This window comes from Callospermophilus lateralis, chromosome 6 (genome assembly GCF_048772815.1).
Source record: "Callospermophilus lateralis isolate mCalLat2 chromosome 6, mCalLat2.hap1, whole genome shotgun sequence".
Taxonomy (NCBI): domain Eukaryota; kingdom Metazoa; phylum Chordata; class Mammalia; order Rodentia; family Sciuridae; genus Callospermophilus; species Callospermophilus lateralis.
Genome location: NC_135310.1, coordinates 49672864 through 49744952, shown reverse-complemented (window position 1 = coordinate 49744952; position 72089 = coordinate 49672864). Strand labels below are relative to the sequence as shown.

Sequence of the window (72089 nt, the reverse complement as noted above, 5' to 3'; positions counted from 1 at the left end):
GTTTCACCCATTTCAGTCTATCTTCTACACACATGCCAAAAGTATCTTTAAATATAAGTTGGATGGTGAGGTCCCTCTCCCTAAAGTCCTTTTTCTACCAGCCTAAGCAGAAATCCAAATTCCTGGCATTACATACAAAGTCCTTCACGACTTCTTCTCCACGACTCCTATGAACCTGCGAATACAAGTTTCTTGTGGTTCTTCCAACTCTTCAGGCTGTTATATTCCTGTCTTCTTTCCTTAAGAATTCTCAACTTCTTGCATCTTGTGAACTTCTTTTATTCTAAGTCTGAATTACACTCGTTTGGCAAGTGTTCCTGATGTTCTTCTCCCTAAAACGAGTTCAATTCTCTTCTATTGTGCTCCTTTGGTGCCATGTTTACTCATACCAGAAACGATCACATTGTGCTGTCTTTCAGCATGCTTATTAATCTCTCCTTTTGGGTCTAAAGACTATAAGGAGAATAAATCCCCATTTGAGTCCCCATTACCAAACACCACAGGCTGCATAAGATAGAAAGTCAAACTGGAGCTTGATAAGTGATAGTTTATGAATTAATGGGCATCTAAGATGACATTTCTGCCACCATGATGGCCTCTATTCGGTTAAATTTTACAAACATAAAACTGTAGTTTTTAGCCTCTATAGAGGCTAAAACTTGCACAGTGCCATCCTAGTTACTCCAGGCTTGTAGACAAATAGCAAGATACAGAAGAGGTCTTCATTGCCCAAACTGGCTGCATACTGTTGTACTATTGGCTTCCCTAAATGTGGGGAACTTGTCTTTCTTAATTTATTTACAAAGCAATTGTTAAATATTAAAAAAATAATAATAAAAAGAAAAATATATTCTAAGACTAGAAAACATTTATGGTGGTCTTTAAAAGCATGCACTAAATACTAAATAGTCCACTTGAAAATAATAAAGTACTACAAGCTGCAATGACTGTACTATCCATAATAAATTTAGAGACTTGAGTTTCCTCACTGTCTTCTTTGGTTGCAAAAGAAAAGAGGAAAGAGTAATACAGGAAGAAATATCAATGAATACTTGTTGGCACATGATTGAAGACATTTTGGGAGGCTACCATTATTGTCTATCATACTATTATTTTTATCACCATCATTACCAAATATTCATTAAGCCCCCAAGGAATGAATGGGCCTGTACCTGATGATTTGAGAAGTAAGGCTGAGCTATAAGCAAAGAACAATGTTTATGTATCTTATGTAAGGTTAATTGATGGGTTATGGCGTCTGTGACTTAAAGAACAATACTTTAGAATCCATTCCATGTTAACTGGTCAAATTCCTTTGTAATCTGAAAGCCAAGTTGAAACAACTTGACCTGTCCTCTCAGATTCATTTCCACATCCAATGATCAGCTCTTGTTAATGTATTAGAGACTAGAAAAACAAAGTTTTTACTTATATTTAAATTCTCAGTTTTGTAGGAATCCCTCTTGACATGGCTGTTTCTTGAATATTTGATGTATTGATGCTTTCTTTTTTCTTCCTAATAATTATATGAAGATGCTGGGCTGGATTTTGATCACCTTGGCAACCATTGCTACTGTGGTCTCCTGCTGTCTGGCAAGGTGCTGCTCTCCCCTCACCTCTCTGCAGCATTACTATTGGACCAACCACCTCCATAACGAGAGAGAGCTTTTTGAACAAGCCGCAAAGGAGCACTCCAAGCTTCTCATTGGGCAGCGCATAAAGAAACTATTTGGCTTCTGTCCCGGGAGTGAAGATGTCAGACACATTCGTATTCCTTCATGTCAGGACTGGAGAGATATTTCAGCACCTGGTCTTCTATGCATGGGTGACACCTCACAAGGGCACTATAGCTTTCTTGGAGACAGGGTGGTTGAGGATAATGAAGACAAACCAGAAGGCATTGAATTAAAACCTTGATAATAGCACCTTTAACAATTCAAGTTATTTAACAGATATTTGACTTTATGATGATGGAGTTTCAATGCAATCTCTTCATCATTTTCTCTCTCCATTTAATATTTGTTGGTAGAAGTTCATCCAAAAATACTATTTCAGAAATCAGTTTGACAATTGTGTCCATCTCTCCCTTTTTAAAATTCATTGATGGTTTGGTAATGCCTACAGTGTCATATTGATCTAATAAAAATATGAAATTTTAAGTCACATCAAAATTTGCCTCTTCGTTCCATTATTTTCTATTTGTGAAAATTAATATTTCTGAGTGGCATTTTTTTTCATCTCCACGTTAGCTACCTCATTCAGCCATTGTGAAGACTAAATGTAATAACATCAGCAATATGTTTACTGCAGCACCTTTCATAAAGTGTTAATAAATTTTAATTTTTCTCTTCCCCTTTAAACTCTGTGTCTTCTATCATTGTTTTCCTTACCTCTAATTTCTGGCTTTCTCTATTTCTACCTTTATATAATATCTAGAAAGTTTCCACTGTCTCTTCCTCTTTCTTAAAATCTGAATATCTGACCTATTGGGAAGAACAATAAAATGCCTTGCTAAACTAATAACATGTGAAGAAGGTCTTCAGTCATCCTGCCATAATCAGGAGGAAGTGATGCCTTATGGTATCATCATTAGTATCATACTGTTATTTGTAGCATACTACATATTCGGAGCATTTTAATGGCCACTATATATAAGGGTTATTCTAGAAAACTTACTCTCTCTGCTCTACTACAGGGGTCCCATCTGTGCCTTTTATTTATCAAATTGCACCTTGCATTAGAAGTCTGTTTGGGAAACCAAGACTACTGTTTGTTCTTGTTTATCCATTACTATAACCCCAAAGGGGAAAATATGTCCCTCCTCTGCCTGCCTTTGCTATGTGATTTCTAGTATTTGACAATTTTCTAATTTATCTTGATTCTTCTTAAATATTTTTATTAGTGCATTATATGTAGTAGTGGGATTCATTATGCCATATTTGTATATGCACACAAGATAACTTGATCACTCTCATTTCCCAGTACTGTCTCTTTCCCTTCCCTCTTCCCTCTCATCTACTCACTCTACTGATAGCCCTATTATTTTTATTCTTATTATTACTTTAGCTTGTACATTGTAATTGCATGTATATATGGGTATATACACACACATTTGTATATATATACACACACACACACACACACACACATAGTTGTCAGTATATATATATATATATATATATATATATATATATATATATATATATATATGCAGGACTCATTTTAGTATGTTCATGTATGGACAGACCAAAATTTAGTAGATTTTGTTCCCCCAGTACTTCCTTATTCCTATGCCCTCCCCCCCTCCTCCCTTCCTCTGGATTCTCTTCATCTACTCTATTGGTTTTCCTTCTATTTTTGTGAGAAATGCCCCCACACACATTCTTTTTAATTCTGAGTTTTTTTTTTATCTCTCTGGCTAGCTTCCATATATAAGAGAAAACATTTGTCCTTTGATTTTATGAGTCTGGTTTATTTCACTTATAACAATGTTCTCTAGTCTCCTCCATTTACCAGCAAATGACATAGTTTCATTCTTCTTTGTGGCTGAATAAAACTCCATTGTGTATATATACTAAATTTTCTTTATTTATCTGTTGATGGGCACCTGGGCTGGTTCCATAACTTGGCTACTGTGAATTGTGCTGTTGTAAACATTGGTGTGCATGTATCACTGTAGTATGCTGATTTTAGCTATTTTGGATTAAAACCAAAGAGTGAGACAGGGGGGTCATAATTCTTTCTTATGTATAGTGTCTCCTGTCTGATTTTTTCATGTTTACTGAAGCAACGGGCTCATGGGCTAAAATGAGCAATCTGATGGCTTTCATTTATTCATTTCCTTAGCCAAAACAATGATCTCTTACTGTCAGTGGGCCAAACTGCCAATGGTCAACTTGACTTAGAAGATTCACTTTCAAGGAGAACAAATAGCTTGATTATCTAAAATTCAACCAATTTCTTATTAATTTATTTTTATACAATTATGGAGGATTTTATTTTGTGTCAAATGCTGGATCCTTCAATTTAACAAAACAAGTAAAAATGAATTTTTAAGGAAACAAAATGTTTTCAGGCTTTCCCCCCAACAAAAGGCTGTTCAGTGTCATATTTTGTAAGCACTGATGACTTGTGCTGCCTTATCATTGCTTATTAGTAATTTAGTCTTGTGCAACTCAGTTCATCTCTTTAGCCTTTCACTGTTTCACCTGTAAAATAAGGATAGTGGTGCCCTCTCTTCTGGAAACAAGGAACTAAACAAATTCCTGAGGTCTTTTTCAGATTGAATGACTTTAATATTTACGTTTATAGGTATACAGGTCAATATGTACACATCCTTCTGAAGTGAGTAGGACCAGATTGCTTCTCCTGGAAGAAAAATATTACCAAGTTTGATTTTGAGCATTCTCTAAGACAGATACGGGCATTCTACTTTTAAAGAATGTTAATGTACTTTTTGCATGCGGCTAGGAAAGTTGCTGTAGCTTATCAATTAACCATATACTCAGTACATTGCAAGAAAGACATTAAAAACAAAACATGTGTGTCATGGAAGGAAATTAGGATTCTAGTTCCCTTTGCTACATGAGCTGGCAAATATAGAAAGTCTCATCCATTTCATCCTTAAAATTCTCCTCAAGCTTGAAAATTCTATGGCTCTATTTACATGAGATGTTTTGAAACTTCTCTGTAGTAGGACTTGCTAGTTAAATCAGCCCTTTATACCATGCTCAGAATTAGTTTATTGGTTTGCAGGAACTATACCACAATAAAGACACTCCAATAGGATATTCAATTAAGAGCAAAATCAAACAATGTATGAAGTTTTAGCATACATCATCAGAAAGAAGATTAATAGTAGCTTATATACCTTAATAACAGGAAACTTTGTCTCTATTGGCTTCTGAAGCCCTTTCTTCATAAACTCTTTTGGACTATGACATATGAAGTTTATATTTTGAGCAAGTTAATCATGCTCTTCCATCATAGCTTTCTGGTAAAAGACAATAGGCATCCTTTGCTTCTTCTAAATGGCTTCAAAGTACTTCATAGAATCTATATGAACATTTAAAGCGTAGGATACATCCTTGTGTGTGCATTATATTTTTTTTATCCACTTCAAATGAAAGACTTGAATTCCCAGTTGTTTTGCTATTTTTGTTTTTACCTAGAGTATTCTTTTGTCCCACAGTCAGTTAGGTAAATTTTTTCCATTAGAACATGGTACTTCCTCCCCTTTAAGCTTAGTGGATTTGTGTAATTATGAAACATATAATTAAAATCAATTATGTGCTAATACTACCTAATATTTTGCTACCAAGTGCTTTTGGCTACCACATCAGATTCTGTGGCTTGGCAGATAGAAACTTGCTGACTTCTTAACTTCATCTTTGTCAGCTCCTCCACTTCCCCACCACAGTCTAAACTGCCTCCTTCCCAGGAACTAAATAAAGCCAATGCTTAGGTATGTTGAATTTAGTTTTTTTCTTGTCCAAAGCTGAATTGTATAGCATTATAAATTCTATCGTCCTCCTTGTTTCTTCCCTCTGTTCTCAATCTCCAATTCTGTCTTTAAAAAATATTCATTTATATTTGTAATAAGAAATACTAGTGTATTTTACCACCTTATGCAAAGGGAAAGCACATAAACCATAAACTTTGACGTACCACAACTAACCAAAGGCCTTCTGAACTCATGATTATGTAGATATTTGCTAACTCAAAAACATAAGGTATAGAGATATAATTTTAGCTTCTAAAAGAGTCTATCAAAATTTAGCTCTAGTCAAGGAAGAACAGATACTGGCAGAATAGGGGAGCAGATAGATGGCTGCTTGAGCTGGGGCAGGGGAGGCACAAATCCATAAAATGTGACCCCTGGATCAAAGAGCAATAGATAAACCTAAGAGCAATTTCCACAAAAGCAAAATTAATTATCGGCCAGATTATTTTTCTGAACTAAGCACCAATTTGATTAAGCTTCTCTAGTTTTAGTGTACCAGAAATCTTCAGGAAGAAAACTGATTTCAAGTATGGCTTCCTCTGCTGCCACCCAGTGGTTAGTAGTGTTGTCTGCACCCACATCCATTTGTCAATGGGGATTACCAGGTTGAGCATTCTTAATCCCAAAATTAAAAATCTGAAATGCTCCAAAATCTAAATTTTTTGAGAGCCAACATGATGGATTAGGGATATTAAGCCAGTAAAATATATGCAAATATTCCAAAATCCAAAAAGAAGTCTGGAGTCTGAAACACTTTTCGTGTCAAGCATTTTGCATAGGGATATTCAACCTGCAGAAGTAAAAATAATTAGAGTGCTCATTATATAACAGCTACTATAAAAAGTAGCTACTTATAACAAAGAAGCAAATAGAGTCACTTATCAGAAAATAATTTGCTGAAATGACATTAAATAATGTAAATAATATGAAAAAGTTTCAAAAGTCCTATACAAATGAAATACTTTCCCACTTACATGACTTTACTAGATAACCGGTGAATGGTGAGTCATAATTGGAATCCAAGCTTACATAACTCCAATAAAATAATTTCCTCAATTTTATTAATGAGATAATTGAGATTCAGAGAAATCAAACAATGTGCCCAAGATCATTTACCTATAAGTGATGAAGCCTGAATTTAGCCCCAGCAAGGTGACTTCTTACCCATTACTACATAGCACTGTGCTATAATGTTGCAGAAGTAGGGGTTTATCAACCTTCCAGGGCCTTGTAGTGTTGGGAGGATTTCTCTATAGTCCAATCAATCAATAAACCACCTTGAACTCCAACAAGTCAATGTCATAGCACATTTCACTCAGTCTTTCCACTTGTATTCTTGCATACATAAGGCCTAAACCTCAAGTCACTGTGCTTCTTACCATAGTGACTTTTCCACTCTCACTGGACCATGAATTTTAGACCTTATCTACTCAATAGTCAGTAGCACTGATTTTACTAACTTCAGATGAACCATATACCTGCCCTGGGTTCTTACATGTACTCTTTCTTATGCTGGGCTCAGCAGGGCAACAGTATAATCTGTGAGTATGCTTTCAGTCATAGTTATGAAGGGTCAAAATGAGGTTCAGGGAAATATAGTCTCTATTACTCTTATGATCTTGTATGAGTCAGTCTCCCTGGAATTTTAATTTCCCCTTGTATGAAACAAGAGAGCATATTAAATTGTGAAAGTGGGTGATTTAAGTATTTTGAGTTACATATCTCTTTGAGGAGCCATTCTGATAAATTATTTTGACAAAATATTCAGCAAAACTGCATACACACAGACACAGGCTCACATACCTCAGAGTTTACAACACTGTGCAAGCTAAATAATGGCCCCTCAAAGATGTCTACATCCTAATTCCTGGAACTTGTAAAGTAATATGAAAGAAGAGACTTTGCAGATGTGATCAAGTTAAGAATTTTGAGATGAGATTATCCCAGTCTACTCACAAAGGTCTTTATAAGAGAGTATAGGAAGAATCAGAGTCAGGGAGAAGGAAAAGTGACAACAGAAGAGTGTTAAGAAGGGTCAGAGTGAAGCAGTTTGAAAAATCAATTACTGCTCGCTTTGAGGATGGAGTGGGTCATGAGCTAAGGAATGTGGGTAGCTCCTAGAAATGAAGAGGCAAAGAAGTTGACTCTCTCCAAGTGCTTACAGAAGGAACACAGCCCTGGTGACACCTGTATTTTAGGCTACTGAGACCTGTGTCAGAAATGTAAGAATCATAAACTGTTCTAGAACTACAAGATAATAAATTTGCATGTTTTAAACCACTAAGTTCGTAGTTATTTGGTGACAGGAAACCTAATGCACATACTGATATGTTACAGTAGCTTATGAATCCACAAGCCTGTGGACAAATGATACCCTCTGGATTAAGACATTTTCAAGGTCATTTCTAGCATGAGCATCCTAAGATTCTATATGTGCTGATGCTCTGTCCTAGGTACAACTGTTGCTCCTAAAATATATGTATATATTCACATATATCTAATATTTTATAAATAAAATACAATGTGTTCTAATATTTAAGGTGTTCTAAAGTACAGAAAGAATAGCTGAATATAAAATGTATTTGTATGTATAGATGTTTCACCTTAAGTTATAAATAAAAAGACCTATATCTAGTTTTCTTCTGTAGTTACTAGTCAGTGGTATACTATAATGAAACTGTATATTATAAGTTATTCCATAATATTTCAGCATTTGGAAATGTGAGAAAGCAAATGCCAAAGCAAAAAACAAAAACAAAACAAAAGCCCCCTCCCCAAACCTACAATATTTTGTAAAAAGAGGAATCGGGATCTATGTGGCACTTTACTGATTGTATAAATTTCATAAATCAAGAGTAGCTGGACTATTAATGATGAATCTTTGCCTAATATTTTTTCATGTTGAGATTAACTTGAATTTGAGAAAAACATTTACAAAACAAGCATCTTTAATTCAGTAATGACTTAATAGATCCCATGAAATCCTATGGGAAAGGCTTGTATTTTGTGGAGAAGATAAAAGCAAAAACAAGAAAAATATCCAAGTTATTACAGCTAGAATAATAATTAGTATGCAATTCAGTATTGCTCATCATCAGGGCCTTTGAGTTCCTTCTATGAAATGTTTTGGGAACCACCTGGGTGAGGTGCCTGGAGCCATCTTGACTGGCTCTGCATTGCTTGGGCTCCTTTAGTCCCTTTCTGGCTATCTAGGCTGTATTCCACAGGTGCAGGCAAGCCCTGGGTGTTCTCCACATATATGTCCCAAGCCTGCAGGATGGTGGCAGATGACACTGAGCTCCCCAGTTGATCAAGGACATTCCTTACAAGGGAATGGAACTGCTTACTTTAGCACTGCCCATAGGCTGCTTGCCTACTGGGGGCCATATGTGGAAGGCAGTGTGCAGTCAACATTGAAGAAGATTCCATTCTAGGAATATAGTGATTATGGCCTAAAGACATGGTTGGAAGGTGTGTTGTAAAGTTAGCTGACCAGAAAGCTTTGGGTTAGATCTTAATTTGTGCTCATCAGGAAAACATTCTTGGGGAAACTCACTGGAAGCCAGTATTCAGGAGAAAACCTGATGGGGTTTAATAAGTAATGATGTGATCAGGGATATTAGGTTAGGGATGTGATATTAGGATAATGTAGAAGCAAGAACTATAATTGTTTCAATATAAATGACAAAGTCATAGCATATGTGTAATAACACCACTATTTTTCTTTTAAATAGTAATGAGAGATAAGAAATCAGACAGGAACAGTGCATTTGCAAATAAAGAACATGAAGAGGGCTGGGTTGTGGCTCAGTGGTAGAGCACTCGCCTTGCACATGTAAGGCACTGGATTCTATCCTCAGCACCACATAATAATAAATATAAAGTGAAGGCATATGTCCAACTACAACTTAAAAAATTAAAAAAAAAAGAACATAAAGAGATGGTTCTTTAACCTCAACAGGAAGAGATGGTAAATGTACACTATGGAGAATTCTCAGAATGACTAAACAAATGTTTATGTACCTTGCTTTATTATAATTTATTCTAAGTCTTCATCAATAAGTTTACTATATCTTACAGAGGCCTATGAATTATTTCAAAATATTTTCAATTTAATTAACTAAGTGTTTAAATAGACTGAGAGCCCGGTTTTTTAACAAGGCCCATTTTCCCACTGTAAAGTACACCAATTGCTGAAACAACAAATTCTGCAATAGTTTATTTTCAACATGGCTAAGTATAGAGATAGGAGACCCAAGTCTCAAATCTACCTCCAAAGGATGGGGTTTGGGGATATTTATGACATAAAGAATCAGGATATTTAAGATATGTGAACAGGTGATTAGAGATGAGATAATTAGGGATCTGTACATGTGTAATCAGCTTTCACAGCTCTTCATAGGAAGTCTGTTCAGAAATTAGTGGCATTAGAATGATCTGAGTATGAAGTTTCTGGGGACCCTGATGTCAAAAGGTCATCCATTGGACACATGCAGGCTCAAGTGAAGAGCTGATGGCTTCAACAAAGATAATCTTTAAGTCCCTGAAAAGTAACTTAGATAACCATTATCATGACCTGTTCATCAGAGATGTAATCCATAGCAAACCTAGTGGAAGGCTAATGATCTATTGCTCAGCTGTGTGATCTCCAAAATTGGTGATGTTTAAAATCAACTAAAAGCAACTAAATCTGAAGCTAGGTTTTCCCTCCAAATGTTTGCCATCTAGATCTTCCATACCTTAGGGGCGACCCTGAATCGGGCCTTCACTTTTATCACAGGAAGCCAAAGAATTAATTACTTTAAATGTTTGTTTTAACTCTTAAGTTCATTTTTCTTCTATACATTTTAAGGCATTTGCTTTGTATTTCAGTAGCCCTATTTTCTTTTGCTCCTTTAATTTTTCCTCCTTCCCACCTAGTCCCTTTTAAATCCAAAGCATAAGAGGGTATGTGTGTATGAGAGAGAATAATAATACAGCAATGATGATGGTAATGATGATGATAGCAAAGATAAAATTACCAAAGTGTTCTAGGTGGAAGAAAAGAAAAATGTACAAATTTTATTTTTTGTCTGCTCACCTGTTCTTACATGCAAGGTCATGTTGAAAGCATAGTTCACACAAAACTCTTGTGGTCCTTGCTTTGTTTTTGCCCAGAATTGAGATCCCCTTCTGATATATGGCTCAAGAGCATTATCATGAGGCTACTAGGAGATAAAATATTACACATAAAATATTATTCCTTTTAGCTATGAGACTTTGGGTCAAAGAAATTAACTGTGGTCTTAAAGTCTGATTCCATACAACTGGCTCCAAAATGAACAAGATCTTGAGAAATTATTGGCTCTTACCTCTGCAAAGAAACTTTTAAATCATCTTACACAAAGCCCTCATTTTATAGATGGAGAAGGTGAGACCCAGCGATGTGGTACCTTACCCAAATTCATGTGTTAAAGTAATTGCAAAGATCCAAAACCTGGTTTTACAATCCCTGGTCCAGTGCTTAACATCATACCATTACCCCTCCACTGGGCTTATTCATTCTGAGTGTAAATATTTTTCTGAGTGACTACTTTGTTTTAGGTACTGGTATTGTGCTAAAATATAGCACCAAATAAAATTTCTGCCTTTGAGGAAAGACTACGAGGGGATGACTTATGTGGTCACAGAAGGAACATTAGTCCAGACAGTGGAAAGAGTGAGTGCAAAGACCTTTGGAGAGACTATCTTGCATATCTGAAGTGCAGCAAATAGGTTACTGTGGCTGGAGCAGAAGTGTAAGTAACAGGTTAAGGTCAGAGAGGAAAGAAGTGTTGCAGGAGAGCATCAGGGAGCCAGATTCTACAGGACCTACATTTGTAAAGATATAGACCTTTAATCTGAGACGTGGGTGAGGTGCAGTTATGAGCAAAGGAGTAATATAACCTCATGACACTGTAACAAGATCATTCTGGCTGCTGGATTGAGTCAGAGTAGACTGTGAGATAAGGTGAAAGTGAGGAGATCAGTTAGGCTAGACGTATTACTGAGATTCCCACCTCCAATCAAAATTTTACATGGTTATTTGTATTTATGACTGCTGAACAGCCTTTGAGATACCTGGGTAAATGAAACATTACCCACATGAATGGTAGGAAAATTAAATTAAACATTAAAAAAGGAATTCTCAATTCTGAGCTTCTAAGAGTAGTGTAAGATTGAGAACTCATAGGCATAGGAAAGCAAAAATAAATACCAAAACAAATTTTAAAGACATAATATCAAAAGATAATTGAGTTTGCATTACCCACAGAAGAAACTTAAGATGAATCCAAATGATTAAGGTTACTCTCTTAGGTATACCCTAGAAATTAGTGCTCTGATGTGTGAGGGGTGAAAAATTATTCCCAAGATGTAGGCTCTTTATTCACCTCACAGATTGTTTCTTTTGCAGAGGAAAAAAAAAAAAAAACTTTTTAGTTTGAATCCATCCCATTTATTGATTCTTGGTTTTAATTCTTGCACTATAGGAGTCTTAAAAGTTGGGGCCTAATCCCAGATGATAAACATTAGGGCCTACTTTTTCTTCTATTAGACACAGAGTCTCTGGTTTAATTCCTAGGTCCTTGATTCACTTTAAGTTCAGTTTTGTGCATGGTGAGAGACAGGGGTTTAATTTCACTTTGTTGCATATGCATTTCCAGTTTTCCCAGCACCATTTGTTGAAGAGGCTATCTTTTCTCCAATGCATATTTTTTGGCACCTTTGTCTAATACAATAATTGTAATTTTGTGGGTTAGTCTGTGACCTCTATTCTGTACCATTGGTCTACCAGTCTGTTTTGGTGCCAATACCATGTTATTTTTGTTACTATTGCTCTGTAGTATAAAGTCTGGTATAGTGATGAAAGAACTCAAAAAGCTAAGCACCAAAATAAATAAATAAATAACCCAATCAATTAAATGGGCCAAGGACCTGAACAGACACTTCTCAGAAGAGGATATACAATCTATCAAGAAATACATAAAAAAATGTTTATCATCTCTAGCAAATAGAGAAATGCAAATCAAAACTACTCAGATATCATCTCTTTCTAGTCAGAATGGCAGCTATTATGAAGACAAACAATAAGTGTTGACAAGGATGTGGGGGAAAAGGTACACTCACACATTGCTGGTAGGACTGCAAATTGATGCAGCCAATATGAAAAGCAGTTTGGAGATTCCTTGGAAAACTGGGAATGAAACCACCATTTGACCCAGCTATCCCTCTCCTTGGTCTATACTCAAAGGACTTAAAAACAGCATACTACAGGGACACGGCCACATTAATGTTTATAGCAGCACAATTCACAACAGCTAAACTGTGGAACTAAACTAGATACCCTTCAGTAGATGAATAGATTAAAAATATGTGGCCTATATACACAATGGAATATTACTCAGTATCATGACATTTGCAGGTAAATGGATGGCATTTGAGAAGATAACACTAAGTGAAGTTAGCCAATTCCAAAAAAACAAATGGTGAATGTTTTCTCTGATATAAGGAGGCTGATTCATAGTGGGGTAGGGAGTGGGAGCATGGGAGGAATGGATGAATTATAGATAGGGCAGAGGGATGGGAGGGGAAGGGAGGGGGCGGGGGGTTAGCAAGGATGGTGGAATGTGTTGGACATCATTATCCAAAGTACATATATGAAGACACGAATTGGTGTGAACATACTTTATATATAACCAGAGATATGAAAAAATGTGCCCCATATGTGTAATAAGAATTGTAATACATTCCACTGTCATTTATTTAAAAAAATCAATTTTAAAAAAAAGGTTAATCTCTTAGGGACATTTTTCTTTAGCAATAAAAAAGAACAGAGAACAGAAATGCTTCAAGGGATATTATATTTTTCAAATCACTAATGAACAACAGTTGCATTGTATCTTCTAGTTTATTATATGTTTCCATACACATTTCATGCTATCCAAATGATCCTATAAAGCTTGTAAATGTTTAAGGATGGGCTTCTCACTTCTGGCTTCACAGACCATGATGGTTATTCTCACTATACCATTTGCTTACCTGCACAGCTTGAAACATACTTGTTCCACACCATCTTTAATTATAAATTAAGGGTCAACTTGCCTCTTGAGAATTTGCCATATTTTCAGATAAGGGCTTCTTGTGCTCTGTGAAATGTTTCTCTCATTGACAAATGAAACTAAGGGATCAACTAAGAAAAAATTAATGATGTCTAGGTAGGTATGAGAAGGTAAATATTTGGGGGCATGTTTTTCTTATGGTTTAGGTATAAGGTATCCCCCAAAAGCTCATGTGTCAGACAATGCAAAAAAGTTTAGAGGTAAAATGATTGAGTTATGAGCCTTAACCTAATAAGTACATTAATCCAGTTGAATGGATTAACTGGGTGGTAGTCATATAGACAATGGCTAAAGGAAGTAGGTCACTGGGGGTGTGCTTTTGGGATATATATTTTTGTCCTTTTTAAGGGGAGTTCCCTCTCCTTCCTGATTGTCATGTCCTAAGCTGTTTTCCTTCTCTATACACTTCTGCCATAATGTTTTGCCTCAACTCAAGCCCAGAGTAATGAAGTCAGTCAGCTGTGGACTAAGACCTCTGAAACCAGGAGCCCCAAGTAAACTTTTCCTTCTCTGAAATTGTTCTTGTCAGGTCTTTTGGTCACATCAAAAAACCTGACTAAAACAGTTCTTTTGATTACGCTAGGTCTGGAACTCTCTAAGGAAACTGTCTCTAGTATTAAAAACACCACTATGGAACATTTGGAAAAACAGAGGTTTTACAATGATATGTAACAGGTTTGAAAAGGATGTCTTACCAAAATTTGTTAATAAAATAGTAAAATGGTCATTCCATTCATTAGATTAAAACTTAAATGGCAATAGCAACTTTCTTTTTTAAAATAAATATTAAATTGGCTGTTTTGCTACGTCTCACCTATTTTGGTAGCTAGTTTGCATTATCAATTAGAAAAAAATTTACTTTGGATTTTTCTTTGATACATGATTCAAAGATGAATTTTCATCTTTTTTTCCAAACATATGCTGTCTTAGTCACTTGTCATTTTGGTTACCAGAACATCATTTTTTCAGTTGTTCTAGCCAAAAACAATCTATAACTCTTCTCTTATAACTCATGTCAAATCATACAGTTTTATCTTCAAAATATATTTGGAATTTCATCATTACTTTACCACTTCAATTACTGTCACTCTGGTCCAGATTTCCGTTTAGGTTACTGCCATAACTAATCTCTATACTTTCAGATGTGGTCCTCCCTAAGAACTCTTACACCATAGAAACTACTGTGGTATTTTTAATCAAACCATTACTCTTTCATTTAAACATCCAATAATCCTATAACAATCTGCAATAATCTTCCTCTTCTCCAAAGTTCACTGGGCTTTCTTCACATTGGCTTCCATCATGCTATGTGGGTTCCCACCTTATGACCTTTGCAATGGATTTTGCCCCGAAGTTCTTTCCTGAAAAGAGACAATTGTAATTCCTCTGAATTAAGGATATCCAGAAAATGAAAATTTTATATATGGAAAGTTATTTTATACATTTTATTTAACTCTCAGTATAGTCAGAAGATTCCTCTGACCCAAGCTTAAATGAATATTTAAAACACAAAATCGGTAGAGATTTTTCTTGAGTAAGTTGTTATAAAGTATTCCTCTGTTATAAGTAAGCAATATTTCCCAATTAAAAAAAAATCGAGATGCCTTATGGTTCATGAGACATCATCATTTTAACAAGAGAAAATCTCAGAGCCTTCGTCATTAGAGAGTTCTTATTTAAAAAGTGCTCCCCCTACGAGGTAAATGAAATCAGATTTAATACAGAAAACAATAGGAAAATAAATGTGAAGAAAATCTATTAACATGTTGGGAGTATTTTCTTACATTTTCCACATTTTTTGCTACACATAATCATATAATAAAGGAACCTGAGTTCCTTTATTGCGAACATAAATACAAACCTGGTTATTTAATATTTCTCTCATAAAAACACCACACTTATTTCCCCATCCTCTTAGTTTTTGCCATTATGGTTCTCTGACAAATTTCTTTGCTGCGCACGCTTGGAGTTGACAATGTTATTCTCATAAGTAACATTACCAAATCAAAGTTTCTTAACATTTTTCAAGGTACAGCAAAATTTTACATTGCATATCAAAACTGTTACTGACGTCTACATTTCTTTTCATCAATTCACAAAAATACATCATCATAGGCATCTTTATTATATGCAAGCCGAGTTCTTCCACAAATTCAAAAATAAGGCCTAACCATATGAACCTAAAGGTCAGATCTCCAGACCCCAGTCAATTTCTCCCTTGGATTCTCCTCTACTTATTAAGGCGCTGAGCCTACCCGCCCCACGCATTAGCAGACCTTCTTCTACTCGGCTTATGGGCCTCCGTAGTGGTCCCAGCCTCTCGCTCAACTCCTGAGGAAGCCCAGCAACTTGAACTTGAACTTGGAGAAGGGCAGAAATGACCTGAACCTCACCAACAGCAGGCTGGGGGTCCGCCTAGCTTCAACAGCAGGTAAATCTGAAACCGAAAATGTGCCAGTTCGCAGACGTCCCCACCGCCCGCCACTGGAGACAGAGTCCGACCCAAAGCTTTAAGTGCACCTTCAGCCCCGACTCATCGAGCGAGGATGCCGCGCTGAGGGCTTCTCAGGCTCAGGCCCTGAAAAGCGCAGCAGCGGCGATAGGTGTCCTTAGTGAATGCCAGACCAGATGCCTCCAAGATCCCAGCAAACGTCGTACAGGCATGGAACAGGCGGCAAATCAGAGCCCCGCTGGCTAGGCCGAATAAGTCGAACGCGGAACTAGGGCTCAGGCGGAGGGCGACGCGGTGCTGTTGCTCAGCAGGTCCGGCCTGGCTTTGGACTGCGTTCCTTCCAGCCCGGGACTCTGCGCCTGCGCCCGCCCCGCAGCCGGCGCGGCCGCGCTTTCAGCTGCTGCGCGCTGCCTGGGGATCCGGGCGACCCATGGGTAGCAGCGAGGGCCACGATGACAGATTACGGCGAGGAGCAACGCAATGAGCTGGAGGCTCTAGAGTCCATCTACCCCGATTCTTTCACAGGTGATTTTCGCGCCCGCGAGCCCACAGCTGCCTCGACGTGGAGTGGGATGGGCAGGAGTCGCCTCAGGCCTAGGTCTCCCTGGCTGGGATGGAGAGGGAGACCTTGAGGCCGCGTGGCCCTCCGCCCGCCACACCAAGTTTTTCAGCTACTTGCCAGTAACTCATTGGTTGTTTCCCCTTCTCCGATTGTTCCCTGAGATCTGAAAAGCGGGGTGACGCTGGTGAAGTCCCTGGAAACTGTCAGGCCTGGAATTGGGTCGGGAGCACGTTGCTTTCTGTGTAACCTGAATCCATCCGAGATTCAGTGAAATACACTAAAAGATACTCTGAATGAGATTTGTTTTTCCAGAGCTTCAAATGTCTGAGTTTTCACGTACTTACCCCTAACTCGATAGAAGGTGTGTTTCATAGGATGGTGTTTGAAAAATTGTGGGATTCCCAGTGCTCTTCTTAGAGCAACCTAGAATCAGTTTTGAGGGTAGCGTAATCCCTGGAGTTTGTCGACTTTCTTTCTTAAAGAGAAAGAAAAAGAAACACAACTTCTCTCCCTGGCATTCTGCAAAATGCCTCATGAATAATGTGGCCCAAATTTCTGTTCCGCTATAGTTTTGTTGGTTGTTAGGCTGGTATGGATGTTAGACATCATCTAGTTTGAGACTTTTGCTACAAGTAAGATAACGGAGGTTCAGGAAAGGAAAGTGGTTTGCTTGCTTTGGTACCGCCTGCGAGTTAGTGGCAGGGGTGGTACTAAGTATTAGGTCCGGTACTCTGTCCTTTTTCCTCGTCTAGGCTTTGGGGCTTGATATGAAGGAAAGCAGATTACTTATTGGTTGGGCTAAGATAAAATATTAGTGAGAAGTTCATTAGCTATATTGAGAATTCTTACGTATTGAGTCATGCTTCAGTTGATTCTGAAAGTGCGATAAGGTAATTCTATCAGTATAGCTTCTCTCAGATTTGAGAAGTCCAGGTAAGGCCATTATGAATGAGTAGGCATTCCTCATCCTTTCCTTTAAGTGCTGTCTATCATTGATTGTCAGATATCAGAGTGTAAAATATATTACTTGAGGTCATAAACTATAACCCCTCTCCCTTTTATTGTTTAGGTTAGTTTTTTCTTGGTTCCACCCTTTGATCACTACTTGCAATGGTAGCAAATTTTGTTCTGCTTTGCCAACAGGCAGAAGTGTGTCAGCTACCTCAGTATAGCTCCAGTCCTGTTCATGTTGTCTCTCACCAGCAGTACAACTGTGCTGTGAGGATGTTAAGGGGGATGAGTGAAGAGGGGTTTGAGAGTGTCATTACCTGGGTGAGTGTGTATGGAGTTTGGCTCCCTTCTCTATCCTTGCTTATATGTCGATGTCTAAATAAAATGGAATACCAGGGTCAGTTGTTGGATATATTCTTAATGGTGATGTTTGGTGGTTTCTAAACTTTAGACTTATCACAGACATGAACTCTGTAGGTGGAGGCAAATCAGCATAGGTGTGATATTCTTTTCATTTTTCTTTTTTCTTTTTTTGGATATTAAGGTATCTCTTACTATTATATGTGCATATAAATAGTTAGGAAAGTGATATGTTTTTAACCCTAAAATAGTTATGTAAGCATTTCAAATTGTATTATGCCATGACAGCTCTGGTATAGTTCAGTATGTAGAAATTTTGGCAGATAGACAAGTGCTTGAGAATTCTGAGCCAGGATAATAAATGATATTTATGAATTTTTTGATGCATTCAAGTATTCTACCGTTATCATTTGAGTCCACATCTCTAATTCCTGATAGCATTCCTATAAGTTTTGTAATAAATAAATTAAAATGTCTTGATTTATAGTTCTTAGGGACCTTTGTCTTGTGATTTTGTTCTTTATGAAATGTCTTAAGGGAAAGACAGAGGACTTTGAAATAAAATGTTGCCGTGTTTTATCTTTTGAAATTTTGAGAACTTTTAAAGTTTGCTGTTCTATATAGCCTTGTTTTGTTTGTTTCCATACTTTTGTATTTTTATGCCAGATTTAAGAAAGAAAGCTTACTTGTGTCAGTTTGTCAAAGAACTAATTCATAGTTTTCTAACTTCATTTTGAATCACAGTTAATATTAGATTTGGTAAATGCTGTTTGCTATTGATGAAGGAAGTAGATACCCACCCCCTCTTTTTTTCTTCCAATGGCTGGCTGAGAGCTAAAGAAAGCAGCGTTTGTTAAGTACACATGAGTTTATGTGGATGTTGAAGAGGCACAGTTCTAGTGCATAGACCTACACTAACCTCAGAGTTAACAGGTTTTCTATTTGCAAAGACTTTTTGGTCCAGTGTTGCATTTGTTGTGAATTATAACAAATCATAATACAGTTTCTTCTTTTTGCCTATTCTGTAGCTTGATTGCACATTGATCCAACCCTCCTAACAACTAGTCTTCCAAAATTATAAATGGACTCTCCTGATACCACATTCTCCTTCAGTAGTGCTTCACTTGACAAGGTCCTGCTAAGGTAGTAGAATTTGGTTATTTCCGTTTCTGTATCAAAATCTCTGGATGTGGGGAGTTTTTGTTGAAATAAATTGGTTGACATCAAGTGAACCAAAAACCAGGTTCCCTTAATTCTGTTTGCCTTGCCAAGAGGTGTACATAATCCTGTATTTGCCCTGTCAATCCTGCATTTAACAGTTAGTATATCTTAGAGCAGGAGTCTCTTGTAAAAGCAGTTTTTCTTAAACATACTTTTGAAAGATTAAATATTCCCTAACAACCAAAGGGACAGATTTTAATATTGGCTTACTAGTTCTTTGTGGAAATCTAAGGTCATTTGTATGTTCTGCTAATATACCTTTTAGCTACTGCCTGTTATCTGTTTTTGGCAAAATCCTTAATTCTCTCCATCTCACCATTATCTGCCTCTATGTCACCTAACATCCCTCCTACCCTTCCGTTATACCCAACAATCTTATTTTTTTTTTTTTTTCAAAATTATTTTGATCCACTCACAGTGGTGCAAGTCTGGCATCTGATACTTATCCCAACTCACAGTAATGTGTTAGATTGGGGTATTCCTTCATCAGAACTCAGGATCTCCATCTCTGTTTTTAGTTGCTGCCTTACTTTCACATACTATATCACTCCCTTCTCTGTTTTAAAAATAGGTTCAGCTGTGATGGAAAACCCTAAATAACATTAGTTTTTGAAAGTAAAAGTTTATTGCTCTTGCACATAAGACTTATGGCAGGACCAATCCAAAAGTTCCTCAGGGATGAGGCTTCTTTTGATCCTTTTCTTTGTCATCCCTAAGGTGTGTTCTCACCTTCTTGACCTAAATGATGGTAATATTCCCTTTTCAGGTTACAGGACAGATAAAGAAATTAAGCGAGGGTGGGGCGAGGGTGAAAGCCAGAAGTTTCTTAAGGGAGTTCCTGGAAACTGTCAATGGACATTTCTGTTTCTATCTTGTTAAGTAAAACTGAGTCATTTCATGAGAAGTGGGAAATGCAGCTTTTAGTCTGGGACTGGTCAATATGCTCAATTAAAAATGGCATATCGAGAACAAGGGGAGACTCAATATTAGGGGACTATCAGCAGTGTTTCTCAATATTTCTTTTCTTTATTGTACCTGGTTCCCATTTTTTCTGTATAGTGACATCTTGATATAGTGTCCTTGGACAAATCGTATAACTTCTTCAAGCCAAATATCTTTTTAATGGGAAATAATGTAAGTATAAATTCTTTATATCCATTAAACAAATATAAGATATTTTTTTCTAGAAATTTACCATCTTAATTGTTGATTCTTTTAATGGTGTGACTTTATAATTCATTGCCTTCATCAACTAACAGCTTTGATTTTTATATCCTTCAGTTGCATGTGGCCATGGGCATTCCTTGGCAATCCCATCTCTAAAAATTTTGGCTTCTGAAATTCCTCCTTCTGTCCATAACCTTTGTAGCCCTATAGTTCTTTCACTGTAATGCTTTTAGAACTTCTTGTCATGATTTCTCATGGAATGGTTGTTCAGTTTTCTTTATGATCTGTCTTGCCTCCCTATTCAATCTGGCTCACAAGATTCACTGATGTTCAGTGATATTCTTGCTCATATACCCATGGCCGTTTGACTTCCTCATTGACCAGATATTTATTTATATACATTTTTAAAGAACTTAGTCTACTAGGGAAACAGACATAATATAAATTTAGGGAAGAAGAGAGAGCCTGAATTGTTTGGGAAAACTGAGGAGTAATGGAAGAGTTCCATTAACAAGTGAGTGAGACTGGGGGGAAGAGTGTTTCAGCAGTGGGCACAGTGTATGCAGAACCAGGACTCAATAGATTATACAAAGGACAAGTGGTTTGGTATTTCTGGGATATAAAGTGAGAAGTGAGAGTCATAGAAAATGAGACTGGACAAATAAGCAGGGTCTAATCACAGAGGACTTTGTCAGAGATTTAGATATGATCTTATAAGGTAATAGTTCATTGTCCATTTTTCCCCTGTATAGCTATAAAACTATGTAGTACACATTGTAAACATTGCCATATCAAACTCAGATCCTTATAACTGGTGTAGTTTCACAAATAAAATGTATTTCAGTTATGCATAGTTTCTAGTGTGTTGGCTGTATGATGCCACCCTCTTTTCACAACTGATCCAACACCATATATAGATAGAGAACTGCTGATATAGGCAGGTAATGATGTGATAAAATCTGCTTGCTAGAAAACTCTTGAGAGACAGTGGGTAGAGCGGCATTGGGAGAATTATCCTCCATCTCTTTCTGAAACTTTTCGCCTTGATTTGTTTAAAATTGTTGTCTCTTGGTTTTGTTACTATCTCTTGTGGCTGCTTCTTGTAATCTTTGTCAGTTTTTTTCTTCCACTTAGTTGTTCTTCAAATTGAGGATCCCTTTAAAAGTGAATGTTGGCCTTTATCTCTCTATTACATTTTCTCCTCCATGATCTTATTTAGTTTGTCGCTTCTTTATAAGTGATTCCAATTTGAATTAAGGCCTGGTTCTCTTTAGTTCCATTTGCCTATTTCTGATTGCCTACATGACATTTCCAGCTCAGAGTACCTCTGTCTTTAAAATATACCATGTTTGATTTTTGTGTGTGTGTTTTTTGTTTGTGTTAGTGGTATCATGTCCTCATCCTGCAAACTCAATATCTGATAACTATCTTAACTTCCTGTTTTCTGCCATTCCCATGGCTGACAACCTAGTTTAGAACCTCCTTACCTTTACCTGATCTATTATAGCAGTGACCTAGTTTCATCCGTATCTAGTCTTGTTTCCCTCCTTCCATTCTATATACTATTGCCAGATTTTTCTCCTGTTTGTAGAGAAAAAATTTTAACCACTATTAAAAACTGTTATTGATCATGCCTAAACTTTAAATTGTATTTTTCCCTAGTGTTTTTTGCTTACATATATATATTTCAAACAGAAAAAATAATTATTCCCTATATGATCCTTAAGTTTTCTAATTATTATGATTTTGCTGCCATGGTACCTTCAGCTATGTTCCCTTTCTCCATTTCTACATGCCACCCATGATTTTCAGCCTAACTCAAATGGAATTTCTCAGCTAGAAATATATATATTTTTTCTTTCTAAATGAAACTATATATCTGTTTAGTTTTGCCATTTACTAGTTGTAGAGCCTTGGATCAATTATATAAAATCTCTGTGTCTAAGTTTCCACATTATGAAATTGGAATGATAATATAGTTAATCTTTTCTGAGACACATTTTTTACATTTTAACATTACTGAAATACAAACTGATTGAATTATGTGTCATAGCTCAATTGGTAGCTTTTTCTTTCTTAGTGGTATATAAGGTAAAGTGTATCTCATACTTGATGGCATCCTAAATTTAGTGAAATACAGTAACAGTCGTGTTGTTCGAATTAAAAGATTTTTATGTAAATAAATGGCATAGTCACAAAGTAATGCTAAATTTAGAATGTTAGCTGTTATACCTGGTATAGGATATCCCTGACCAACAGCTTCATAGAATTCTAGAAACAAGTAAAAGTCATTCAGTTGAACTCTTATTTCTAAAGTTGTTGGATCGTTTACATTTCGTGACATAAAAATGCCAAAATTGGTTATGAAAGGAAAGAAAAATTAAACATCAGCTGTATCTAATACACATTTGTTAAAAAATAGATGAGACCAATTATTTTGTAAACTTTGTTATAATGAGCTTTTAGTACTTTTTCATTATGGGCTGGACTGATTGAGATCTAATCTAGTATAATATGAATTCAATGCATCCTTCATCTTCCTGACCAAACACCTTTTTGGTAATCATAGATGTTCACCATTGCTTCAAGTACCTTACGTTGCAATTAATATGAAGACATCCATCTTAAAAATGTGTTGATTTTATATATATATTTATGATGGCTTTGGGCCATTCTGATACTAAAAGCCAAGTAGTTTCCGTAATGATTTCTTGAGTGATTCCTTGCTCTTTCATTTCACAAAGTCTGCAGATCTGCTGCCAGTGCAGATACCAGTGCTTCCCAGGCACAAAGTAAGACATAGGCTTTCCTGACAGGCTTAAGCAGCCTTCCCTGTAGCTTGAAGTTTCCTTGGTTTTCATCTGGTTTTGAATCTGTTCCTTTGTGTCTCTCCTTTTCTTCCATTAGTTTAGTCCGTCTTTCATTAAGCCAATATTTATTGATTCTGCCAGGCATTGATCTAGGAGGTCTCTAGAATTTTTATAATATTTTTCGGGGAAAAAGATGATAAAAAGATGTAATTTTAGTTAGGTATGAAGCTGTAAAATAATTTATAAAGTTTTCTTATGTAAATGTTGACTTACATGTCTCATTTAATAAACATAAGCAATTAAATGTTTTGATTCAAAACTAATTCCTTTTATAATTCCATGAAAGATGATGGAGGCTTAATAAGTATCTGTGAAAGGATTAAGTTTGATTACACTTAACAAAGTGGAAAAGAACAAGAAGTATGAAAGTCAGTGAATATCATGAATATCAGCGGGCAGTGTCTGGTGCCAAACATCATCAAACTCTTTACCTTCTGTTTGAGGTTTTTAGGAGTTGAATTTTTCATGTGTAGGTAATAAAAGTTAAATTACTTAATGCTTCATTTGGTAAAACATAAAGATAGGTATTTCTTTGTAAATTAAAGAAAACTCATTTAAATAGAAAATTGATATAGGTTTTATCATTTCAATATTCTGGAAATGAAAATATAGGCTAGGAAGCAGTTTGAAGCCTGGGTAATGATCAAATGCTAAAAAGGAAGAAAATCTGCCATAGGAATCAGAATAATAACATCTGTGTGTATTTTCTTGCAGTATTATCAGAAAATCCACCCAGCTTCACCATTACTGTGACATCTGAGGCCGGAGAAAATGATGAAAGTAAGTGTCATAAAAGTACTTGTGGTAAGCTTCTTTCTCAGAACTTTCACTGATTCTGCAGCCATTGTGCTAGGCATTGCAGATGTGAAGGTGCCAAGGTGCTATTAAGAATCTAACATGAATGATGTGTTTCTAATTGGTATTTCCTGTGTACACATAACTCCTAGAAAAATAGGAAGTCGATGAGATATAGTCTTGCACAATATGCTTCATTTTACAAGCAAAAGAGACACATTAGCAGTATAGCAGATGGAGAAATGGGGGGAGATTTTTGCCTAAAATAAGACTTTGCATACAAATGTTTTTCAGTGATCATATGTTAATCCATTGAGTGACTAGTATTTTTCATACTAAACATGTAGATTGTTATTTGTCATACTAAACATTGTAGATTGTTAATTTATAACATTGCTGTTATAAATGAGACTGGATATATACATATCTTCATATTTTCTCTCTTAAAATAAAGCAGCTATAAAACCAATAAGTTAAAATTAAATTCACTTAAGTTTGGTGGATCATCAAGGAGATGGCATCTGAAGTTCATTTCTACCTTTAGTCTAGTTCAGTTAAAATAGTGCTTTGACAGAAGTGGTATATAAATTGGCATTAGTCCCAAGATTTTTTTTTTCCCTGTTAGGCTGGTAAGTAAGAACTGTTAATGGTCTCGCTTGATAACTCTGAATCTGTCTTGAACCTTTGAAAATAAGGTGAGCACTGAAATATTTTGAAATCTGAATGAAGAAGATGTTGGATATAGTTATTTTTTACCAAATTGATAATGAATGTACTCTTATAGATAGGTCAATAAAAAATGCCTATAATATATCTCAGTAAGAGTAAATACTGTGCCCTCTGCTCTTCACTATTTGAAACTTTTCTTTATAAAGAAGTTGATGATATTATTTGGGTTTATATGATGCAGTTTTGTGTGCCAGAATTGGTGTGACAGTGCTCATTATTAAAAGAATCCAGAAATATAGTTTTCTTTAAGAGTATACTTAAATGAAAAATAAAATTTAAAAATTCCTGCATATCGTTCCCATATTCTAAGCAATAGTTTTATTAGAAGCTAATAATAGCTCTGTAATAATATTTCTATACAGTTCATCATTCCTGATTTGAGAAATACTTTTTAAATTTATTTGAAATAATTATTAGATTATACTATTTTTGTTCCAAAACTTCATTTTAATGAACCAACTAGTAGAAAAACAGGCAAATGGAATGGATATATGATTTCTAGAGGCAACATTATAAATGATTGTTTAAAATTAATCTCACTAGTAATTGAAAAGATAAATTAAAGTGAAAATAACATGTCATCCAACACATTTTCAATATTGATGGGGAGACAACAGTATGCTACTGAGAGTGAGTATAAACTTCTATACATGTTTAGGAAAGCCATTGGGTTTTTATAGATTCCTTAGTGAAGCAGGAGATTTAAATATATTTGTATCCTTGATAAGTAGATACTCATGGAATATTTATTCTGAGGAAACTTTTATGCACAAATAAAATGCATACAAGAATGTTATTATAATTGTAGTTTATATCTTAACTAATAAATGATGGCCAACTTATATAATGGAAGTATGCTTATATTTAATATTTAAGGAATTGGGAGGGATGCATTTGTGATACCTGATGATCTATATGCGTATATTATGAAAGAGTAAATCATGCACAACATTATGAGTATAATTAATAATAATGTTATGGCTATATAATTTTGTTTGAAATGTAAATGTATCTATGGAAACATACTTTAAAGTGTATTTTTAGAAATACTTCTGAGATTTTTTAAAAATTATTATACCAAAATGGTAACCTTGAGCTCTTCCCAATAATAAGATTACTTGTGATTTTATTTTCTCTTATTGTATTCCTAGGTCTTTTATAATGAATGTCTGGTATTTATAATAGTATGACCAATAAATATTGTTTTTTAAAAAATTTAATCCTTAAAAATACTAAATGCATTTTAGTATACCTACAGGATGTAATTCAATTTACCATTATTTAAAATATGTATTAAAGAATATTCTCAATATAATGATCATGAAACAAATAAATTATATAAAACTACATTTATAGAGGAAAGAAGTAATATGCCAACAATGGTGTTTTTTAGGTATTTATTAAAATATTTTTGTGGTGATACCATTTAATATTAATCTTTTTGCAATTTTTCAGTACATGATATATTATTATTGGACTGGGGTAGAGTTCAGTGTTAGAGCACTTGCCTACCATGTGCAAGGACCTGAATTCTATCCCTAGCACTTCAAACACAAAAACAAAAAAGCATTATTAACTAGAGTCACCATGATGTATCCTTGATCTCTAGAATTTATTCATCCTTTCTGAAACTTTGTACCATAAAATAAATATCACCCACCCTGGTATCAGTTGTAAAAGTCTCAATTTTCATTTATTTGGGTCTTTTTTTTTTTTTTTTTTTTTTTTTTAAGTCTAGTTAAGTTTCATTGATCTTTTCTCATGTTTTTCTGGTCCATGTTTCATTTATTTCCATTCTGATTTTTATTATTTCTTTCCTTCTGCTGATTTTGTGCTTAATCTCAATCCTTATACTTCTCTCCTGTGTCCCACATGGACTATGAAATTTGGGTTTCCCTTGTGTGAAATGTTCTGGCTGAGAAATACCGCCAAAAAATCACATGACACATAAATAATTTGAAAAGCGAGGGTAGAAGGGCTCTGCGACCTTAGGGATCCTGCTTCCACACTGGAAGGAGAAAGAGAGAGAGGAGTCTGCATTTGCTTTATTTATATAATGGGGATTCAAAGGATTTCAGTGGAATGTTCTTTTACCAAATAAGGCAAGAGGAGGGCTGTCCAATGCCCAAGTCCCCAGGTATAGAGCAGCCTCTCTAACTGATTGATTGAAGACTGAAGTCATCACGAGCTTTGCCAGACTAAAATCTCCTTGCCTCCAAGGCTGAGTAGAGGCTAAGTATTCTTACTACACATACAATAAAAATCGTAGCTGTGGGAGGTGATAGTTTTGTTAATTGACTTGACCTGACCATAATAATCATTTTATAATACATATGTATTTTTAAACATCATGTTGTATATCTTAAATATAAATAATTTTATTTGTCAAGGATGCCTTAAAAAACCTAGGGAAAAATAAAAATAAATTTTATTTTTGTAGTAAAATTAGAAATGTGTTTAAAAGGGAAGAAAGAAGAATGTCAAGAGAAATTGATATTATTTCTTCCTAACCCTTAGTATTCAATCCTTTATTGTTGATTTACTCATAAAATTCTTTATTGACATCATACATGAAGATTAAAAACACAATATCAAATCTGAAAATTTTAAGGTACCTCCCTCTACCTCTTGTATGGAGAGCTATATGGATTTGATATTACTTCATCAAAGTCAGGTTTTTAATAATTAAAATGTGTTACAAGAAAGTTGAACTCTAGACAGAAGATCGTTTTGATTAATATACAACTTTGAACAGAAAATGCATAGCAGTGCTGTTTAACTTCACATTGCCTGGTGGAATAGAGAACTCACTGAGTTGGGTTGTAGAGCGACAGCTTGCACTAATGTACCCTTAAGAATTTTATTACTGTACAAGAGTCAGATCTGTAAAATGGCACAAGTCAAAAGAGCAAATGAGAATGTATAGCTGAATCAAGTTAAACGTTTTCCAGATAATTTCTCAAAATATCTAGTTCAGAACTGTCATTTAGCCACCAGATAGCAATGCCCTGCTATCATTGTGCAGATATAAATGTAAATTCCAGGGCTATAACCATATCTGGCTATGAGAGAGGATGAAAATGAGCCTATGATAGAATTTTATTTTATTTTATTTTTAATGATCATTGCTTTTTGTTTATCTCAGGGAAGATTTAAGAAGAAATAAAAAAGAGTAGTTTTTGTTCATCTTTTTTTTTTTTTTTTTCAGAAAAGTAGTATAGTAAAATGCCAGTTAGTGGTAAATGTGTTTCATATGTAAAAAGTTATTTTTGGTATTTAACTGTTTTTGTTATATATATTGTTTATACTTGTGATTTTCTATCTTAATAGCCTTAGTTTTCATTGTGGGAAAATCTATTACTACTTTTCATTGACACATTGTAAATGAATTACTGATTCAACAAAAATACCAGTCTCTATACTTTTAATGTATTCACATCAACTTTTTCTTGTGTCTTAGCTGTTCAGACTACACTCAAGTTTACATACAGTGAAAAATACCCAGATGAAGCTCCCCTTTATGAAATATTCTCCCAGGAAAACCTAGAAGATAATGATGTCTCAGACATTTTAAAATTATTAGCATTGCAGGTAAGGAAATAGTGTTGTTTTATAGTAGTGATATTATTTCATTGGCCCTAAATATTATACATTAATCTAAGAGTTAGAAAAATGCCATTAAATATTTAAGTAGTACATTTACCAAACCAAATTTAAGATGCATTCAAAGCATCTTTATTTTTGTTTCTCACTGTCCCTTTAAAGTTCTATTAATAGAAGGTGTGCCTATTTAAAGCTCAGTCCAGCCCTGACTTATCTGTTCTCTTTAGGTAATAAAAAAACCCAACAGATTCTTTAAGTTATAAACACAGTTCTAATTTGGTTCTTGGATTGTCTAGTCACTTGTGTAGCTAAAAAGTTAAACTGTGGGTGTATGCTACTGGGGATCAAACCCCAGGGGGCTGGTTTTATAGCTCAATTGGTAGAGTGGTAGTCTACCACTGGGCTATACCACCAGCTCTTTTTACATTTTATTTTGAGACAGAGTCTTGCTAAGTTGCCCAGGCTGGTATCAAACTTGTAACCCTCTTGTGTCTTGCAGTTTTCCAGCCTCAGCCTCCCAAGTAGCTGGGATTATAGGTATATGCCACCATGTTCAGCAAAAATTCTAACTTAGGTAAAAATAAAACTTCTACCCCCTCTCACTTAATATTATAGGTTAGTACCCTGTAGTCTGGGAAGAGGCCTGCAATTTTTTTTTTTTTTTTCTCCCTGTGTGGCTCTTCCTCACTATTCTTAGAAATACCAATAATGGCTTGTGACCTCTCCCAAAGGAGAAACTTATATGGAAGAAAAAGTGAATATTGGGAAGTTCATACTAGACTAGGACGGAATGGGCTCTCCACAGTGAGGGCTTATCATGCTTTGGTAGAAAGTTTTCATGGGTTCTTTAGATACAGTAAGGAAGGCAAGTGAAAGATTTTACTCTACCATTTTAAAATCCAAAGTCCCAATTTTGTTTATTTCTAAGAATTATCCAAAAAACATCTCTTAACTTTAGATGTGACTTATATATTCTAAGGACCCATCCATTGTCCTCTGAGTGTTGATTTTATAACAAAAGTATCTGGAGCTATTAGAGAATGAGGCATGAAAAAAGGTCTGTCAGGAAGGAGTTTTTGCTGATATTGGTCCCTGTTTATTCTGTTTCCCAGCATGAAATTATAGTAATTCTAGTGTAATTTGGCTTAGCGTATTTAATTTTAAAACACTGTAGAAGACCTGGGATGATTATATTAGTTTGCTTGTTCATTATTCAATCTGAGTGAATTTTTTTTGTGTGTTTAGTATATTATTATTTATACTCCAATTTTCCCCTTTCAAAAAGGCAGTTTTGATTTCTTTATACTTACCTGACATAAGATGTGTTGAGGGAATATTGTACTTTTTCTCAAAAAATAGTATTAATATCCAGTTACCAAAAAACAAATTTATATTAGGAAAAAAAAGTCATGAAGAAAATAAAAATGACTCTCAAACCCACCAGTTGGGGGCTGGGGATATGGCTCAAACGGTAGCGCGCTCCACTGGCATGCATGTGGCCCAGGTTTGATCCTCAGCACCACATACAAACAAAGATGTTGTGTCCGCTGGAAAAAAAAACAACAACTAAACAATAAATATTAAAATTCTCTCTCTCTAAAAAAAAAAAAATAAAAATAAAATAAAATTTTTTAAAAAAACCCACCAGTTGGGTATAATTATCTATTATTTATGATATAGTGCCAGATTTTTTTTCTTACATTTATACACCATGAGATGTTTTATAACATCTCATTTTTCACATAACAATGTATGTGGACATCTTCCCTCATTTTTGATAACTGCATAAAATTTCATTGTATGTATATTTAAGACATTCATTTTTGCTTGATTTAATATACAATTCTTTTACCATTCTTATATAACACTATTTTTAAATCCTTAGAGCAGATCTTCCATTATATCTCTAGTGCCTGGCATAGGAGGTACTCAAATGTTTGTTGAATAAACGAAAATAATGAACTACTGATGACTTTACTAGTCTGATGCTTTCTAGAAGTCAAATTGGTAGATCTATAGGGTTTGCATGTTTAACAATTTCATTCATACTGCTAAGTTGATTTTGCCAGTTTATGACCTCATGATAGCCATTCAGATATCTGTTTCTCAGTTTTCTTAATACTACATATTTTCATTAAGAAATAAAATGTTGATAAGATGAAAACAGTATATTTTTATAATTTGCATTTCTAATACTAGTGATGTGGAACTAATATGATTTCTGAGTTGTTTAGTTTCCATGAATGTTTGTTCATTGATATATGTATTTGTTTTTTTGCTGTTCGATTAAAATACTTAATTTTTATAAAAGATACCCTACTGAGATTTGTTAATGAAATGTGTCAAGCATTAGGTTAAGTGACACCATCCTTGGTCTCATAGATTTTATACTCTGTTGAGGAATTTGGACTGACAAGCTGGATATCATTATTTTATGTAAACAATGCAATGATGGTGAAATTCAGGATTGTGTGGATGGTCATAGACTTGAAGCACTGGAGAAACTTCCAAGAGGAAGTTGAGATCTAAAGGAAGAGATTTCCAGACCATCAAGGGAATGAAAGAGTTTTAAGAAAGAGGATCAAGAGTGTTAAAGGAACAAGCTTGAGAATGGGAGATGAGTGGTGAGGTGGACAAAGAGATAGTGAGAGATTCTTCCCAGAACTTCCAGTTATACAGCATCAGTGGAATTTAAAGTTCAATGCTCATGGTGACAAGAGATGAAACTAAAGAAGTTACCCCATTCTTTAGAAGGGTCTTCTAAACTGTTTAAAAATATGGACTTGGTTCTGATTGGTTTGGGAAGCTGTTGAGGAAAGCAAGAGACTGACTAGATCAGTTTTATGTTGCTTCAGCATATAAATTAGTTTAGCTGTGTATGTATGTATATGTAGAGTGGTCTAGAGAAGTTATGTCAGGGGGCAAGGTCATAGGTTTAAGAAGATCAATTAAATTTCTTGTATTCCAAACTGAAAATGATGGTGTCCTGGGATAGGGTATTAACAATGTTGTTTGAAAACAATGGGCAGAACAACAGAGGCAGAGGCTGATTTTAAATGGGTAAGGATATTCACACTGGGTAGAGGATGATGTGGTTTGCTGAGATTGAGAACCCAGGAATGGGTTTTGTGGAAAACATTTAGTATTGAAGTGACTGTTGGATATTAAGTCACCCTCTAGTGGGCAGTTTCAGTATGTGTTCACACTCACGAGAGACTCTTATTACTCATAAATTTAGGATGCTTAGCATAGATGCAGCACATTGATGAGGATTACAGGAGTTAGCTTGAAGCCCCTTACAAAGGGCACAAAAGTACCCACAGTCTTTATTATAGTAATAGTTTAAAAATTCAAGCTGGCGTCTAAATTCTGTTGTTTTAGCTTTTAATACTCAAAACGGTAATTTAAAATACTGAGAAATGTTGTTACTCATACCGTAGGAAAAGGTTTTCTGAATTCTACCTATATGATTATTAAACACAATTTACTGAAATACGTGCTTTATGTTGGGTATGACAAATGACATGACTTTTAGAGGAAGATCTCATTATCTCATATATAATCACTTCTTAACATGTTCATTTATTCTAGTGTATGAATATATGGTGTAACTGAATTGTAATCATGTTAGAAACATGTCTTCAGTGATTACACTAAAACATTTTATCATAGGCTAGTTTCTATTTTTCTAAGAAGTGTGTTCTTTACCACCTTTTTGTTGCATAGGCTGAAGAAAATCTTGGTATGGTGATGATCTTTACTCTAGTGACAGCTGTGCAAGAAAAATTAAATGAAATAGTAGATCAGATAAAAACTAGAAGAGAGGAAGAAAAGAAACAAAAAGAAAGAGAAGCAGAAGAAGCAGAAAAGGTACATTTATTCTCTAAATCTGTTATATATGGTTAATTACTGTAGGTTTTTCTACATTGGAAATTTTGATTTGTTTTGAAATTACAAAAACAAACATTTTGTAAATTTTTTGAAGAGTTTAGAAGTCTCATCTGGTTGGTGGAATAACATGAGTAATGAATTCTAGTCAGTTAGATAAGTAAAGCTCATACCAGTAAAACCAAGAAATGTAAATATTTTACTTATCATATAGAGTTTAGAATGATAAAGTCGCTGTCACAATGATCTGAGAACCTCAAATTCTGAAACGAAGTTAACTATGATTTATTCTTATAAATTTATATGTATTCAACACATATTAAAACTGACAGCATTCTTCTTAATGGTAAATGTCAGTGGTAAATATAGTAACTACATTGTATATTATTTTTGTTTTTTGTAATAAGAATAAAAAAGAAATGGGTTTTTCCAGAGCAAGTTGCCAAAACCAATGAAAGTAGCCAGGACAGGCAGAAATCAAATTAAATGTTTCAAAATTTCAAACATTAATTTTTCTTATAAATTGTTTCTCTTCTAAGTTGTACTTATTTAACTAGAAGATATTGTTAGGCTTCATTTGTGAAACTGTCATGTCAGTCTGGTGAGTTATGTCATTTTTATTTCCTAAGCAACTATTCCATGGCACTCCTGTTACAATAGAGAATTTCTTAAGTTGGAAGGCCAAGTTTGATGCAGAACTTTTGGAAATTAAAAAGAAACGGATGAAAGAAGAAGAGCAAGCAGGAAAAAATAAATTAAGTGGTATGATACTCCCTTACCCCGTATTTTTTTCTGTTACCCTCAAATATTTTGGTATCCTTTCTTGTGCAGCAAGAGGATTATTTGAACAGATTTTTATAAGACAATAATATTCGTAGGCATCTAGGACAAAAAGAAAATAACATGATGTTATTTTTTTAAAGTATAGTTTATAATTAATTTTTCCTCCAGTACTGAGGATTTATTCCAGTGACCTTCTATCACTGAGCCATGTCCCCGGCCCTTTTTCATTTTTCATTTTGACATGGGGTCTCACTAAGATGACAAGGCCTGTCTTGATTGTGGTCCTTCTGCCTCAGTCTCTCAAGTAATTGGGATTACAGGCATGTTTCACTGTGCCTGGCTGTGAGGAATTTTTATGTCTGATTTCTGGTACAAATATTACAAATAATAGATCTTGAAATACAGGAATATTTAAGGTAATAAACTTTATATAGAGGCAATCTCATTTTTCTAGGACTCTAGATAAACTAGATTTATCACTTGTTCCATTTTAATGTGAATATATTTCATATACCGCTAGCTACTAAATGAATTAATTCATTGAAATTTATCAGAAGATGGATTTTCAGACTTGTTTTCCTTAATTGTTACATTATTTTTTCAATGTTCGTAGGGAAAGTGAATGAATACTATGCCATTTTAGTTAAATATACTTGTGTCTTTTAGGGAAACAGCTATTTGAAACAGATCATAATCTTGACACATCTGATATCCAGTTCTTGGAGGATGGTAAGATAATATTAGAATTCCATATATGTATAATGTTGTCTTTAATTTTAAACTATAAAGATCAGAGTGATAATTCAATGTAAATTTTTCCTCCCAAGACTGATGAAAAATTCATTTTGAAGCAAAAATTCTAACATTTGATCAGTTAATACATTTGAACTGAATATTTTAATCCTATAATAATATACTATTTAAAAGTCTTATGATAATTTAAGCAATCTCAAGATAGGGATAGACAATTATGGGGGACAAGAAAACAGGCCCATTGTGACTCAGATGACCTGTTTCCCCCAAATTTCTCGTATTACAACTAACTTGCATAGTTTCTCATGGAGCTTGTCACCTTTGCTTTCTTTATCCTCCTTTGTCTCCTACCCCTTACCTCTTTTGATTTTCCATCTATCCATTATCCATCCATACACTATTTATTGTATAACTTGGACACTGAGATTATAGCAGAGAATAGTATAAAGCAATTTCCTGTCCTCATGGCTTATGGCCTACTTATATATTTTTTTTTAAATATTTTTTTAGTTGTAGATGGACATAATACCTTTATTTTATTTACTTATTTTCATTTGGTGCTGAGGATAGAACTCAGTGCCTCATACTTACAAGGCAAATGCTCTGCCACTGAACTAGAATCCCAATCCTGGCCTACGTATATTTTTATACTGGACTCTACACTCAGTCGCACCTCTAACATGACCCTAGATTTCTGTACTTTGTGAAATTTCTGCAAGCTCCATCTTGCTAGGTGGGGATCTTCTAGCTTTTGGCCTTTCAAACTGCTTCTGCTTTCTCTGATATAGAAGGTTAGAATTATAAAGGTGTTATGTTTATAGAGGTTAAAAAGCAACCTTGAAGGGGCCCACTGCTAATCATTCCTTTTAACCTTGTTGGTACTCACTTTTTTTTTTTTTTTTTTTTAATGTATCTTATTACCTTCTCTGTAGCAGATTTTTAATTGTCTAATTTTTGTAGTCTGGGAAAAAAATAAGTAAAAACCTAGCAAGCCTGTTCCTTTCTCTCTATTTTTTTTTTTTTTTTTGAGAAGTACTAACTCCAAAGCTTCATCTCATTCTCTCAGAACAAGTTTTAGTGTCACTCATCCTTCATTCCTTTCCTTTTATGATGGATCAAATTCCTCTTCATATCCAGTAAGTTACCAAAACATACCTATTGCTTTTGCCTCTGAAATGTCTTCTCATCACTTTCCTTCCCTTACTTGAAGGTTTTATCATTTTCACTTGGACTTTTGTAGTAGTTTCTGAAACTGTATCCCCAAATCTGTTCCTCTTTCTAATGTCTTTATCTGTTTTATTGTTGCTGCCTCTGAGATGGAATTTCTAAAACCTATAGTTAATCATAAACCTCTCTTTTGAAATTCTTTCATGGTTTCCATTAGTTTGAAAAAAAGGTTGACTTATGCTGTCCTCTGTCTGACTCTTATCATGTTTTATCTGTTGGTATTTTTCCTAAAAAATCTTGCCTTCCAGTTCGACATATTCTTGCCTTGTATACATTTCTACCAAGAATTACTTTCACCTGATCTTTTCTTCTTGGTCCATTCATATATATCACAAAGATATTTTAGACTTCATCTGCTCTGTGAAACCCTACAGAGACAGTTATTCTTTGACTAGGGCTTAGCATTTTATATTTTTCTTTCTGATCTACTCATAGGTATGAAACAACACTTGTTCTCTTTATATTCTCATTACAATGAATGTCAGTACGTGAATCTGAGAGGGAAGGAAGGTATTACAATGTGTGGGGATTCAATAGAGCTATACTATCCTCTATTTATCTACTTCAGACAAAGTGAAGAGTGATATGTTTAATGGGGAACGTGGCTATTGCTTACTGTAGGACTCAGAGAGGTGGAATCTTGAGAAGTGATACTATTGGGTACAAGGAAAACTGGTGGAGAGAAAAGGTCAAGTTCCATCTATCAATTAATTAGCAAGTATAAGAGAGATTCCTGGTACAAGTCTCATTGATAGTTAACTTACTATAGCCAGGGTAACATATCTTCAGTATATAACATGCCATATTATAAATATGCATTCTATGATAATCCCTTAACAACAATAACAACAAGAGATTTTTGAACTGTGACCTGGAGGAATGAAATTGCTTTTAAAGTGTTAAAGAGTCTCTACTGACAAAGAAAGATGTGATTTGCACTAGTAGTTTGGAATTTCGTAAGTGACACCTCCTATATACACTGAGAAGTTTCTGTGTGGTACTCCAGTGAGTTCTATGTTTGATTTTTTGAGTATAAAGCTGAGAGGGAATTTTGTTTTGCTTTTTGCAGCTGGAAACAATGTGGAGGTAGATGAGTCTTTGTTCCAGGAAATGGATGACTTGGAGCTGGAGGATGATGAAGATGATCCAGACTACAATCCTGCTGACCCAGGGAGTGACTCAGCAGACTAATGGACTGTCCCCATCTGCAGAGAAGTTGACTGCCACAGCATCTGTGGCTATGCTGAGAGGGTTTTGATTTTCCTTTCTTTTTTTCTAAGAAAAAAAAATAATTTTCAGGAGAATATTCTTCTGATCACTTTCATCACTGACTTAATAAACTGATCTTAAAGTTTCAAATATAGAATGTTCATGTTTTCTAATTGATGAGTAGAAGATTACATATTTAAAGGTATTTAGTGTTGAAGAGAGATCCTTCCAATAACACCAAGACTTGAGGGTAGGCTGTGGCGTGTGAGGCTTTATACATGAAGAATCAGAATAACTCAGAATTTCTCTGCTTGTGATCATTGTTTCTTTGGTTTCTACGTGTTATCATTTGTATTAGAAGGCTGAGGCAAATACAGAATTAATCCTAGATCCTTCTGACACAATAAATTTAAGTCTTAATAAACCAGAACCCATATTATAGGCAGGAAAAAGATGGATTTCATTATAATAGTAGTATTGGAGTCAGATTTTGTGGTATTTTTAAGAGATGTTTATTCTTAGGTCACTTCTCAGGTAAGACTTTGTAAGTCCCAGTCTGCATTTTTAAACAGTGCAATTGCATACCAGTTCTACAGGTGATTCTGATGCATACTCCTGATTGAACTACCGTCTTGCAATTGTGACATCTGTATGTTTTAGTGTTTCCCTGCTGCTTTCTAATTAGCCAGTCTGAAGTGGTCTGAATTATAAGAGTTATATACTGTGTGCAAGGGGAACACACATCAATCTCCATATATGTGTAAGACTGTCTTTGTATTAATTTGAAATGATTGACGTAGGGGTACCTTATGGGAGAGCCAGGCTTCATGTGAGTTTTCCAGTCTTTGAAGCCATGGAGGATTAATCCAAATCCAGTGGGAAATCATTTGTGCTATTGTAAAGAGCTGCCTTTTTTCAAAAAAGACCCATGCCACATACCTGCAAACAAAACTATATCAGTTCCACATTGACTTTTGGACTTAAAAGCCAAATTATCATTGGGTAATTTATTACTTTTTTAAGGAAACTTCTAGTCAGTCTTGATGCCAGAGCAATAGAACAGAATAGCAGGGGAGATCCAAAAATTGTTACATGAGATTTTGTTTTTCCTAAAAGCTCCTGATAAAAGCTGTTTAAAAGATACATAAGAACGTGGAAGAAGCAGACTAACTGAGGCTAAAACAGCAGTGAGGAGCCATGTGATACTGTGTTCAGTGAAGACTTGACCTCGCAGTATCAAGAATGATTCCCGGGCCTTGGGATGTAGCTCAATGGTAAAGTGCTTACCTAGTACGTGTAAGGTTCTGAATTCAATCCCTAGTACTGCCAAAAAATAAAAAAGATTTCTCTCTCCCCTTCATGTTGTTTTTAAGCATCAGTTTTATACATTTCCTCTAGGCTTTCCACTTTTGTCATTTCAGACTATAGGCAAAACCTGTGATAAAATAAATATAACCTGGTTAGTTCTAATATCATTTCCAAGTCTTTTCATGTAGGAATTCAGTTTGCTCTCGGCATTATTTTGGGAATTAAATCAAGATTCAGCTTCTCAAACCAGAGCACACAGATTCCCAGGATGAGCAATGGCATGACTAATGGTATATGAAGCAATAATTAGCATGTCTTGGATTATCTTTTTTTTTTCTTCTTGGATTTGAGCAAATCTTTGTTTAGCTTTTCTATTTGAGCCAAGTTAAATTTTACTAGGTTAAAAATAAAAACTCTATTCATTACAGTGTACTCTAGTAATGCCTGTCATGGAGCAAACAGCTAGTATTGTTGAATGAATGAATTATAGAATAGAATGCAGTGATGTACTTCAAAAGACACAACATGAGACTTCAAAGAAATTTCTTTTTTGCCATCTACATCTTTGGACAGTAGTAGATTTCACATTACTTGATGTACTTTTGCCAGTAGGGCTCTCCTAGGTAAAAGGCTGAACAGGTTGTGATCTAAGGCAGCACATTAAATGGTTACGGGACATTGCCTGCTTGTGATAGAATCAAGGGGAGTGATCAGTCACATCTCAATGGAAAGAATGAGTTTAATGATGGTATTGTCACAAACTCAAGATACATGTGCCAAGAAGGAAAGAGATGCATTGTTGGATTCCAGACAAAGAAAATTATTGTGGGTTCTCAGTATTTGTGTGCTTGCACTTTGTTAGGTGTGTTGAAGTACAAATGAAAAGCAGGGGAACTGCCTCAAAATATGTGTTTGTCTTTTGAAGAATACATATGTCAGATAGTAAAAGTAGGAGATATTATGTGATTTTGTGTCAAAATGAATCACACTCTTTAATAATTTTAGGGAGTGATCTTAGAGACCATTGAATGGTAGGTAAACTATTTCAGAAGAAAGTATTAATTTATGTAACTGTAAATGTGAATGACACCAATTAGCTGTTTTAGGAACTGTGTCAGAGTGCCATTAAAAAATGCTGCCAAAATGGTAATTGTTAGGTTTTCAGGTTTCATTTTAAGTGGATTCATGTGACCTTTTGGTCAAGTTACTTATGTCAGAAGGTGGCTGACATTCTAATTGTTGGTCAAACTCATCAAAAGACTTATACAAATGGCCTATGATGATTTAAATCTTACATCTAAACTTATTTTGCATTATTCTGTGTATGTGACTTACCCTCAACCCAGTTTACATTTTTTGGTCCAACTTTTAAAAATTTCATTTTCAGAAGCACTTTGGAAAGCAAGAAAGATACACACAAATTTACTTTGTTGTTGCTGATTGGGAATGTTCACTTTGAAAGATCTGTTAACTAAGCTGACTTATTGAGCCATGAGCCAGTAAGGTGAGCAGCTGATTCAGTTAACACTTGAGTGCTACTGCGTGCCAATTGTCCTTTGTGGTAATGTGAATGTCCTTTCCCTCCTTACTGTGAAAGGAAATAAAATAATGCAGTTTGGCCCCGTGTTTTCATCTGACCAGCACTTTATCCACTTGTAGCCATACCAAATTGTAGGTTAGGTTTTGTTATAACCACTTTCAAAGACACTCCCCAATATGCCACAAGTGAGCACACCAACACAAATGGTGTTGTTTGCAGTCCTGAACCACCAAGTTAAGTGGCATTTCATTGTTTCTCTTAATTCTGTGATGCAGCTAACTATTTTAGGCATACTAAGCCAAATGAGAAGAGAGCACTGGGTGGAAGAGGAGATAGGAAGAGTAAGAGAGACACACTGATTCATACTCTTGGAAAGTATAGTCTCTGAATGAGGCTAATGAGAAAAAGGGTTGTTTTCAAAGAACTAAAAGAATTGTTTCCCATAGTTAACCAGATCTTTTCATTTCCTTTTACATTTAATTAATGTTTTTAAATAATTTTTGCATTTTCCTGCCTGTTGGCTTTTTCTGTTAGGCATTTGCTCATCCTAAACATACTCAAGAGTTTCTTCTTCTAGTTCCACCTCATCTCTACATTTGCAACAATTTTTCTTTGAAAGAACACTCTGCTAGTTTTTCTGACTTTCTTTACTTGCACAGAGGTGAAGAGTATTTACTTTTGGAAATTCTTTACTGTTGAAACTTTTTTATCTGAACAATGTACCATGGGATTCGTTGACTGAAAATAAGTCAGAAACAAAATATATTTAGTTCCCCCACCATTTTTAAAGGTATTTAGTCCCCCAAAAGCAGGGGGGCAGGGGTGGGGCATAAACTATCTCATGATGCATGTATATGCCAGTACTAAAATAAATTTTTATAGCAACAACAAAATCAGTGATTAGAAAATGAGAAACAATAGCTTTGATGAAGTTTGCATTTTAAGCAAATCATATTTGCCACTATTCTCTTTCCTTGCTATTATTAGCTAATTTTATGGGAGATAAAGATAAGTTTGAGATAGGAAGTCTGCACATTTGTTTATTATGTGGGAAGGTTGGTGTTTTTCTGTTTATCTTCATTGGAAATCAATTGATAATGAACTTGAGCCAGTGCTGAGGGGCTTTAGCGCAAGAGAAAACAAGAAATAAGAGGGAGGATTTAATATTTAAAAATTAATATGTTAGTTCACCAGTTATGTTGGCACATTTGTTAGTATGAAAATGTATGGTACAGTTGTTTAGAATGGTGAGGATTGAAATAGTCATGCACAAGTAGTGTGAACTTGAAGAAAATTCACTGAACCTGTCTGATTCTTGTCTCATCTGTAAGGTGGGGATGATAAATATTATTTAATGATTCATTTTTAGAAAGAGAAAATTGTTGCCTTACTGGTCAGTTACAGTAAAGCTTTTTACTGGGCTTTGCCTATAAATGTTTCCTGATGCATCTTATTCCACAAGCCCTACACAATTGAATTGAAATGCTGTATTCTCCACCTTCCTTTGTCATGATATCATCAAAACATCTAAATCCAGAAAAAGTCAAAAGTTTATTTAGCAGTGTGCATCTCCTATAGTTTGCACAAATGTTGCTCTGCATTCCCACCTGTGGCAGCCAACCTGCCTCAAGTTAGAATAATTCTGAAGAGTAGAATAGGGAACTCTTTATCTCCCTATTTAATCAACTGTGGCCTCTACTGCAACTGCATTTCAGTTCAGCTTCTCCCTTCCTAGGTCATGCTTGCTCCACTCCCACAAAGATATGGTTCCTTGGAGTTCTTCCCAGCCTATATACAAATCCACCTCTGTGGAGAGCCATTCTCACACATGACTGGGCGACTCCTGGTTTGGGTCTGAGGCGTTCTGGCTGTGTCGGAGCTTTCCCGGCCCTCTCCTGATGAGAGAACCAGTCCATGTGCGGGTGTGACTGACCACTGACCCCGGGGGCCAATCAGTGACCCTGAGCATGGAGTGCGGCCCCCCTCAACCTTCATTGGGTGGAATTCTCCCCTGAATTTTTTGTTCCCCAATAAAAGGCTACTCCCTGGTGTGCTCCCCCCACCCTCTCTCCTGCTAGCCCTGAGTAATCCTTGCTGCCCTAAGGGTGGTTCGAGGTGGGAGCCAGAGAGGGGAGCCGTCTCGGACCTGGTCATAGAAAAAGGTAACTGAGTCTGTGTGTTTTATTTCAATCTCTGCTAGCTAACTTTTATGCCAAGAACCTCATTAATGAAACCAATGCGCTGGCCGCATGGTGGACGTCTCTTCCCTGGGAGAACTCAAACTAAGGCATCTTATACAATAATTTAAATTAAAAAATCATGGTGACTCAATGGCAAATGGTAGTAGATCAGACCTGGCTGAGAGCAAATTTGGTCAGGAGGGTCTTGAGCTAGTGCCTAAGCTAATTCCCACTGACCCCAGGTTGTGCTTAGAAGAGTGGTTCTGGGTGGGCAGTGGAAATATGTGGGAGCATTTTTTAGTGTTTGGATACACCAAAGTGAGTAGGAGCCAGTGATACTAGACATTTTCTGATATGCATAGTCCCACAAGACAAAAAGCTGTTCCAAATGCTACACAAATTTCTAATATTTCTCTAGACATTCATGACTGTGGAAAAACATGTATAAAATTGAGTTCAGAACTTCATTCCATTTTACATATAAACTCAAAGTTTGTTTTGTAAACTTTTAATATCCATTCAGTGTTTTAAGAATATAATTCCATACAAATTGAGGAAAGATTACATTGTTGTGTTCAGAAATTAATCAAGAGCTTATTAACATTTAACAAAATAGCATTATTGATTCCAAGGCTTTATATGATACATGAATTGCCAAGACACTGTATATATTTTATACATTTGTAGTTCTTGAATTATAGTGATTCTTCTTATAGGTATAATAATTTGTAATTTATTATATTATAGTTAGTAGTACTTGCATATTTCACATATAACTATATGTAAATCTATTTTATTACACTCATTTTTCAGCTTTTTAGTTATGGTATTGAGTTTTTTCCAAATTGCATGTATATATTTAGGTCATGCTATCTGTGGATTTTATCTCAGGAGAGTAAAGGGATTAGAGCTTTTTGTTGTTGTTGTTGTTGTTGTTGTTGTTTTTAATTTTATTTTTTATTGGTTGTTCAAAACATTACAAAGCTCTTGACATATCTTATTTCATACATTAGATTCAAGTGGGTTATGAACTCCCATTTTTACCCCAAATACAGATTGCAGAATCACATCGGTTACACATCCACATTTTTACATAATGCCATATTAATAACTGTTGTATTCTGCTACCTTTCCTATCCTCTACTATCCCCCCTCCCCTTCCCTCCCATCTTCTCTCTCTACCCCATCTACTGTAATTCATTTCTCTCCTTGTTTTTTTTTTTTCTCATTCCCCTCACAACCTCTTATATGTAATTTGGTTTAACAATGAGGGTCTCCTTCCATTTTCATGCAGTTTCCCTTTTTCTCTCCCTTTCCCTCCCACCTCATGTCTCTGTTTTAAAAGTGTAAATGAAATGACAATAAAATACTTTAGACTCACTAAAATGATTACAATTAAAAGAAACAATCTCAATATGGTGGGAGTGTGGTGCAATTGAAACTCACAAATGATGCTGGAGGAGTAAAAAGGTATAATCATTTTGAAAAACGGGAGTTTCTGATAAATAAACAATTCATTTTCTAAAGACTTGCTGATTTTGTTTTTCGGTATTTATGCGAGAGACTTAACATCTATCCAAAAACAAAATCTTGTTCAAGACTATTCATAGCAATTTTATTCATGAAAATCCTGAACTAGAAACAACCTAAGCCATCAATGGGTAAATGAACAATTTATGTGATTTTTATACAAAATTCTACTCAGCAATTACAAAAGAACACATCCTGGTATATATTAGAAAACATGAATCTGAATTTTTTTTTTTAGCAAAAGATGATTGATATCCTTTATATGAGTTTTCAGGAAGCAAAACCCATGTTTAAAAAAAAGTGAAATAATGCTTGTCTCACATATGGAAACTGACTGATTTGAGTTGATGGAAATGTATATATTTTATAAAATCCATAATCCATGTGTTAATATATGTATTTTGTAGTATGTCTATTATACTTCCATTAAAACAGAGTATTGTGGGGAAAATAAAATGGGGAAATACAAGATATAAGGCATAACAGGGTGGGAATCATTGTTCTAGGACATAAAGAATTTCCACCAAGCTCCTGTGAAAGGATGAAGAAGGGCCTGGGGTAGGGTAAGGAAGTGACTCAGTGAAGACTTTTGAGACCTCAAACAAGGCAAGGTCAACTGTTCCCAATTGTAGTTGCCAATTTCACATAAGAGATACATTGCTGGATGCATAGGTGGAAGAAGACACATTTATGAAGGTCAGCAAAGATCAAGGAGACAGAACACAAAATGTGGACACTAAGCTTCCATGTCCTGTGCCATTTATGGAAAGAGAAATAGAAAGGGAAGATTTATTGACAGGAGAACCACCCTGTCAGGGTGTTTAAATTGCCTGGATATTTACTGGAAGTCACTGTTTAACACTGATGGTGTTTTGTGAGATTCAGTCTGTAGGTTGAATCTATTTTTTTAAATGATGATAATAAGGGAGAATTAAGAATAAAATGACTGGGTAGAAAATAACATCTCCTACCCCTACCCCATTGCGCAGTTATAGAGCTACAATCCTTACCAAGTTGTAGGAGATTGAGAGAATAATTAAAGTCCTGGACTTAAATTTGTATCAGTGCTGGAAGGTGTCTCCTCCGGAGCAAATCACTCAGCTAGTGAGTGAGCAGAGCACAGCACTGTTGAAGAGTCCCATGAACATGGAAATCTTGTAGGTCCTACAGTGAGTTACACTTCAACAATGTTCATTATTTATCAAAGACAGGAACTGTCTTGAACTGTGTTGAAGTAAATGCAATTAATTTTATTTTTGATATTGTTTATGATGAAAAAAAAGCACATCTTCAGTTTCTCTGACATGGTTTTGACTGAGAGATAATGAGACTAATGTGACTTTCACTTTCAATTATCATATGAAGCCAATATATTATCATTAAATAGGAAATATTTTTGTACTTTTTTTCTGAGCATAAAATGTACTTATAGTAACTGTACTGTGAATATATAATTAATGGTAAATTTAAATGCCTCTTTTGACCATATAAAAGACACTATTGCTCTCTTCAGCTAAATAGACTCAATTCTCTTGAGAGGGCAGTGTTCATGAGTGCCACTTACTGGTTGATATATTTATGGTGCTCTCACTGCCAGTATTATTATCTGTTGCTGGCTCCTGGGAGCAAAGGGACACAAAAATAAAAAAACAAAAAAGGAATACTTTGCCCTCCCCATACTAGATTCTTCTTTGAGTTTTGTTTCCCCTCCACAATCTTCCTGCCTTTGCTTACTTTTCTGTATCTTCAGCTACTTGTATTTTTGTTATTTGCCTAGAATTTATAGATGTTTGGCAGATGGTCTCAAAGGGGGTTAAGTTGTCATAATGGTATGGGAAATTGAATGATACGGTTTTGGTTGTAGGACTGTATGAATCTTTGAATAACCACACTGAGCTTTAACCTGCTGTAAGCTGGATTTATTTGAGACAAAATCCTGGTTTCTGAGGTCGGTTTCCCTTCTATATGGGTACATTTTTTTCACCCACAACTGGCACCTATAATTTTCCCTTGGAACCTGTGTTTTCTTGAATTCCCTACTTTCCCAGAATTCCTGATTTTTAAAGGTTACAGTTGTATTGAATTTAAAATTCATCTTCTTCCCCATTTATCCAAGATTCTAGAGGTGAGGGATTCCTTATTTTATCCATCAACTCCATTGACAGGAGAGAAATAGATAGACCCTTGACCTCACCTTCTTTTAATTTTTTTTTTTTTACTTGTCTGTGGACCTTTAATCTTTTTAAATTAATTTATATGTGGTGCTAAAACCAGTGACTCACACATGCTAGGTATGTGCTGTTCCACTGAGCTATATACAACCCCAGCCCAGACCCTTGACCTTATTAAAGAGTGACCTGAGAAGTTGAGACTTTCCCAGATAAATGTAAACCAGTGCGCTTATTTTTTATGATAAAATAAAGTATATATAAATGAAAATTCATATCCCTTTTCTAGATCTTTTTAAGGGTTCTGTGTTTTTCAGGTTCTATAGAGATGTTTGGCTTAAGAAACATTATCTACCCAATTTCCTAAACAGGTACAGGGAAGATTTTCTTTAATCCTTGGTATGACATCCATCAAATTCAGTCTGTAGGGGGCATACTTGATCCTTTCATTCTCAAGATTCTCAGGGATAGGAGACTTCTGCCCATTTCTGAGGAGGGAACATTAGAATAAACATCTAAAATCTAATCAGTCCTTATTGTCAGTGGTTTTCCAAGGGCCCAATGCTTTATTCTCTTTATTTCTTCCTCTGGGAATTTTGTGTCTGGCCACAACATTGATTATTCCCTAGTTTTAAACTTTTGCTAATTATGAAATAATGTTTTGTCCATTTAGTTACTACAAGATTTTTTCTGCTCTTTGAAATTTTTTTCTTGTTTATTTTATAAATCTCATAAATGTATGATAAAAATCAGAAAAATGTACAAATCCTATGTACACTGTCACACAAATATTCCACAAATGGTCAGTACTCAGATCAAGAGAAAAAAATAATCCTAACATCCCAGAAGTGCTCTCATTTACCTGTTAAGTTACTATATTATATAAGGTGAACACCCACCTTCTAAAACCATCATTAGTTGCACCTGTTTTTGAATCATATAAGAAAACATGCAATAAGTGTCTGGCTTTTTTCCACTGAATATTATATTTCTAGACTTGTGTATATTTTTCAGAGAGTTGTAATTCATGCTTCTTTATAGATAATTTGTTTCATAATGTGAAATGCCACAATTTATTTATTGAATGTACATGGATATACTTGTGCTATGGTTTGGGTAAGTGTCCTCCAAAAGACCCCTGTGTTGAAAGCTCCATCCCTACCCCCTAGTGCTCTTGGGAAGCAGAGCAACCTGTAGGGTCTAGATGGAAGAAGTTAGGTCATCAGGGCCATTTCTTTGGGGAATATTAGGGCCCTGGACTTTTCTTCTTTCTCTCTTTTTTCTTCCCAGATGCCTTGAAGGGAGCAGCTTTACTCCACTACACACTGCCCATCATAAAATAATGTTTCACTACAGCCCATAAACCACTGAGTCAATTGACTGTGTCTGAAACCTCTGAAACAATGATCCAAAATGGACTTTTCCTTTCTTATGAATTTATTATCTCAAGTATTTTGTTATAATAATAGAAGGACAAGTAACACAGGTTGTTTCCATTTGATGACTTTGTATGGTGCTACCCTTAAAGCCTTATAAATATTAAATATTCAACTGTTAAATTTCTGTGATGTAATTTTATTCAGTGATACATTATGGATAGAACTTTTGTTGTGGTGGCAGTGGTGTTTCAGTACTAGGGAATAACCACAGGGGAGTTCTACTACTGAACTATATTCCCAAGCTCCCTTTCCTTTTCTAAAACTTTTGAGACAGGATCTCTGTATGGAGCTGAGGCTGGCTAGAACTTGCTATCCTCTTGCCTCAGCTTCCTGAGTCCTGAGGTTACAGGTGCATGCCATCCTGACCAGTCAGAAAAAAACTAGTGCAAACTATGATCTGTAAAAATATTAAAAGGAAGTACCTGTTTATGTAGGATTTCTCCATTTATTCTATATCACATTTGAATATCCACATTGATTTTGAAACCAAAGAATTAAAATTTAAGTACAAGAATAAAATGATTTTTAATCTTTAATTGATCCTGAGTTTAATTGTGGGTAAAGGAAAATACACAATACAGAATCGTCTCTCAAGATATTTGCAAGTCATGTTTTATGCATTCTGTTTTGCCATTTTCATGCAGGGTACCAAAGCTGCAAAAGCAATTTAATTTCTGAATTGCAATTTTATTTATTAAAGTAAAACTATTTTTTTTTAATTTTAAAGAATTCATGGCAACTAATCTAAGCAGAGTTTATTTACTTTGTTAATTAAGTTTTATAATTAGTAATTAAATAGGCATAAATTATTATGTAGGTTAAGGTATAGCCTCTGATAAGAGTTTATATGATTCTTTTATAGTTTGATTAGAATTCTACTCCTCATTTATATCCCAGATGAACTTCAGGGGAACGTCTTTCATTTCCCTTTGGAATATCTGGTCAAATCTTTCATTCTGCTCCACAGTAAAATGATGTTTCCAATCTCCAGTGGTACCTAATGGGATAAGAACATGAATGGGACCTGGTGAATAAAGAACACTTCATTCAAAAACACTTTTAAAGACTGCCTCAACCATTTGAACCCATGTGTCCCATTGTCCCAGATGTGGAACACCTGTCAAATTTAAGTGGAGCAACCAATATACCTCTTGTGGTAACTTTGTAATAATATGTGAATATTATTATGTTCACAGCCTATAAAATTGTAAATTAATGAATTAATCTGTTTTCAACTAAGCTAAACATTTGTTCATGCCCACAGGATTGGAGACCTCATCTTTTCTTACACAAGAATGATTGAATAAAGAATCTAGGAACAAAATAATGCAGTAAATAGATTTAAAGTTCACTTCACCATATGTTAGCCTTTCCCCCTATGTGATCCTTAAGAGGAAAAAACTATACAGGATAAGACTATATTAGAATTTAACAAGTATGTTTTAGTATATCTACTCTTGTATATATACTAAGTGAACCTCACACTAAGTGAACCACATTTATCAACTGTAATATAATTCTTACTAAAACCCTCCAAGATAAGTCTTTCTTCCTTTTTAAATTTGAAAAAAAATGAGTCTCAAATATTTTCAACTAACTAAATCAAATTCATATAAAGCACCAGAGCTTTCCTGTCTGCATCTATATTTTATACAAGATTAAACCATCATTATGCCATTCTTTTTTGGGGGGAGGGAGGGGGTGACTGGAGATTGAAACTCAGGGGTACTCGACCACTGAGCCACTCCCCAGCCCTATTTTGTACTTTATTTAGAGCCAGGGTCTCATTGAGTTGCTTAGCACCTTGTTTTTGCTGAGGCTGGCTTTGAACTTGCATTCTTCCTGCCTCAGACTCCTGAGCTGCAGGGATTACATTATGCCATTCTTCTTAAGTGAAAAATAACTTGGCATTTTCAGCTATCAGGTTCACTTGTATAGACATTATTATTGGCCTTTGGAAAAGATAACAAGCTCTTAGGGATATGAGAATTGCTTTTTATCTGCTGTAGCTGAGGAATGAAAAGGGAGAATTGATAATAAATGTCACCAAAAAAATAAGAATTTTAAAATATATCAATTTCTAGGGCAATGTCCATAAGATGTTTATATAATTGTTCATAAATTAATATCCATCATCCTATTGGTAAATTATGAGCCAATTATGATATAAAATGTGAATAAAGTAGAAGTGAGTGTTTAGAATGTTTATACACTAAATGATTAAATTAAAAATTAACAATTTGAAGCCAGTTGTGGTGGTGTATGCTTGTAATCCCAGCAGCTCAGGAGGCTGAGGCAGGAGGTTGTTGAGTTCAAATCCAGCCTCAGCAATGTGAGGCTCTAAGCATCTCAGTGAGATTCTGTCTCTAAACAAAATATAAAATAGCAGCTGGGAATGTGGCTTAGTGTTTGAATGCCCCTGAGTTCAATCCTTGGTAATGATAATAATAATAATTTGAATTTAAAGGGTATCAGTTACAAGGGAAATAATATTCTTGACAACTACTTCAGGCATGTAATAAGAACACAGTGAAAATGAATTCAATGACTTTTTGAAGTAACTGAATTCTTAGCATATAACACTAATAAGATATCATTCTTTGTGATGATGCAATCTGACACATGGGAACATAGTAATCCAAGCCTCCTCCTAGCAGAGCAAAATACACATTAAGTTTACTTCCTAGATTATTCCAGAAGAAAAAAGGGAAAACAAGGATTAGTGTTCCTTTCTTTTAATATACCTAAACAGGCTCATGTGGCTTAGAAATAAGGCAATATTAATTAAGCAAGTTAATGTGTCAGATTATGTACTAAAACAGTTAGGTTTCTTGAAAAACTCTTCAGACCTCCTCTCAATTAGATGCTTAATTTCTCTAGGTTCCAAATGTCACTGTTACTTGGAGAGACATATTGGAAGCACTGATTATTTCTCCTAGGTACCAAGGACTTGAATGACAGCTTACTTCTTGCTACTATAAACTACTGAATAGTACCTTTGCGCAGAAAATTTCCTTTATCGTTTCTCACTCCAATTTCATATTTTGTAATATCATGATAATTTGCTTTTGGATTAGTCTTCATGTTCTGAAATGTAGCCTGTTTCACAACAGTATCCACAACTTCTTCACTAAGTTCTTTCTCAAGAAATCTACATATTTTCAGCACTGCACTTCTGAGGTCCTGAAAGAGTCATGAGTATGCATGAGTTACTGCTAAACACACAACATTTTCATATTCTAGTAAAATTGATTCCTGGAATGCAAAGAAGTGTCATCATACGAACCATGCAGTTTGTTATGAGAAGAGAATGGGGAAACAAACTGATATGATTATCTCAATTGATGCACAAAAAACATTTAACAAAACCCAACATCTTTGAGCATGGGAAGAAGATTACCTCTACATAGGTAAGAAGGGTGGGAGGGAAAGGGAGTGAAAAAGGGAATTGCATGGATGGTGGAAGGAGACCCTCATTGTTATACAAAAAACATGTATGAAGATGTGAGAAAGAAAAAAAAAGAATAAAGTTACCCTAGAATAGGTAGAGAGAAGTGATGGGAGGGGAGTGGAGGGGCTGGAGAGATAGGAAGGATAGTAGAATGAAACAGACATTATTATTACTGTGTGTATACTATGTGACCTGTATACTCAGAAAAATGAGAAATTATATCCCATCTGATTCAAATGTATAATATGTCAAGTCATTGTACTGTCATGTGTAACTAATTAAAACAAAAAACAAATAAAAAAAATAAATGTTAAAAAAATACTCACTGATATTTACTCAGACAATAAAATTTTAGCTTAAAAGAAACCAGGCTGGGGATGTGGCTCAAGTGGTAGTGCACTCGCCTGGCATGCGTGCGGCCTGGGTTCGATCCTCAGCACCACATACAAACAAAGATGTTGTGTCCGCCAAAAACTAAAAAATAGATATTAAAATTCTCTCTCTCTTCTCTCTCTCTCTCTCTCTCTCTCTCTCTCTCTCTCTCTCTCAAAAAAAAATAAATAAATAATAATTAAAAAAAAAAAACCCAGATGGAAGGCCCGCTCGCTCATCTAGGCGTGGACAGAAGGCGGCACTGAACAGAGGTTTTGCTTGTGGGACACCAGACCTAGCTCTAGACACAGCACAAGGTTACCCCAGCATCCCCTACCTCACCAAACATTCTATGCAGTTAATAGACGGAATCCATCTTGGAAAACCTTACTCACCATCTTTCGGTGGGCGTGGCTACCAGCAGGGTTCTGTGGCTGATCAGGTACCTGGTTTCCAACTTGCCCACCCCCAGAGGTGATAACTCAAAAATTTTCCCAGAAGCTTTTGGGGGGCGTAGCTATCAACGCAGAACAGCAACTGTACAGGCACCTGGTTTCCAACTCAGAGACTAAGAGTAGGGAGGCTCCAGGTAGAAGCTCAAGCCCTCTCACGCTGGCTACCTCCACCACCCTGAACGCAGAGACTCAAGCTAGGAATAGACAATGCCACCTACTGAAAGAAAAGGAAACAGAGTTCTGAGACTTTTTTTCTTCTTTCTTTCTTTTTTTCTCTCTCTTCTCATCCAATCTCCTCTACCCTTCCCCCTCTGGTCCTCACAACCTCAACATATATGAATCCAAGAACTTTACATGAAATTAGACTTTAAGAACTGAATCACCAGAATAATATAATATAGAGGAATTGCATAGGTCTCACCTCACCCCCCCCTTTATTTTTTTTTCTTATTTTCTTTCTCTCTCTCTTTCTTTCTTTCCTTGTTATTTTTTTCTCTTTTTTTTTCTTCTTCACCCTATCCCACTTTCAATCTTCTTTTACTTTTTATACGTAGGGTAATTTTCTAAATATAGATAAGGAGTTGAAGGTATACAGTTTTCCATAAATTATCCCTGTCTATTCATTAGAGTTCTCCTCTAAAGTTGCTAAGTTAGAGTAATCCTATACCCTTAATCCTTTCCCCCTTAACATGATGTCTTATGCCTGACCCTCAGTTCTCTATATGCCACCAGATATGGTATGCCTTTTATGAAACTAATGACTGTATTCTAAACAATAATTGAAGCCAACATCTGTAGACATAGAGTCTAACTATAAATGTAGTAATAATGAAAACTTGCTCATAGATGATGTATTATTGATATTTGGAACTGTTAACATTGTTTTTCTCCACAAAAGAGAGATTTTTAGAACTATATAAGAGCAACATAAATATATAAGGGGAAAAATATTAACACAACAGTTACACAGAGCTGGAAGGAAATGTGAGTAATATGAAAAGACAAGGAAAGTAAGGACCACAAACAATGCCAGACAAGTAAACATTAGAAGAGGTAACATCTGCAGCAGAAGGAATGTCAGATAAAGATTTCAGAATATACATGGTCAGATGATCTGGAGTCTTAAGAAAGATATTAGACAGCAAATGCAGACAATGAAAGTTCACTTTGACAATGAATTACATAAACAAATTCAAGAAACAAAAGAACAACTGTACAGGGAGATAGAGGTTATACAAAAAACAAACAAACAACAGCAACAGCAACAAAAAACCAGAAATCCTGGAAATGAAGGAAATTATAAACCAAATTAAAAACTCAAATAAGAGAATCATCAGTAGAGTAGACCAATTAGAAGTCAGAACATCAGTCAAGGAAGACAAAATATATCATCTTAAAAAGAGCCTAAACAACTCAGAAAAACTGATAAGAAACCATGAGTAGAACATGCAAGAAATCTGAGATACCATAAAAAGACCAAACTTAACAGTTAATTGGGATAGAGGAAGGTATAGAGGTCCAAATCAAAAGAATGAGCAATCTGTTCAATGAAATAATTTAGAAAACTTTCCAGACATGAAGAATGAAATGGAAATCCAAATCCTAGAAGCCTACAGGACACCACCAAATGTAGGAAACCACAAGAGACCCATGCCAAGACACATTATAATGAAAATGTCTAACATACAGAACAAGGAGAGAATTTTAAAAGCTACAAGAGAAAGGAGGGAGATTACATTTAGGGGTAAACCAATTAGGTTAATGGCTGATTTTTCATCACAGATGCTGAAATCTAGAAGATCCTGAAACAACGTATTTCGAACGCTGAAAGATAATGGGTTCCAACCAAGAATCTTGTATCCAGCAAAACAAAGCTTCAGGTTTGACAATGAAATAAAAACCTTCCACGATAAACAAAAGTTAAAAGAATTTGAAGCTAGAAAACTGGCCCTGCAAAGCATCTTGGGCAAAACATTACATGAAGAGGAAACAAAAAACAACAATGAAAATCAACAGTGGGAAGTAGTACAGTAAGGAGAAAAACTATTCAAAGAGGAAAAACAAATCAAGTTAAATAACAAAAATAAACAAACATGGCTGGAAGTACAAACCATATCTCAATAATAACCCTAAATATTAATGGATTAAACTCACCAATCAAAAGACATAGGCTAGTAGACTGGATTAAAAAAAAAGATTCAACAATATGCTGCCTACAGGAGACTCATCTGATAGGAAAAGACATACACAGATTGAGGGTGAAAGGTTGGGAAAAATCATACCACTCACATGGAACTCGGAAGCAAGCAGGGGTGTCCATACTCATATCAAATAAAATAGATTTCAAGCCAAAGTTAATCAAAAGGGATAAAGAAGGACACTATATATTGCTAAATGGAACCATTCACCAACAATACATAACAATCATTAATATATATGCCCCAAACAATGTTGTAGCAATGTTCAACAAACAAACTCTTCTCAAGTTCAAGGGACAAATAGACCACAACACAATAATCATGGGTGACTTTAACACACCTCTCTCACCACTGGAAAGATCTTTCAAACAAAAGTTGAATAAAGAAACAATAGACCTCAATAATACAATTAATGACTTAGACTTAATTGACATATATAGAATATATCAACCAAAATCAAACGGATACACTTTTTTTTTCTCAGCAGCTCATGGATCCTTCTCAAAAATTGACCATATATTATGCCATAGGGCAACTCTTAGCAAATATAAAGGAGGAGAGATATTACCTAGCATTTTAACCAATCATAATGGAATGAAATTGGAAATCAACGATAAAATAAGGAAGAAAAATCCTTACATCACTTGGAGAATGAACAATATGCTACTGAATGAACATTGGGTTCCAGAAGATATCAAGGTGGAAATTAAGAAATTCTTAGATTTAAATGAAAACACAGACACAACATATCGAAACCTATAGGTCATTATGAAAGCAGTACTAAGAGGAAAATTCATTGCATGGAGTTCACTCCTCAAAAAAAAGAAAGAGCCAACAAATAAATGATCTCACAATACATGTCAAAGCACTAGAAAAAGAAGAGCAAATCAGCAACAAATGCAGTAGAAGGCAAGAAATAACAAAAATCAGAGCTGAAATTAATGAAATCGAAATAAAAGAAACAATTGAAAAAATTGACATAACTAAAAGTTGGTTCTTTGAAAAAATAAATAAGATTGACAGACTCTTAGCCATGCTAATGAAGAGAAGAAGAGAGAGAACCCAAATTACTAGCACATGGGATGAAAAAGGCAATATTACAACAGACACTACAGAAACACAGAAGATAATTAGAAATTATTTTGAAACTTTATACTCCAATAAAATAGAAGATAAAGAAGGCATTGATAAATTCCTTAAGTCATATGATCTGCCCAGATTGAGTCAGGAAGATATACAGAACTTAAACAGACTAATATCATGTGAAGAAATAGAAGAAGCAATCAAAAAAATACCAACCAAGAAAAGCCCAGGACCAGATGGATATACTGCAGAGTTTTACAAGACCTTTAAAGAAGAACTAATACCAATACTCTTCAAACTATTTCAGGAAATAGAAAAAGAGGGAGTACTTCCAAATCCATTCTATGAGGCCAATATCACCCTGATTCCAAAACCATACAAAGACACTTCAAAGAAAGAAAATTTCAGACCAATATATCTAATGAATATAGATGCAAAAGTCCTCAATAAAATTCTGGCAAATTGGATACAAAAACATATCAAAAAAATCGTACACTATGATCAAGTGGGTTTCATCCCCAGGATGCAAGTCTGCTGGTTCAACATAAGGAAATCAATAAATGTAATTCACCACATCAATAGACTTAAAGATAAGAACCATATGGTTATCTCGATAGACACAGAAAAAGCATTCAACAAAATACAACATCCCTTTATGTTTAAAACACTAGAAAATCTAGGGATAACAGGAACTTACCTCAACATTGTAAAAGCTATCTACACTAAGCCTCAGGCCAGCATCATTCTAAATGGAGAAAAATTGAAGGCATTCCCTCTAAAATCTGGAACAAGACAGGGATGCCCTCTCTCACCACTTCTATTCAACATAGTTCTTGAAACACTGGCCAGAGCAATTAGACAGACAAAAGAAATTAAAGGCATAAATATAGGAAAAGAAGAACTTAAACTAGCACTATTTGCTGATGATATGATACTATACCTAGCAGATTCAAAAATTTCTACTAAGAAACTTCTAAAACTAGTAAATGAATTCAGCAAAGTGGCAGGATATAAAATCAACACCCATAAATCAAAGTCATTCCTGTATATCAGTGACAAATCCTCTGAAATGGAAATGAGGAAAACTACCCCACTCACAATATCCTCAAAAACAAACAAACAAACAAACCTGGTTATCAACAAAAGAGGTAAAAGACCTATACAATGAAAACTATAGAACCCTAAAGAGAGAAATAGAAGAAGACCTCAGAAGATGGAAAGATATACCTTGCTCATGGATAGGCAGAATTAATATTATTAAAATGGCCATATTACCAAAAGTACTCTACAGATTCAATGCTATTATGATCAAAATCCCAACAGCATTCCTCACAGAAATAGACAAAGCAATTATGAAATTCATCTGGAAAAATAAGAGACCCAGAATAGCTAAAGCAATTCTAAGCAGGAAGAGTGAAATAGGTGGTATTGCTATACCATATCTTAAACTATACTACAGAGCAATAATAACAAAAACAGCAGGTACTAGCACCAAAACAGGCTGGTAGACCAATGGTACAGAATAGAGGACATAGAGACCAACCCACAAAATTACAACTACCTTATATTAGACAAAGGTGCTAAAAGCATGCAATGGAGAAAGGATAGAATCTTCAACAAATGGGGCTATGAGAACAAAATGAAATTGAATCCCTACCTCTCACCATGCACAAAAGTTAACTCAAAATGGATCAAGGATCTAGGAATCAAACCAGAAACTCTGCATCTAGTAGAAGAAAAAGTAGGCCCTAATCTTCATCACATGGGGTTAGGCCCCAAGTTCCTTGATAAGACACCAATAGCACAAGAATTAAAACCAAGAATCAACAAATGGGACGAATTCAAACGAAAAAGTTTTTTTCTCAGAAAGAGAAATAATATGTGAAGTGAATAGGGAGCCTACATCCTGGGAACAAAGTTTTACCCCTCACACATCAGATAGAGCTCTAATATCTAGGATATACAAAGAACTCAAAAAGTTAAACAACAACAAAAAAAACCCCAATAACCATATCAACAAATGGGCCAAGGACCTGAACAGACACTTCTCAGAGGAGGACATACAATCAATCAACAAATACATGAAAAAAATGCTCACCATCTCTAGCAATCAGAGAAATGCAAATTAAAACTACTCTAAGATACATCTCACTCCAGTAAGAATGGTAGCCATTATGAAGTCAAACAACAATGAGTGCTGGCGAGGATGTGGGGAAAAATGTACACTTATAATTGCTGGTGGGACTGCAAATTGGTGCAGCCAATTTGGAAAGCAGTGTGGAGATTCCTTGGAAAACTGGGAATGGAACCACTATTTGACCCAGCTATTCCTCTTCTCAAAAGACCTAAACTCAAAAGACCTAAAAATGACATACCACAGGGACACAGCCACATCAATGTTTATAGCAGCAGAGTTCACAATAGCTAGACGGTGGAGCCAACATATGTGCCCTTCAATGGATTAATGGATAAAAAAATGTGGCATTTATACACAATGGAATATTACCGAGCACTAAAAAATAACAAGATCATGGCATTTGCAGGGAAATGGATGGCATGAGAGCAGATTATGGTAAGTGAAGTTAGCCAATCCCCCCAAAACAAATGCCTAATGTCTTTCTGATATAAGAGAGGTGACTCAAAATGGGGTAGGGAGGAAGAGCATGAGAAGAAAATTACCTCTAGATAGGAAAGAGAGGTGGGAGGGAAAGGGAGAGAGAAGGGGAATTGCATGGAAGAGGGAAGGAGACCCCCTTCATTATACAGAATACAGGTATGAAGATGTGAGGGGGAAAAAAAAAGAAGTGGGTCACATCAGATTGGGTAGAAAGAAGAAATGGGAGGGGAGGGGAGGGGAAGAGGGGAATGGAAGGACGGCGGACTAAAATAGACATTATTATTGCTGTGGGTATATATGTGACTTCATGACCAATGTAATTCTGCAACCTGTACACTCAGAAAAATGAGAAATTATATCCCATCTGATTCAAATGTATGCTATGTCAAGATCATTGTGTAACTAATTAAAACAAATTTTAAAAAACCCAACATCTTTTTATGATGAAATGCTCAATAAATCTGCAATGGAAGGAAACTACCTCAACATGAAAAAGTCTTATATGGAATACCTGCAGCTAACAGCAAACTCAACTGAGAGAGGAAGATTTTCAAATGAGATGTGGAGTAAGTCCAATTCAGTTTTTCCACTTCTGTTTATTATGATACTAGAAATACTAGCTGGAGGCACTAAGCAATAAAAAAAAGGTATTGAAATAAAAAATAAAGATAATGAAACGATCCCTGTTAGCCCATAAGATTATCGTATATGTAGAAACCCCCCCAAAAATCACTCACACACACACACACACACACACACCAAAAAGAACATGAGAACAAAGAAATTTAATCAAGTTGTAGAATCAAAAATCAAACCAACTTGTAAAAATCAGTTGAATTTCTATACACTCACAATGAGTAAACCTAAAAGGAAATTAAGAAACAATTATACTAATAATCACAAGAAGAAAGACTAAAACTCCAAGGAATGAACAAGGAGGTAAGAGTGTTGCCTATTGACACCTACAAATCATTACTGAAAAGTAAAAGCAAACAAATAAATGAAACAATATCCTATACTGATGACTGGAATTAAAGAAAGAATACAATGTAAAACAATTCACAGATAGATGTAATGCACTCTATCACAATCCCAATGATATTTTTTGCAAAAACAACAACAACAAACAATCCATCACAATATTCTTATGAAACTTCAAGGCATCCTGAATAGTTAGTCTTGAAAAAGAATACTAGATTTTCCATTTTCACACTTTCATATTTCAAACTTACTACAAAATAATGGTCATCTAAACAGTCTGAAAATGCCAAAAATTTGGAAGTATGAATCAATAGAGTTGAATAGAGTTCACAGAAACCAGCTCTCACACATATGGTCAAATGATTTTTGACATGAATGCCAAGAACATTTCATAGTAAAAGGATAGTTTCCTCAACAAAAGGTAATAGGAAAATTGAATGGCTGCATGCAAAAGCTTGAAGTTGATCCTGATCCTATGCCACATATTAAAACTAACTTAAAATTGGGACCACCCACACCAGACCATGTGGGACCGAAGCTCACAGTAGACATAGGTCTATCCCTCCACTGGCACAGCAGACACCAGCCAAAGCCTAGCCTCTGATGAAGGATCACCTCTTTCAACCAGTGGTCTACTGGGGGAGGTCAAGCCTAGCATCCCAGACCCACCCACACCAGCTTGTGCGGGACCCAGACTCACAATAGGCATAAGTCCACCCCTCCACCTACAGGCATCTGCTCCAGCCCATCCTCCAGTCTAGGATTGCCTCTTCTGTCCATCAGATTATCGCAGGAGCTGAGACCCAGCCCAGACTGCCTACACAAGCCCGAAAGGGATCAAGGCTCACAGTAGGCCCAGGTCCATATTCCACCCATGGGGCAGACACCCGCCAGAGCCTAGCCTCTGGAAGAGGACTGCCTCTTCTGACCAGCAGACTACCTCGGGAGATCAAGCCCAATGGCCCAGATCCACCCACACTGGTGTAGAACCACCCACACCCACCTGTGTGGGACCCATGCTCATAGTAGGCCTAGGTCCACCCCTCCACCAGCAGGCACCCGCCGGAGTCCAGCCTCTGGCACAGGACCACCTCCTCCAACCAGCAGACTACTGCAGGAGTCCAAGCCTAGCCCAGATCTGTCCACACAGACTTGCGCAAGATCCATGTCCATGGTAGGTCCAAGTTCACCCCCTCCCCCACATGGGAACCTAAGCCTAACCCACTTCCATCTTGGGACACTGCAGTCATTATCATACCTTCCCTATGCAGTAGCCCCTAACATTTTTACAACAGACAAGCAGCTGCATCTTAGAACAGCCATCCCAAGGGAGTGTGAGGCCCACTCTTTCAGTCCCATCTCTGTAAGACATTGCTTCCATCTTGGGACACCTTAACTAATATCTGGAGTTACCTCTGCTATTGCCACCACCAACTGTAGTTGCAGTAGCATACACTGAGTGACACCAACAGGGTCTGGAAGTCCAACTTCAAGGTGAAGTACAGACAATCTACACAGGTACTACAAGAATATAGGAAAAAAGTTGTAATATCTCAAATCCACACAACCAGAGATATGAAAAAGTGCTCTGTATATGTAATAATAGAAGAAAAAGTAGGCCCTAATCTCCATCATGTGGTATTAGCCCAAACTTCCTTAATAAGACTCATTTGGCACAAGAATTAAAATCAAGAATCAATAAATGAGATGGACTCAAATTAAAAGTTTCTTCTCAGCAAAAGAATCAATCTGTGGGGTGAATAGAGAGCCTACATGTTGGGAGCAAATCTTTAGACTTCACACATCTTTATATATCCTAAAGATTAGAGAACTAATCTTTAGGATATACAAACAACTCAAAAAAGTTAAACAGCAAAAAAACAAATAACCCAATCAATAAATGAGCAAAGGAATTGAACAGACACTTCTCAGTAGATGATACACAATCAATCAACAAATATATAAAAAAAAGTTCATCATCACTAGCAACTAGAGAAATGCAAATCAAAACCACTCTAAGATTTCATCTTGCTCCAGTCAGAATGGTAGCTATTATGAAGACAAAAAGCAATAAGTGTTGGTGAGGATGTAGGGAAAAGGTACACTCATACACTGCTGGTGGGACTGCAAATTGGTGAAGCCAATATGGAAAGCAGTACAGAGATTCCTTGGAAAACTGGTAATGGAACCAATATTTGACCCAGCTATTCCTCCCCTTGGTCTACACCCAAAGGATATATAAACAGCATAATATAGGGGCACAGCCACATCAGTGTTTATAGCAGCACAATTCACAATATCTAAACTGTAGAGCCAACCTAGATGCCCTTCAGTGGATAAGTGGATAAAAAAAATGTGGCATATATCCACAATGGAATATTACTCCGTTATAAAAGAGAATAAAATCGTGGCATTTGCAGGTAAATGGATGGAGTTAGAGAAGATGATCCCTTTTATTTTTATATCTTAACTGTGCTCAAAACTCTGTATTCTCTTCATTCACAATGACACTACTCCAATCCAAGCTACCTCTGATGTTCAGTGGATTAATACACTGGTCTCTGTCTAGTCTGGTTTCCTTATATTTACTATTTTTCCTCGTCAACTCATAAACAGAAATAATATTCAAAAATATTAATTATAATCTATGGCTACCCTTCTTAATAACTCTTAAGAGGCTCCTTACTACTTTTAACATTAAAGAAATCACTCTCATTAACATAGTCTACAGATCTTATAAAATCTGGCTCCTATAAACCCCCCCTATAGTAAACTTTCATCTCTCCCACATTGTTCAAGTTCTTCCCTTAGGTCCTCAAGGGACTTCTGTATTTTCCTTTATTCTTATCTTATAAATCTCTCCCATGATTTTTTCTCTTAGCTCTTATTTATTAGCTTGCATTTCCCATGTTCTTTATTCCAGGAAAGAAAAAAAAATGACCATTACATTTGACTATACTAGATACCCTCAGTACATATGCACATTGACATTGAATTGGAGATTTCCTTAATATTTGCACTTATTACTTTTGAAATACATATACTAGCTTGGTGAGTATTTGTTTTCCCTGATAGATTATGAGTTCTGTCTATAAGATTCAGTCGTCTATTACTCATGATGCAGTGCCAGGCACAGAGCAATCATTCAGTGATTTTTTAAGTAACTGAATAGATGATGTATTAATGAATCAATATACCAATCAGAGTCCACAGAACAATGAGCTTCAACTTTGTGTAATTCAACAAAACATTGAATTACACAAAGTTTTCAGGCAGTTTTGAATCTTTCACCAGCATATAAGCATTCTATGACTTCACATGAGAACTAGTTTTAAGATTCTCTTTATATTGGGCTGGGGATGTGGCTCAAGCGGTAGCGCGCTCGCCTGGCATGCGCGCGGCCCGGGTTCGATCCTCAGCACCACATACAAAACAAAGATGTTGTGTCCGCCGATAACTAAAAAAACATATATATTAAAATTCTCTCTCTCTCCCTCTCTCTCTCTTTAAAAAAAAAAAAGATTCTCTTTATAGGAAGAAAGTGCCTCACTGGGCTCACCCTCATCTACAGCAATAATTATCCTATCTTAGTAGTGACTTCATGCCTCAGTGCCTTGGTGTTCCTTGATGAACTTTATTAAGTATAATTACTATGGAAAACAGTTTGGTGTATGGTGTATCCTAAAAAATAAATAAATAAAACTAAACTAAAAACAGAACTACTGTATAATCCAACTGTCACATTCCTGGGTATATATCAAAAAGAAACAGTGCACCATACAAGAGACAACTCACATGCCCATGGTTATTGTACCACTATTCACAATAGATAAGGATTCAGTCTACATGGTGTTTATCAACAGATAAACAGAAGAAGAAATTCTCTCTCTCTCTCTCTCTCTCTCTCTCTCACACACACACACACACACACACACTGATATAAAAAATGAAATTCTCCAGCAAAATTCATGAAACTGAAAGACATGATGTTACCAAAGTAAGCCATAGAAAGACAAGTAGCACAAGCAGCACACATGAAAACAACAACAAATATTGACTGAAAGTAGAATCCTGAATACTACGGCCTGTGAAGGGTCCAGGGGGAAGGGGAGGTAAAGGTGGAAGAAGGGAGATTGGATATGGTCAGTGCATGTTGTATGGTCATATAGAAATCAGATACCAAAACCCATTAATATGTAATTAATATTAATAAAAATGATTTACAAGATTGGTATCCTAGATATTTGAGGTTGTCTTTATTGATACAGTTGTTACATGATAACCATGGTGACTGTGTGTAGTGAGAAGACACCCTTGAGGAAAACCAGTAATAATTAATGGATAAGCAGGAAATTAGAACCCCCATTTACCCCCCAAAAGCCCACAAAATATGTATAAAAATGACTAGGAGAATGAGTTTTCCTGAAATCAGGAGAAAAAAAAAGGTTTAAAAATGAAATTTTAAAAAATAATTCTTATTTTACCTTTTTCATATCTTCATAGCTCATGAACTGAATATTGAAGTCATGTCTGTGTTCATACCAGCCTCTTATGTGATCAAACCAACGACTTCCCATCACTGTACAAAACATGATTACTAACAAGGTGAAGATGTTGCACTTATTGAACAGCAAAGTATTCTGTCTTTTCCTCCTTATAATCACAAAAACAAAAATAAAGACCCAACCACTGGACATCTATATTACTGTTTTGAAAAGATTATAGCTAAGGGGAACAATCATGGTTTTCATAGAGAAGTGACTATGAAAAGCGCCCTTATGGATGTAGGAAGGCAGCAATAAAGAAATGAGAAAGCCCCCGGACCTAAGTTTAAATCAGATTTCTTTAAAGCAATTTTATCCACTTTCCTATATCCACCAGAAAACACACATGTCCATTTTTCTTTTCATTCTCTAAGATCTCTGGATAGTGAAGCTACCTGTTTACAATGAGACAGAACCTGAATGTAATCTTTAAGTGAGTGAGATCCTGATACTTCTCACTACAAGTCCCTTGCAGCAATCAATCCTCATCAGTAGTGGAGTGATAAACTCCACCATGGCCCTAGAAGGCTTACCACAGGACAATGAGATAGTACACAAACACCATGATTACTAGTGATTCTGGAATGTATTGTTTTAATTATATTTGTAGCTAGTTTAATTTGATAGAATACGTGTAAGCCTCTTATGGACTGGTCAAAATGTTTTCTAAACAACATGCCTTTGAAAACTTGATAAGACCCACATGGTCCTGGCAAGGATGGAAAGGCCACTGGGTGGCAGACCAAGTTGATGTGTCATAGTAACTACTCAAGAGCATCCATTGTACAATTGCCCTTTTCCATCTCTCTAAATATCTTCCCTAAATTCCTTGATGAATAAGTTCATAGTTACCTTGTCCATCTAGAAACATTTCCATAAAATTCTCAAAAGTATCAGAAGGCTTTAATCGAGCTACCCAATTTGAAAAATGAAAAAAGGAAACCGAAACATCTTTAGGATTTCTGTAGATATAAAGAATCTGCAGGGAGAATTAGAAATAATATTAACAATTCCAGTATATTATTTCAAATGTTTAACAGTTGCATCATATTTATTAGCTGAATGAATCATAATTATTTTAATCCATTCTACTAGCCATGGAAAATTAGGTGTTCCCCCAATTTTTCTCTATTACAAAAAGTATTGTTAAAATAAATACTTTTATATATAGGAGAGAAACTGTATAAAGAAAATTAATATGAAAAATACCATTAATGAAAAGTTGGATCAAAAAGTCCTTTCACAGAATATACAATAATTATGGTCAATAATCTTTCAAAGCAGGCTTATTCGCATTACTGAGTGTGGACATGTAAGTTAAGATCACTTGAAAAACCACTTCATAAATAACACATTGAAAAAATTTAAAATTCTGATATGTATCATTACTGGGGGGAAATCAAAACATATCCATTACCAATTTCAGCAATAATTGATACACCTGCTTTCTTAAGAAAATATAACCCCATCCCATAGAACTATACATCATTGTACTTTTGGCTTTTCAGTCCCTTCTTGGATGTATATTCCAGGGAAACTCCTGCATATGTGCCCAAAGGGCATTCTTAAGAACATTCATAGCAGCATGTAGTGATATTCAAATGCTGGAATATTCTGATTTTTCTATGAAGAAAAAGAACAGATCTGATAAAACTACTTTCAAAAGTTGTAAAGTTATGCAGCAGTGAAAATGGCATTTCAAATCAAGAACAAACAAGAGCATGTGGCAAAGTCCCAGCAAATTAGAGAATAAGGAATAAAATGAAATTAAGTAAAATTGCAGGCCAAATGATTTAATGGGATGGCCCATAATTTGTTTTCAAAGACTAACAGAAAAGTAACATTTGTACACTGATGATCACAATAGAAAAACTTCAATGGAAAAGTTCCAGTAAATCTGTAAGTATTTTGATTTAGCCACAATCATAGTAGAACACTTACAGAAAATTGTCTTTAACAAAACAATAAAAGGAAAAATAAATTTGTAAAATTGATTATTAAAATTTCATTTTATTTAGTTTCTAAAATTTGTATAAGTACCCAAAACAGAAAATTTATCTCCTTTTCTCATGTATGAAACATATTCCATGTTTGAAAACTGATCATGCAATTGACAATTAACATTTAAATAAATTCCCAAAATTAGAATATGTAAACACCATTGCCCATGATAGAAAACTATACAAACACTTTCAAACTAAAAAAAAATCTCAAAAGAGCTGAAACCAATTAAAAAGGTAAAACTGAAATGACAAAGTATTTAAACATTAACAAAATTACACCCATAGTTACACTAAAAATGGTATTCATTTTAAAATGTTAATATTGACAAAAATAAACACTGGAAATAGGTATACTAAACATTTAATAAAAGAAGATAGAAAGATATATATAAAATGAGGCAATAATTAAAATGAAAGTATACATGAACAAAAAAGAAAACATTAAATTATGCTTAAAAAAAGAAAAAGCTAGTTCCTCAGAGGGTGAAAACCTAGTAAAATAGAAAACTCCTTATATCCTAAAACTCTAAAAATAAGAGAATATGAAATTTTTATCATTGCAGCCTGAGCGCAAATAAATGACCACAAAATTGGAGTTAATTGACAAGATCATTAAAATGTTATACTTGGGCTGGGGATGTGGCTCAAGCGGTAACACTCTCACCTGGCATGCACAGGGCACTGGGTTCGATCCTCAGCACCACATACAAATAAATAAAATAAAAATGTTGTGTCCACCGAAAACTGAAATATAAATATTAACAAAATTCTCTCTCTCTCCTCTCTCTCTTTAAAAAATTATAAAATGTTATACTTTTTTTCAATGTTAAATATCTATAAGTGGGTAAAAAGCACACTGAGAACAATAAAAGGTACATATTGATGGCATTAAAGTAGACTTGATACATAGAATGAAACTCGAAGAATGTCAGAATATGTCAATGCTTGTTTTCCCAGAATAAATCTCTCTTAAATTAAAACCCACATTTGACAATCAGTGTGGAACTAAACTATGTTGTAAAAAATTGTTAGAAAAATTTGACTTATCTGGGGCTAGAGCTGTGGCTCAGCGTTAGAGCACTTGCCTTGCTTGTGTGAGACCCTGAGTTCTATCTTTAGCCCCACATAAAAATAAATAAGTAAAATAAATTTGTGTCCAACTACGAAAATTTAGCATACCCTAGATAGGCTTCAAAACAGTAGAGGTACTCAAGTGAATGTTTTAATAAATTGTTTTGGGGCAATCAGCAAACTCCTTAGACAAGTATAAGGCAATGTTCATGTCTCATAAGCAGTATCAGATTTAATTTATAATCATAAGAAGGTTAAAAATAGCCAGGCTCCGTGTCCCACAGTAATCCCAGCTACTCTGGAGGCGAAGACTTGAGGATCATGAGTTCTGAGCCAGGCTCAGGAAAAGAGAGGTGCTAACTTATTTAGTAAGATTATGTTTCTAAATAAAATACAAAATAGGGCCGGGATGTGGCTCAGTGGTTGAGTGACCCTGAGTTCAATCCCTCCTTACCACACCACACCTCCTACCCCACCAACAAAAAGGTTAAAAATAATACTGTTAGTTGGAAAAAAGCTGGAGGGCATTTACATAATCTTTGTTGTTAGTGTTGTGTTTTCTTAGTAAAGCATCAGAACCAGAAGTCATGAAAGAAGTATTAACAGTTGGGTTACATAAGGTTAAAAGTTTTCAACAACTTATTAAAAAAGTCTTTCCTTTATAAAGGGAAAGATTTTGCCACAAATAAATTTCCCACAAAATAGTAAATAAGACAACCTGGAATAAGAATATTTAAAGACCAATAAAATACAAAAAGATAATCTTATTAAAATTGAAAGAGTTAAATTCCCTCAAAGAGAGATTACTTTCTTACTTAGCATATTAGGCAAATTTGATAATTTCCATTATTAGTAAGCATGTGAGGAAGGAGGCAATCCTACATGGTTATTTGATGAAGTATGATTCATATATTATAAAAAGCAGGCAGGTAATCCCTGTCAAAACTTAAAATATTAGACATTTCAATTTGAAAACTTTACATTAATTGAAACACGGCAAGAGAATTAAAGTGCAAGCCTTTATAGGAAAGTTTATTATAGCACAAGACATCCATTGGCTGCAACTTACCTACCCATCAAATACACATTAATTATTGCAAAGCCACACAATAAATTTCTATGAAACTATAAAAAAATGGCATTTATGGCCAATGTGAAATAATTTTTGTTATATGCTATAGAATTACATTGCAAATTATATCCACAATTGCTTATTACAGGCATAGTTTTTAGGACTTTCATATACTTTTATTGAGGAAGGCAATATCCTAAACATAAAATGATTGTAACATTTGGAAAACTGTGGTTTAGTGAGGTTGGGGAATCTACTTAAACCAGGTTATTTCGTTTGTGCAAAAAAAAAAAAAAGATTAAGCTCTAGGACATACTTTAGCTTTTTTGTTCTTCAGACCTTTTGGAACTAAATAATATGGGAGGTGGGAAGCGAAGAGGCGAGGGGATGGCATTTTGATAAAGTCCAAATTGTGAATATTGTATTCAAAGAAGGGAGCTCTATCTATTGTTTTGATGTCTTCGGTTCTGTTACGATGCCCCTCAAAATAAATCAAGCTTAGTATCTGCTGAGTCCAGATGGTACCTGAAAAAATAAATCATCTTGTTTTCAAACTCAATTAGTCATTAAACATTAAGTCAACAATAGTGTCATTCACCATAAAATCATTTGAGCTTTCTTTTCTTTTAAACACTCTAAGTATGCTAACAACTTTGTCTGATTTTCATTTTTTTTTCTCTTTGAAACATTAAAGTTAATAAAGATAAAATCAAAGACTCTAAATTCCTTTATCACTTGCAGAGTTGTGTTTGTTCTGATTTCATGATAGTGATGATTTGGATTAATTCTGCCTCTCCTTCTCTGTTTCCTGCTCCATGTTAGGTCCTTTTTAGTATTTTTAACTTTTTCCTTAACTTATAATAATAATTCTACATTTTGATGGGGTAGAGTGTGATACTTCCACATATGCATACACCCTGTATTGATCACATGAGGGAAATTAGCATTTCCTTCTCTATGTCATTTCTTTCTGTTTGGAGTCTTGGAGCTTATTTCTTCTATATTTTCTTAAAATATGTTATTGGTTACCGAATCTCTTTTTACTATGTTTTGTGGGCATCTCTTTCTCCTTCCTGAGATTCCTTTCTTAGAAATTTACCCTTTAGAATTATAGACAAATTAACAAAATTATAAGCGATTTCACTTTCTCCCCCTTTTCTATTTACCACTTAAGGTGGTTTTGTAAACTATTTAAGCATCCAAGGATGTCAGGAAATAGCAGAACCTGACATGAGCAAAGATATATATATATATATAAAACATTTTTTTTACTTGAATGGCCTAACCATGTATGACCAACTTTTTGTGGTGTTCTGAAGAAACCACACTATAAATAAGCAAAACATTGCATGTAGAATCTTAATAACTACAGCTTTATCCCTTAGTCTGCATGGGCAACTGTAAAAACTCAAACCAAGCCAATCATCCTGCCCTGCTGAAGTAGAAGTCATAAGGCTCATTAGTACTTGTTTAGCCCAACAGGATCGTTTTTTACCACTTCTTTGTAATGATGGTCTTCACAAATCTAAAAATCATTCTTATTTTATTTTCTAGTAGAACTTACTGGTTGAAACTGTTTTTGAGAATCTTCAGTGGAACTCAGCTGTCATGGAATACTTCTCAAGAAAATGAAACATCTTGGAACATGAATAATTATGGAAGATAAATCTTCCAACTCAGGAAGCATTTACAAATTAGAGAAAAGAGGAGTTTAGACTGCCTCAGTTCTGTTCAACAGACCAAGCCAACAGGTCAGCATTTACCCAGACCTGCTCATGGCTCAGTATTTAGTTTCTTTATATATATTTTTTAACAGAATCGACAATGTATCCATTGTAAATGAGCTTCGGTAGTATAGATTTGAGATTCATCTAACTCTTTTTCTGATCCTTAATGGATATATAAATGTAGGTCAGGCTGCTGTGGATGTCTGAAAAACAGCACATTTACACACACACACACACACACACAAAAAAAAACACACAAACACATACCAAACTTAGGCAAAAATCTACTATCATGAGACCTCTCTTTACACTTACCAGATTTTGGATAGGTGATTATGAACACATCATCATCTCTAATTTCAAAATCATCCACATTTTCTACTATATGAATTTTAACTAAAGACCTTTCAAAATTGTAGCCTTTAAATTCAAGTAAGTATTCCTCTGTGTTGTCCATATTTTTTTACCTACAAGTGCAAACATAAAATTTCAAGTTATTTTAGAAGTGAATAATAGTTATTGAGTGGTCAATATATGCCTAGCACTATTGCAATGTCTGATATGTTTGAACATACTAATGACACTAACCACAGCACATATATGAATGATTTAAAAAGTCACAAAAAGCCAACATTGTGTATTGCTAGCATCAGCATTTTAAAGATGAGGCAGCAGAAATGCTGAAAAGTGAGACAACTCTTTTTAAAGGTCCATGAGGTACAGATATCATGATCCTCAACATAGAGAAGTGGAAATTATCTCAGAGAAGTCAACCAAATTATTTAAACTTGTCCAGCTAGCTGAACTGGAAAGATTGGAGAAGGGATAATTGGGCAGAGAATTCATACTTTTTATCCAGAAATTCTTAGTGTTTTATATTTTTATTGCTTTATTTTTGATTGTTGTAGAAATAAGAAATTCTTCAATCGATATGCTTTTGTTTCTATTTTATTTCCTTCTCTGCTTTTATTTCCTTCTCTGAAGGAAACTTCTGAATTAGGGATCTAATGCTGTTGAAAGTGAAAAATGAAAATGCTTTGCTTTTTTAAATTGGGTTTTACCTCAGAAATGCTGCCCTCATAGTTACATTACTTCATGAAGTTATCATAGTTTATAGTAGGAGATTTTAAAATAAAAAATATGAATCTTTTAATAAAAAACTAAAACAAAAACAGAAAGCAAACAATGTAAAGACAAATATTATTAAAGTTCTGTAAGGAAAATAACAAGGGAGACACAGAGACAAGATGCAGAAGGATGAAAGATGGCATAATGGCCAAGCTGCCAGCTTTATTTATATCCATAGGTTACTTCAGGTCATTGTCATCATTAGTATGTATTGTTCATTGTATTACTAGGCAGGTTACAGAATTAACAACATTATGCAGCTTATCCCTCAGTTACTTACTGAATTTAATGTGCAATTTTAGGAGTTTTGTGTAGCTCTCAAGAAAGTCTATTGTATAAAGTTACTGTTATGTGGACAAGTTTAGGCTCAGTGAAACATTGTGGTCGTCCCAGGAGCTGTGTGCCTGAGATCAAGGTCTAGGCTGATAAGACTTTAGGGGAATTGCCACAGCAGCTACACATTGCACATGTATTCATTATCTTACTAGTTCCTAGGAGAAACTGCAGGGTATTCTAAGTGTGGGAAACAGAGTGCCAGTTGCCCTCTCTGAGTGTGCTTACAAGAGGAATGCTTTCATGTATATTTCCATGGTTAGAATCCCTACAAAATTCAGACCAGCCAAACATTTCTATTAGCTCTTCCTGAGAATCTTTCCTTGAAGGTTACATGGTTGAGACAATCCCATAACTTGTAGATTTAGAACCAGTATAGATTTGTTATTTATATTTTTTAAAATTCTGTGCATGCCAAGAAACTGAATTTGCTAAAAAGCTGCAAATATGGCTTTGTTTAAATTGTATGTCAAGAAATAACACTGAGTTCTTTACAAACAATCCAAGTTACCTGATCAATAAGAGGAATTCAGAGTTTAGTCTTTTTCAGAGTAATAACAGAAAATGATTAATGTTAGACTCACCTGAGTGATGCCTTCATGATTGGCTTCTTGGCTACCAAATGAAAGATAAAATTAAGGCCCTACTAAGCTGCTAGAGGTTTCCCTTCATTAAGTTGACATCTAGGAAACATGAGATTTTGAATACTGGGGACAGAAGAGCTACGCTGATGCATCAAAATATTGTTTTCAATACAGGCAGATGGAGAGCTATTTTGATATTGACATCCTGCATTTCCTAGGAAAAACCATGGAGAATTCAGCCTTCAGATTGTGGTGAGGGAGAATTTATACTGCATCACAGGGATAAATGGAGAAGCCCATAGTAGGAGATATAAGTTGAGGAGAAAGCCAAAAGTGAAGTGTGATTCCTACCACATACCTCCTATCAGCCCATAACACCACCACACACACCCTGAAATATCACCAAGGGTTCGAGAAATGCTGGGTGATGAGAAAGAGCATCAGGCGGTATTCTATAAACATTTCGAATGAAATTTTTCTATTTTCTTGTTTATTACATTTAGTCATTCAACTTTCAGTCTAAGGGGAAAAAAATTTAAAACCTGTGGTATCACAGAAGCAAAGGAGAAAGCTGTATGTGAGGAGGATTCAGATAGGTGCTCACCGGCTCCTCAGTATAGTTTGCGTCTTTGATGCATGTAGGAGAAGGCGATTGTATAAGTAGCAAGCTTGTCTGTGTCTCCATCTTATTACTTCATGGAAGTCATAAAGAAAAGAGGTAGGGGATGTTCATAGATAATTAGGGAGGAAAGGAGGTAAATACACATATTTGTCTCATGCAAAACAGGATGAGAATTGACAGTGGCTCTGAATCTATTCTGTGAGTACTCACTGTTGAGATCAGCTGCCGAAGGAAAACCAGCTCTCACAAAAATTTCAGGCTGACAGAAAACTGCTCTGTCTTTGAGGAATAAATAGTCCCTATGGAATTTGTTTTGGCCAGTGAGTAGTGTTCTAGAACCTGTCTGAGTAGATCAGTAGATTGGGTAAGATTTTGTTGGCGCTGGGGAAAGCATATCAGGTTATCCCAGGTTTTTTTTTAAATATTTATTTTTTAGTTGTAGTTGGACACAATGCCTTTATTTTATTTGCTTATTTTTATGTGGGACTAAGGATTGAACTCAGGGCCTCACACATTCGAGGTGAGTGCTCTGCCGCTGAGCCACAGGCCCAGCCCCTATCCCAGGTTCTTTAAAGGGATCAAAAGCTTTGGAGATACTTAAAAACTTTTTAGGAGAAGAGAGGGCACATTTACTGAATTACAGCAATTATGAAACAAAGACAAGGATGCATTTGAAATCTATAAGACAGCTTCCTTGTACCTGAATGAGGGTGAGTCTTTTTCCAGCCCATCTCAGGGCTGGTGACCATTCTTCAGATCCTTTCTTGCATAATCTCAGAAAGTTTGTTTCTTCTATTGCTTAACTGGCGATGGCTACAGAAAGCTCTAGGGGTTATTAAACTTGGAAGTGGGTTATATGAACTCACTAAGAACATAAATTTGTTTTCCAGTACACACAGAGTTACCCTTTCTAATCGATGCCCCGTTGTTTGTTTTAATGGTGGATATTACCTTTTTGTTTTCCACCATAACTGTTATTCATCTCAGGTCTGTTCTAACATCTTTCCTGGAATCTTGAGTCATTCGTCAGTCTTTTGTTGCTCATACAAGCTGCTCTCAGATAATGTTTCTCAAGTTCCCCCTAAATACAGAATTTGATCCCAGGGGAGATCTTGAATCTTTTCAATGTTCAAACCCTCTTGTTTAGAAAGTAAGGTGTAATCTGAGGCTAATTTCAGTTTATAAATATTAAACTTGTCTCTTTTTCCTCATGATATTTTTCAACTAAGTCTGTATTTCTAAAATAGTCCATTTTGTGAAGATCAACACAGTGTGAAGAGTAGAAATAGGAGTAGACTATTATTATTACAAGCTCAATAAAAATTTCTTTCATTATACAAATTTTAATGAACCGAATGTATAAGGGGGTCTTTTGAGGTTCTTGGATTCTTTTGCCTTCCTCTCTTCCCTCTTTTTCTCCCTGACTCCCAATAATTATCAGCTGTGAGACATCTAGACCAGTCAGTAATAAC

General features: G+C 35.2%; 3 protein-coding genes across 3 annotated transcripts in view; 2 read left to right on the top strand and 1 right to left on the bottom strand.

Annotated features, from left to right (window-relative positions):
- Calhm4 (calcium homeostasis modulator family member 4) overlaps positions 1–1955 on the top strand; it is a 4064-nt gene extending 2109 nt beyond the window's left edge. The window contains exon 2 of the mRNA XM_076859816.1: positions 1534–1955. Coding sequence (XP_076715931.1) covers positions 1534–1917 — 384 coding nt within the window. The 3' untranslated portion in view covers positions 1918–1955. The remainder of the gene's footprint in view (positions 1–1533) is intronic.
- Positions 1956–16374: 14419 nt separating this feature from the next.
- On the top strand, positions 16375–36361 carry Rwdd1 (RWD domain containing 1). The gene is made up of 7 exons (XM_076858331.1): positions 16375–16618; positions 23939–24004; positions 28209–28339; positions 32078–32221; positions 32869–33001; positions 33689–33751; positions 36072–36361. Exons 1-7 carry the CDS (start codon positions 16546–16548, stop codon positions 36191–36193), a joined length of 732 nt encoding a protein of 243 aa, XP_076714446.1. The 5' UTR covers positions 16375–16545; the 3' UTR covers positions 36194–36361.
- A 10890-nt stretch (positions 36362–47251) lies between these two features.
- On the bottom strand, positions 47252–68407 carry LOC143402375 (amine sulfotransferase-like). The gene is made up of 6 exons (XM_076859815.1): positions 68266–68407; positions 66540–66748; positions 62930–63056; positions 62018–62112; positions 49373–49559; positions 47252–47373 (listed from the first exon to the last, which is right to left on the bottom strand). The coding sequence occupies exons 1-6, from the start codon at positions 68405–68407 to the stop codon at positions 47252–47254; spliced, it is 882 nt and encodes a 293-aa protein (XP_076715930.1).
- Between the last annotated feature and the right edge of the window lie 3682 nt (positions 68408–72089).

Excerpts from the sequence above, each read along its gene's own strand:
- Rwdd1 (XM_076858331.1), top strand. The coding sequence starts at position 16,546 with ATGACAGATTACGGCGAGGAGCAACGCAATGAGCTGGAGGCTCTAGAG. Across the intron at positions 28,340-32,077 it reads TAAAATTATTAGCATTGCAG|GCTGAAGAAAATCTTGGTAT; the intron begins GTAAGGAAATAG and ends TTTGTTGCATAG. Across the intron at positions 33,002-33,688 it reads AGGAAAAAATAAATTAAGTG|GGAAACAGCTATTTGAAACA; the intron begins GTATGATACTCC and ends TGTGTCTTTTAG.
- LOC143402375 (XM_076859815.1), bottom strand. The coding sequence starts at position 68,407 with ATGGACAACACAGAGGAATACTTACTTGAATTTAAAGGCTACAATTTT. Across the intron at positions 63,057-66,539 it reads TGAAGAACAAAAAAGCTAAA|ATTCTTTATATCTACAGAAA; the intron begins GTATGTCCTAGA and ends TTCTCCCTGCAG. Across the intron at positions 47,374-49,372 it reads AGGAAATTTTCTGCGCAAAG|GTACCACTGGAGATTGGAAA; the intron begins GTACTATTCAGT and ends TTATCCCATTAG.